Source organism: Leuresthes tenuis, unplaced genomic scaffold (assembly GCF_036924035.1).
Source record: "Leuresthes tenuis unplaced genomic scaffold, fLeuTen1.0.hap1 SCAF_16, whole genome shotgun sequence".
In the NCBI taxonomy this organism is placed as follows: Eukaryota; Metazoa; Chordata; class Actinopteri; order Atheriniformes; family Atherinopsidae; genus Leuresthes; species Leuresthes tenuis.
The window spans coordinates 17,408,603-17,480,691 of record NW_027325370.1 but is presented as its reverse complement, the minus strand read 5'-3'; the positions used below and the strand labels follow the sequence as shown (position 1 = coordinate 17,480,691).

Genomic DNA, 72,089 nt, shown 5'->3' with positions numbered 1-72,089 from the left:
AATCATTCTGTGTGTGCGTGGCCCCGAACCCAATCTCGTATGCTGAATCAGTAGAAATGGTCACAGTTTTTCCTTTTGCTAATCGGCATGCTTCCGTTACTGAACATTCGTGCCTCAGCCTAAGGAGGAGGCAGTGCTGTCGGCTTCTCCTTGGTTGCAGTTATGTTGGGCAGAGGTTTCTTATCTTCTAATGTAGTAGGATGTGTCTCTGGAGAAGATAACGTGTTGACTGGCATTTTATGTGGTAGTTGTGCAGAGGCCTGTGTCTGAATAGAGAATTTTTTCTAAAAAAAAAAAACCCAGTCTACTAGAAATATTGCCGCTTTTTTCTGCCATCTTGTAAAGGTGTCAAATAATACCGACCCCAATGAGCCGGGTTTACATGTTTTCCATTCGTCAACCATTTTGTTGTGTTGTTCACATTCAGATGTTTTACACGTGTTAGTCAGAATGGGTGAATGGCGCAATGCCCGAGCGGGGGACCCAATCAAGAAGCTTCTACACAGAGTCTATTACTCTGTGCGCTTGATCGCTGGGGGTTCTCCCAGTCTATCCACTCGTTTTAATTCACCAATCTCTGTAACACCCTAACTAAACTTCCCCTTTTTTCTATTCCAATGCCCCGCTTTTCACAGAACCACTTGAGATCTGCGTCAGTGTAGGAATTCTCGATCAGTCTCGACTGCTCGATACACTTCCACCAACACAGTAAAATATCAACCAAGTAGCAAACCACCCCACATTTTCATGAAAAACAGCAAACTTAGGCCTGTGTCCTTATTCAGCGATAAACACTTAATATTTTACAAATTACGCCCCGTGAGGTTTTCTGCTCACCTTGTGTTTTAGGCGCCTTGAATTGTCTGAAAAAGGGTCTCCTCCAGTCAGCACCGGCAGTCCTCAATCGGACACGATCTCAGTCAGCCAATCTGGGTCACGGCATCAAATTGTTAGTCCGATTCTGTCATTGGAAGCCCAAGAACAAGTTGGAGAAATCTTAAGTTAAACAAAGTATTTATTAGTGGTCATAAGTCAAGTATGGCAGCGCTGGACTCGGAATGACAGAGTTCTCGCAGGAAGTCCGTCAGGCCGAGCCCCGATATCCAGAAACATTTCATACTTATGTTCATTATGTACATAATGTTTAAGAACAAAGCCAATTATAACAAAACCTTAGTGTTTTTGAATGATTTCCAAAACATATTAAAAAAAAAAATACAGACCACCTCAAATCTAACCATCTGAGACACACGCTTCATAACGCACTGAAAAAGAAGTCCTTCTGCCTTGAAAATTTATTTGATTATTGGGACAAGTACAGTGTGAAACGCTGAATATGAAACAATTTACAAACAAAACTTGTCAATTCATGGCTAATCTCTGCCTTTAAAGGGGAACAATTATGCCCCTTTTCCACCAGTTCACACAGGTCCCAGGTACCTTAATGACATGTCTGTGAAATCATTTGGTCAAATTCCTCACAGATCAAGCACAGCAGCATTCTCTGTACACGGTCTGTAGCACTCTGCACTCAGGAGGTCGGTTTTCCTGTCTGTCCCTTTAAATTAAAATGAGCTGCTGCCACCCCCTCTTCCGCACAATGTAATGTACACAGCAACGTAACGGCAGTAGTTTGTTTTGTTTAATTTGTTATATACGTTTTGTTCCTGTGGAATTGCCTCAGCATTTTCCTGTAGCTGAACCTCATTCTAATGTTGCGAGTATCACCAAGGCCCTGGCCATATTAAAACCTGTATCGAATTTGCTCTCTGCCACTCATTTTAGAGACACTGAAATACACAGGAGTACACATTAAAACATACTGTAGTGTGTTATGTCCCTGTCACTTAGTCTTAGACAGCTTAGCTCATATCCAGAGTTCAAACAGTGGAACTGAAGGATGAAATAAGAATGCAGGCCAGCTACATCAGTGAGTGATGAGTTATAAACATCACTATCCATTTCCATCCCTCTTTCCACTCGGACTACAATTATGCTTTGCCTGCATCTCCCACTGTTTTAAAGGCCAGACTTAGTGACGCTCTGGCTAGAGGAATAGCATCCTACTCGGGTAAAATGGAAATACTAATTTGAATATTATATATAAGTTCTTTAAATAAAGACCCGAGTACACCTGAACGTTTTCTGGGTTCTTTTCGTTCCATCTATGTCCGTCTGTCTGTCACGTCTGACGTTTGACAAACAAACCTCGTGAAAATAGCTTAACAACTGCGTTATTTAAAATCACTCTTATAATGTAGAAACACCATTCCTCCATAGATGTAATGTACTGTAGGAGGGAGTGACACAGTACCAAGGTGGCCGCCCTGTAGACACGACCCTCTAATGAGCGGCAGCAGTGTATGTATACATGTCCATGCCCTGTTCAACTTAATGCTAACTAGCGGTTAGCATTAGCTCGTGGTAATCGGACAAAAGAAACACAAACTTACATCGTCTGTCCTTTCTCCACGGATGGTCGGTATCGAGCCATCTTTTAGCTAAAGTTTTGCTGCCAGTCCTGCATTGTACTGACCCAAATTATGGAAGCAGTCCTTGTCAAAAAGGTTGGCACACATAAGTAGGTCGTCGCCGTGGTAGGTCCTCTGAGACTGGGGTCTTATGCAGGGTCCTGTGGTGGTCACTGCAGCCAACAACAGAGCAGCTTGCACGCATAGCTCTCAAATTCACCATACTGTCAAACGTTTCTCTCCGACATACAGGCGCCTCACCCGAGCTTTGCTGTTTGATAACCTGTAGGGCGTGGTGGGTGGAGACTGGGTGTTGGCCACAGCTGGAGAGTTCAGGATGTGGGTCGGGATGAGAACTTTCTTACGTAGGAAGGGGAGCGGGATCTGAGTGGTTCGCCCAGACATGACGGTCAAGAGAGGAAGTGGCCGCAGCAGCGCGCGCAAAATGGACGCCGTTGTTGTTTTTAGCACTGTGTGTGCATTATGGTGTAATATATTTGATTTCTCATTAAGTTAAACAAGAAAGATATCCTAATATTTGTAAAATTTTATTAAGCTATATATGGGGGAAAAATATAAATTAAATTGTGGCCATAGAAGTTCCACTCAATTCACATGGTGGTTATCTGGTTGTCAGTTTAATTTTTCATTTCACTCCATTTCTCTTTTTCCCCCCATTTTAACTCAAGTCTGCCCTGGTATTCTGACTGAATATGATGTGTTCATGTCAATAGTAAGTGCTGGCGCCAGATGACCAGTTACAAACGTGGCAATATTTATCCAAAACGGAATAATAGGAAAGCATGTGTGGTCTGGTGACCACCTGTTCAGGGTTTAACATGAACTGGATTAAGTGGGTGTAGTTGTATGCTTAAGATGGAGGAGAAGATTTTAACCACATTCTTTTAGCAATAAAAACAATCTGAAACAAAAATATAAAAACATACAGTGGTTTGCAAAAGTTTTCATCTGCCTTAGCTTTTTTCCCAAGTGGGAATTATTTATTTATAATTTAGGATTGGGTCATCATTCAGTTTCCTCAACATGCCAACACCCATGAAGATAGAAACATATTTGATGTTGTGAAGTAAAGAATGGATCATTTTTTTGTGGAGCCACCTTGTGCAGCTGTAACAGCTTGAAATCTCTTACGGTACGTCTCTATGATCTCGCCACATCTAGCCGCTGGGATTTTTGCACACTCTTAAAAGGAAAACTGCTCCAGCTCCTTCAAGTTGGATGGGCTTCCCTGGTGCACGGAAATCTTTAAGTCATGCCACAGATTGTAAATTGGATTGAGGTTTGGGCATTGACTATGTCATTTTGACCCATTTAAACATTTCCCCTTAAACCACTCACGTGATGCTTCAGCAGCAGGCTGAGGGTCATTGTCTGGCTGGAAAATGAACCCATCCGTTAAAGATTTTAGGTCAAACTTGATTTGTTTACATTTTTCTTGAAATAGCAGTTTTACTTTGGAACAACTGGGAAACTGTCTTTTTATTTTCATTGTTAGAAATAAAGTTGAATTCATAGTAAATGCTGTGTTTGAGCAGGTCAACCTGAACCTAAAGATAAAGTTTAAGTTTAAGGCCACTATAGAGACAAGGTAAGCTTTGTGTGGCAAAGGTGTGAGGAGGGGATTCTTTAGTAATAAAAACAACATTTATGCTATTGCAAGTCTGCATTTTTAGGAGTAGGATCTCCCTGGGAGTTACATAGTGTTAATGTTTTAATCTCCGTGTCTTGTTCAAGCTTGATATTGAAGGCTTTATAGTTCTTAAGTGGCAAACACATTGGGCATTAAAAATGTCTTGACATGTACGTTAATCGGGACACAAAGAGTTCAATTTGTTCAACAATGTTTGAGTTAAAGTTACTGTGTGAGTTATCCCTTCTTTGTTATGGTACAGGTCAGACGAACACTCAGTTTGGCATGAAGGCGGTTGGATTTTGGACTCGGGGAATACAAAGACTGTCACACAGTGACCAAGTTTCCATAAAATGCTCACCTTTAAGCACGAGTGTCGGACAACCTACCACCTTTCTTGACCCTTGAGCCAGACTACACAACACTTGTTCTTACATTTTGGTCATTAAGTGTGAATTTAATGTTCCATTATTCTTAAATAAATACCCAGATATTCATTTTGACCATCTTAGACACAGCTTATATGCACAAATCATTACAACAACAATCAAATCCCTGTTGATTTTTTTTCTTTTGTATCAAATTACGTTTGGCCTTTTTGGTTACTGGGCAAATTAAACGTGTCATCCTGGAGGTCTGCAGGGTACATCAGAAACAGGATCCAGGTACAGCAGAGTGCAGCTGATGTCTCACTGCAGCTGCTCCCACCCTCGTCAACCCAGAGCACCAAATCTGAAGAGCACAGTCGGCGTTATCTTGAACCCTGCAGGTGGCGTAAAAAAAAATGTTGTCAAACATGGCACACGCACACACGCGCACACGCACACACACACAGAGTTTTGGCTTTTGAAGTGTGGATGTGTGTAGTATGTTTTAAGCCCTTTTTTTTCTTGCTTCTGAGCACGAAGATGACTAATAAAGGACCTCCGCAGAGCGAGGCTGTTCATTTATAGAATCGGCAAGCAAAGGCTGAGCTCCGCTACGTTTCCACCTCCATTAAGGGTGGATGGCGTTCGATTAGGAGGATGCCCTTAATTTCACCAACTCCAATTACCTTTGGCTTCCAGGCTTTATTTATTCATTCATTTTTTTAATAAGGGCCATGGAAATTAAACATGGAGCAACTGTTTAAGGCCACAAATGAGACTTATTTATATCATATAAATATATATTGTGTATATTTCACTTATATGGGGGTGAAAATAGCTTCATGGGTGTATGGTGTGGGTGCCACCCTGTATCCCACAGGAAACTGAAATAAGGTGTTTACATTGCCAATAACACATCAACACTTATACTTCTCCTGAAATTATTATTTAGTGTTTTAAAAACATCAGCAGCTCAGTGCCTCAGTTTCAAACAGCTGTCTGCTTCTGCCACCTAGTGGTAAAGTAACGCAAATACAACTCCCTCCGATGAAGTTTCTGTTTGACAGAGTGTGTGTGTGTGTGTGTGTGTGTGTGTTTAAGTTTACAGAGCAGCCGTTGAATTCACAGCCCACCCTTCTGGTTACGTGTAGAACTGGCTGAGGTATTAGGTTATAATAAGACTACATTAAGGATGATGTTTGGGCCAAGGTGAAGAAAATAGTGAATGATGAGTCGACTGAAGTGACAAAACACCACTGCATGTGCCATTAGTAAAAGTTCTCCCATCAAAATTAAATTCAAAGTTCATCATACTTCTAATCTAACCCGCCATGCAGACTCACAGACTAATATCACTGTATACTGTAGCATATTATTATATCATAATTCATATCAAAGTCTCAGATATTTAGGCACTGATTTAATCTTTTGTTTAAGTGGGAATAATACGTTTTTCTTCTACTTTCTAATAATAGTTACACTTCACGTGCAATTCTCAAAGCTGTATTTAATAAACAACCGACATACCACTCTATTGAAGCCCTCTCTCTGCTATAACTCAACTTTCTTACAGTTTGTCAACTTGATTCTATGTATTTTCCATTTCATCCTGTTAATTTTTCCTCAATCATTTCTTCTGCAGCAATAATAAGTACTCATAGGATATTAATAAAGTATTATTGACAAAAGATGTGAAGGACTGCAGAATGTTCAATCATTACAGATAGGAAAAATAAATTAAGTTGTTATATACAAGTTCCACAAAATTTCACTCAGCGTAATGCTTTGTGAATCTAAACACAACCAAACTGATTCCAGAGCTAAAGTGTACAGTATACAGTGACTTTGTCTCTGAATAGGAGACATTAACACTTCTCGGGGGGGTCTTAAGACAGACTGTGGCATGGTCTGCTAATTTGGACAAATAAATAACCAATTAAGAACTATAACCATAAGCATCCCCAATGATTTCTGGGTAATTGACAATTTGTAGGAATGGAGCATTTTTGCAGTATTTCTTCACCTACCTTCGCAGCATTGATTGGATTTGCTTCAACATCTCATGACATCTTTTCAAGTACAATCTGCATAAAAATCTTACTGCAACATTTAAACGGTATATCATCCATGTTCTGGGAAAAAAATTCTAATAATCTCCAAAGGACACGGATGTAAAAATCTGTACTATTATACTGAGCTAACAGATGACTCCATGTCCATCTGCACATACTGGGTCAGTGAGGTGTCGGGTTTAAAAGGAGAGGCAGGGATATTTATCATTGGTCCAGCTTTGCATTGATTGAGCTTATTCGTTGGATTTTCACAGGGCTCAACATTAAAGCTTTAAAATGGTTATTATATAAGAAGTTGCAGAAAATACCGGTGGACACAACCACTGACAACCTGACAAACAGACCACAGTTTGTGAGACTGAAGGGTTGTGTGTCTGAGAGGGTGGTCAGCAGCACAGGAGCACCACAGGGGTCTGTACTCTCACCATTTCTCTTCACTCTGTACACCTCAGACTTCCAACATAACTCAGAGTCCTGTCATCTCCAGAAATACTGATGGACAAGAGGCTAGTACAGGGAGGAAAATAAACACTGTTGTCATCTTGGGAGAGGGGGTGGAGGAGGTAGAAGAACACAGGTACCAGAGTGTTCACCCAGACAGCAGACTGGACTGGGAACGCAACAGTGGCTGTCTAAAAGAAGGGCAGAGCAGCTTCAATCCTTTCGTGTCGCCACCAACACATTACATCTCTTTTACAAGTCAGCTTTGGCAGCATCAGAGCCAGTGGCTCAAAGAAATGTAATACATCTTCATCTATTATTCCACATTTTAATAGATGTGTTTGACACCATTAGCTGTCCAGCAGCCATCCATGATGCTTTGTGGTGAGAAATCTACAAATCAACATGAGTTATGGACCAAGTAGAGCCTGTTTCTCAGAGTAACAAGCACCAACCTGGATTTGGGTTAACAATGTTCCCTCAACCAGCTCGGTTTAACATGACAAAAATAATGATGAAGAAACTCCACCAGAGTTTTTCTGAAATGTTTCTTTAGTAAGTAAACCAGAGACTGCAGGAGTGTTCAGGTCCTCAGCTTTTTCCAGATTTGTGGACAAACTAGACCTCTTTATTTTAAAGCAATCCACAGACCTTTAGAGAAGTCAGATGACACAGCAACGGACTAAAAAGTCCAAAACACAGAATAATAAGGAGGTGCATATCTGTTCAAACTGTTAGATTTGTTATCTATGGGACCATAAAAGGTGAGTGATCGAACCTGTAACAATATTTTGGCTTTGTCTGGTCACAGCTGGGGGCGGAACATGTGGTGGAGGGTCCTCATCACCTTATTTTCACAAGCTCAAAGTCACTTCCCGTATCTTATAATCTTATAAACCCAAAGTATATCTGACCGCCTCTCTGTGGTCCAGACTGATGAGGCGGTTTCTGTTTGTCACATCTGTACTCAAAACAAGACCGAAAGCTTTTCTCAGAGCTCCTGTGCATCTGCATGAGTCTGTGGTTCATGTCTGTGGGTTCTGGGTAAATGTTTGCATCTAAATGCAAAGCACTCTTGAGATGACTTTAAAATGTGCTACACGAATAAGATCAGCTCCTCTCGTTGTTTAAAGCGGCGATCCACTGATTTTATGAGGCGTACCATCAGCAACAAAAATATCTTAATATAATAAGCATTTGATTTAACCACGAAGATATAGTGTCTTTAATATGTGGAACAGTATGAGCCGTCCATATTCAGGGCTGTTTGGTTAAGTTTGACTTCACACAGGTTCAACTTTTTAACCTTTATAACATCTATTGATGAATATTTCAACATTTTACTTGTTTGAGCCATACTCATTATTTTTAGCTTAAGTTTTAACCTTTAGTCACAGTGTCTTTGATGGGTACATAAAAAAAAAGCGAAACGAGTGCACAAATATATTAAAAAAAGGTCAAAAAACAAATAAAATCTTTACTGCTAATTAAAAAAGTACGTTTATAGCTGCTATTTATGCAACAGCCTATCGGGAATATACGAGTGCAAGGTCTTATATTTTGTTAGTAGAATAATTTCAGTTACAGCTGTAATCTGGAAGAAAAACCTGATCAGCAACATGACAAGAAACATTTTCTGGACTTATGTTATGAGTAATTACCAGAAAGGTAAATGTGTAAGAGTACAGCAAACATCTATATGTGCACCAGTTAATTATTCTAAATTGCTTCCTGCAATTAAGGCTGTAAGTGTTTCATTTTAAAATCAATTGAGTTTTATTTATTTAGCGCCAAATTATAGCAAACGTCATCTGAAAACACATCAAAGAAGCACTTCCAATCGCCAAGACAGGAAAAAACAAGATGCAGCACGACAGCTTAGTCAACATGAGGAGGTAAACAGAGTTATAAAATGCACTGCAGCTTAATGCAGAGAAACATCATTACCAACAGCTGTGGAAAGTCAACTGTAACAACTGATATGTTAACTAGCAGCAGCTACATTAGTGTGGTTTGTTTTAATCAGCAGCCTTCACATGAAACCAATGTGAATTTAAACTCACCACCATGTTAACTTATTTAAAACCATGTTTCAAGCCGTCCTCGAGCTACCCATGATGCTTTGCAACCATCCTGCCAACTGGTTGCGTTTTAAACTTGTGGACCAGTTAGAGCCCAAACGAGATGAATGTGTAGGGCATCTTTACTAAAATGAAGGGCGAGGCTTTGGAACAATGAGGTGCAGTTTACTCTTTACCTGTAATTCATAGTTTTGATTCAGTTGAAGCAAAAGTAACTCCTGAGTTTATCAGATCTTCCTCTGGTTTGATAAGTGTGCTCAGATAAGTCTGATAAGCATGAGGAGACTTTCTTTGACACAAATCTTTTGAGTGTTTCAGTTGTTTATTTTGGCCATTTTGCAGCTGAGATCAGGACTGCTTTTTCAAATCTTAACCGAGTACTTTAATTCAAACCTTTCTGTTCTGTTTAATGCAGATATAATGCTCCTACTTCTGCTGCCCTCTGAATTAGATGAGCGGAAGTGCTAAGACGAAGGAAGCAGCCCCACCCCCGTGTTCTTATTGATAGGAAATCTTGTTATGATAAATATCTTGACAAGTTTAAGGGCGTGGGGGCGTCCTACTTACTTTCAGACCTGCTAAATGGCACGAGAATTTGGTGCTTTTATGGACCTCTTGCACCCCGAGACGATCTCACGCACCCACTACTCATTCAACTTTGATTTGCCTTTATTTTCACTGCAATCATCATTTATTAATTCCTTATTAAAGCCTGTTTGGGGTGCGTTGGAGAGAACATTCCTTCCAAAGATTAAGTTAAGACCTTCAACTGTGTTATTATTCTCACTAAGTAGTGCTTAGTAGGCTGCAAAACAAATTTAAAAACAGAAAAAAAATAAAGACTTCAAAGACAAAGATGGATTTATCAAAAACACTTTAAAACACTACATGCAAAGGCAACTGTCAAAAAAAAAATCCAGCTGAAATTTGAAAATCTAATAAATCATTCACCTACTGAAAGTGAAATAATGGGAGTTGAGACGCAGAGTTCTTTAGAGTTGAATTTATTTATTAGAATTATTTTTAATAAACTCAACGTACTTGTTGAGTCTGGTTTGGTGAAATCCCGCAGAGCTCTTCACTTAAATGTCACTGTGGGTTTTGTTTGTGTTTGGTGGCGCTACATCAAGATTAAAAATCCGATTTATAAAAGACTGTTAACAGGAAGTCTTATAGGTCTTCATAAACGCCTTTAAGTTAATTACAAACATTTGTTTCTTGTCTTTCATAAGGCAGGAAACATTAGTTGCAAACCTTTTTGTTTGCGTTTGTCTACGCTTCATGAAACTGTAAATGAACAGACTGCTGCAGGTCGCAGCTTTTATGGGTTCATGTCATTTTCCATATATTAGAGGGACTTGATGTTAAATACAGCTGGTGTCAACCAAGAAAACCAAGGGGAAAAAGTTAATAAATGAACTTACTTTATGTCTGTTAACCAGGATCCCTGTATTAATGTTTCTTAAAATGTTTCCATTATTCTTTAGTTCAGTCACTGATTTGGTCACCAACCAGCTTGTGTGTTTTTGGTAAGTTATTAGAACCTTTTCTGGTATAATCACTAACCTTGTTGGGACCGGTAGTCACCCTGAGGACTAAAGCCCAGTTCTAATGAGAAAAAATGTTATTTCTGGGGTCCTGTTTAGGGTTCAGGTGTAAATCATACCGTGTCACTTAAAAAGTCTCGGTGGTCTCCAAAAAAGGAACATGTCAATCAGGGGAAAGGAAATGAATAACTCACATGACAGAAAAAAGAGATTCAGTGGATCATGTTTCTAAAAAGTGCATGATTATGGCAGCATAAATATCCCTCCATGAAAAGCAGTTAATTCGTGATAATCAATAAGTATAACATTCATTCAGGTATAAATATAATGTTTCACTTTGCTTTGTGCAATATGTTTCATTAATAAACTGATAAATGTTGCATCTTTCTATATAAAAAAAACTCACAATCAACCTGCACTCTGTCCGGCCTTAAAAAATGCTTCATGAATAAACTGTGGTGAAGCACAGTTTTTTTTTTATCAGTTTCAAACCATCAGGACTGTTTTTGGCGCCAAGTTACAGAGAAACTTTTCAGTTCATTCGTCTATAAGAGTAGATAGAATGAAGTAATAAAAAAGCTAAAAGAGCTGCTTAAGGCATTTTCTCATCGTCCTCTTTGTCCGTTATCAGTCTTTTTTTTAAACTAAGGGCATTTTGTTTGTTCCTGTGAGTTTTATTAGAATACTAGAAGAGGGCAGCCTTTATGTGTGGACAGATTGTTCATGCTGCTCTCATTTCTTGAAGGCTGAATAAATATTCTCTTAGTTATAGATCTGGCTTTAAAAATCCATCTCTGTTGGCTGAAGACGAGAAAACACAAGTGAATTTGTTTTTAAGGGGGGACGTAACTATCAGAAATGATCAGTCACAGTCAGATTGCTTCCATTCTGCAGGACTGAATATTAAAAACACGTAAAAGGAGTTCTTTGTTTTATATATTAAGCATTTTGAGATGTTTTGTCCCATTAAGTTTGGGGCATTTTGTAACCTGTGTAAATGTCACTGTTTTGTGCGTCTGATCAGAGAAATGTGCTGTAATCAGACTTTTCCGCTGATACGAGTGCCCTTTAACGTCGTTTTAAGTCTGATAAAATAGATGGAAATAAACATAAAGATCATAAATAAATCAAAGTACCGTGTATATCTATTTTTTCTTCAAATAACCTCTAATAAACAAAGTTTGGAGTCAATACTTTCAAGTTTCTTGAGAATGCGTCTCAGGCAGAAGCAACGTGAGATCACAGTTTCCTGCCAAGATGGAAGATCTGGTTTCAAAAATACAACCCAGAGGTTTGTGGCTTCGTTTCTGCAAAGCTAGCTCCTGTCACAAGCTGGTGGCGGAGTCAGTTATATACGCATCTCTGATCGCTTCACAGATAGATGTGAAATGTGTGGTCAAGTTAAGCTCTGCGTGAGTCATGTGCATCGCTGGGAGATCAAACGCCCAGAATGCTCTGCCGTAATATTCGAATGGTGAACGGAGGAAATTTTAACTCATTTCACACACGCACACAAACCCACACACACACATACAGTTAAATATCTGACACAAATGAATGTCAACTTTTTCTTTAGATTAATCAAACATATTTGTGCTTTGTGTAACAGGAGTGATGATGAGACACTTCTGTATCACCTCAATACATCCTTCAAAACAATTTCCACATTAAACTAAATTATTTATATATATAGAGAGAGAAAGAGAGAGAGAAAAAACTTTTAGATTTATTGTCTGATATCTGCATTTCTGTCCAACATTTTTTCTTATCAGTACTTCAACTACCAACATAATGTTTTATTTTTCTAACATTCTTCTTCACATTGCATAATACATCATTTTATTTTTTCATATGTTTTCATACATTTATACTGGGATACAATTGATTTACGGGAAAATTAGTTACTTAAGAAGAGCAATTACTGTGCAAGTAAGAATAAAATAAAAGTGCATTACAGGTGTTTTAATGTAGAACTCCATCGCCGTTTCTGAGTCTCATTTTGAGTGATTTAGAGAAGGTGAATGGAGCCGGTAATATATAAGTAAAAGAATGCTCTCCCATGTGAGACGAAAAGGTTTATACGCTTGCCTGAGGTGGTTTTTGCCTGTTTCAAAGAAGACGTTAGAGGGAATGGAAACATCTTGTGATGGTAAAGATTAAACAAGACTCCCAGAAGAAGAGCTCCCTCTATTTTCCTCTGGAGGACGTTTCCCACAGTCGTGGTTTGTTATCTCCAGAGGTTTTCATTCCAGTTGGGACAATTACTTGAAACATAGCCTATATCCCCACCCTCCCTCTGATCACGGTTAATAGAAGAAGTCAGAAACTCATGTTTCTTTTAAAGTGACTGCTTCAGATTCACTTTGCTCATGAATAGAAACCCACCTAGTGTTTCATTTAAGAGTTAAAACATCCGCTCATATATAAAAGAATACACTCAGTATGCAGTATTTCTACTTTGGCGACATTTGACATTTCCTGTTACATCATTAATAAGCAGCTTGTATGTATGTAAGCAGATGAATGGTTGAAATATAACAACCTCCAGAAGTGGGTAACCAGAGGAAGACTTATAATGATCTAAAATAAATCAAACACAAACAGAGATTAACTACGTTACAGTGGCTTTTAAACCTTTAAAACAAAACAGATTTATTTTCATTCACTGCTACAGCATGTCGGATTTCAGTTACATTTAAAAAAAATATTCAGAGCTTAATTAACACAAAACAAAAATAAAATGCAAATACTAAAAGTTATCTTTCTAAATACATTTGTTCTAAATCAACGGGGGATACAAATGTCCCTCAGCACTTCTGTCAGAATAGTTCAGATGGTTTCAATGAGAATTAGCTAAAATGATCAGGATAAAACATCCTTTAGTGGGATCATCCTGGTCGTGTCCTGAACACTTTTTAATGAATTTAATGAATTCAAAATCTGGAACCACTGCAGCCTCAACCAAAGAAAAATGAGTGTCTCAAAGAGCAAATGCATCTGATCTGTGTGTCTGTCTTAAAACTTGCCAAACTTCCAGCATTCAACCAAAGGCACCAAAGGCACCAAAGAGATGTTTTTCCAATTGATTTTTAGCATTTTGCAGCAAAGTGTGGTTAAACTTCACTCACCATCAGAGCTTTGGGAAGTCTGAAACCACAATACCACAGGCCTGTGCAGCTCGGTCATATATTTCAGTTGGCACCTGTTACCACAGTCCACATCCAGGCGCAATCACATGGCAAATCTTACCCGGGGCTCAGACAGTCGACATGTATGTCAAGATGTTCCTTTCATGGCTCGCTGATTGCACAAGTGCATTTCCAAACAGTGACAGAAACAAAAGGACGTCTCCTTCGTACTGTTACAACAGCAGAGAGCTCTACAGCTTCTGAGGGGCCACGCTTACACTGATGCAGAAATACAGAGCTGCATTTAAAGTGAATAAGTATTGAGGTAAAATGGGTCACGACTGATGTTTCGGACAGAATAATCTGCCACACAAATCTGACTCAGTCTTTTTTGGGGGCTTGGACTTCTCTCTTAACTTTGCTAAATTGGTGAAATTCTCTGAAATACAAAAATTCAAGAAACAAAATAGTTAATAAAATGAATGAATCACGAAATAAGTAATTATAAGTAATTATTAACAGAACACTTTGAGCGTGGCTATGTTAAGGGGAGATAAAGTAACACCTCGCTGCTATGACATGACGTTCCTTTACAGATAAAATCAGAACCAAAAAGACTTTGCTGCAACTTGTCAAGTGAGTCGAGTTTGTTTGAGCTTCTTACAGGTTCCTGAACCACATTATGAGCTGGAAAGTTTCTGGACATATATTAAAGGGATATCACTGGATATAAACTGGTATGCATAGACAGACATTTACTACTTTTATTTGTTCACATGTACTCGTTTATAAAGGTCCAAATAAAATCATTTGTGCTCCTTTGTCAATGTCAAATAAATGTAACCAATAAAAACATATTGCATTTAGTATTTTTTCCCCTTCCTGTTATGAAAGGTCTTATATAACTGTTCATCTATATGATGAGGAAGTCATTTAAAAAAATCGTTGTCAAAGCTTTTTACAGTTTCTAGATGCTTATTGATAAAATGATGCAGGATGTAGATGTAATAATATAAACCTTCCTTTCTATGAACATTAATAGCTTGACATTTCTCTGATGCAAGCTGACATTTGGCTCTCTTGATGAGTGCCGAGTGTGCTGCTCCTGACAGCAAAGCCTCCGTCTTTAAGGACATACACCTCTTAAATGTCAATATTACTGGAAAAAAAGTTTAAAACGATTACAGAACATAAATAAAGTCGAACGCTTTAAAGTTTTCCACATCACACCGATGACGCCGGGTTAAATTTGCAAACAAGCGTACGACGCAGATCTCGTCTGTTCTGTGAAATGCTGGCGATTAAAGGCTAAAGTTCAACAAAATGATAAAAACATCACCGTTAAATATTAAAATGGTTTCTTGACGATGACAATTTGAGGATTACTGTGTTTTAACTTTATGTTTAATTGTCGGGAGACATTATCAGAGGCCAACAAATGTAGTTTTATTTTTTCCCTCCAATAAAAAAAACTCAAAAAAGAATCTAATTTCTTAACAAAATAATAATAATCGCCTTCTTAAAGGAAATAGTTGATGCCGACTAATACCAGTCTAACGTACACATGAACATGTAAAACTAATTTCCACAGAAGTCTTTTTAGCCCTTTTTACACGCATTTTATTTACATTTGAATTAATCCTCAGAAATCTAACACTTGCTGCACTTTTTCTTTCAAACATGTGATAGTGAATTTTGTAGAATTTAAAGTGATGTAAAGTTAAACATAAGTGAGTCGTGAACAACATTAACCAACACTCACTTTTATTCAGTTTCTTTCCACTTTTTTTCATGCTTTGCTTTTAGTTTTTTTTCCTGCCTATTTTCCCAGTAAATACACCTGAATTCTAAAGAAACATCGTATCCATTCGTGGGCGCCTCCTCCTTGTCGATATAAAAGGCGGACGGATGATTCGCCTGACTCACTCTGTAGTTATGAGCTGCAGCGATGATGTGGTTCCTCCTCCAGCTCCTCAACTTCTTTGCTCACATCGAGACTGTGAGCTCACAAGGCAAGTCCCAGCTCTGTCTTTTTATTTCGCTGTTGATGATTGCGAACATTTCTAATTGGTTTGAAGTTTTAAAGGATAAATAGAGATCTCATTTAAAAAAAAACAAAGTTTGAAAACTATTTCAACTCAAATCTAATGTATAATCCTGTTTCTATTTAACATTCATCAGTGTCAGAGCTAGAGCTTTCCTAAAATGATCACAAATTGACATAAATTTGTCCATTTCTCCTCCCTTAAACATTACTCTGGTTTTGCATTTTAATTCAGAAATATTTTTTAAATTCTTTTCCTTGATAAACATGATTTTTCAATTATTTCTTTTCACAAGGATAATGTTCAGAGATAAATATTTGTTCATATCGGGGTACAGGTAGTTGGAATACTTGGATTATTTATATGATAAATACCGCATGACGTATTTAAACCCAATAAAGAAAATTATTTACGAATAAACCGTGAAGGGCGCTTCTTTCTCTTAAACACAATACTGAATTTGTATGAATATTATGATGAATACTTTCTTTTTTTGATTGATCTGTATCGTGTATATACCTCAATGCCCAATGTGTGATGTTTTATGTCAGTGGCGCCATAATACATCTTCCCTAAAGGGAGGAGTTTGTCAACAGTCTGCTGTGCGTAAATATTTCAAAGTGGAAAAACTAGAGCTGTAATCTTAAATTATTTGGGTTGGTATTGGGGAAGAATGTGGCCTGGACATCTCTTGGTAGAAAATATTGTTAGCAGTTGGACCACACATGGAAAAACATTAAATACAGTTGGAGTCAAAGGTTTAAACACAACTACATCCCAATGAGTGCGCAAATGCGTTCAAACTGCTTTGGTTTTAGAACTTTGTGTTGATGTGTCATAAATTCCATAGTTTGGACATAAAAAAACGTCACACAGCCTCATTACCTCACCCATAAATCCACTACTTTGTAACCAGGTAACGTTACGTGCATTCTACGAAGCAGAGCTGGCCCCTGCGAGGGGTATGTTGAAGTTTACTACGATGACACATGGGGCTACGTTGGTGATAAATTCTGGAACAAAGAGACTGAGAAAGTGGTCTGCAGGAGCACTCACTGTGGGACGCCAGTGGGCGTCTCAGAGGATGTCTACAGGCCCAAGACGGGCCCAGTCTGGCTCAATGAACTCAAGTGTGCAGGAGAGGAAAATACTCTGTGGCAGTGTCCTGGTTGGCCCGGTCCAGGCGCCAGCTTTTACCAAAAGCCAACCATGAAAAAGATCAAATGTTCAAGTAGGTCCTTCTGCTTTTACATTGATTTGTATGTTCTCATGCAAAGTAAGTCACAGCATTGAAAGCGAGCAGACAATTATGAAGTCTGCTTTTTGATTTTATTTATGTCGACTTGATTTTACTCTTCTAGATCAAATCAAAATGAGCCTGAGTGGATATGATTGTGCGGGAGCTGTCCAGTACTCTACAGACGGAAAAAAACCTTCAGGTTACATTTGCAGCAAAAACTGGGGTAAGAGCACAATCCAGTTTCTTACAATTCTGTCTTTGTGCGAGTTCAAAAGAGACTGGCCCATTTTGTGCAAGTAAAATCCAAATTTAGAGCCGTATATCAAATGAAGGGATTTGAAAATAATAAAACACGCAAGTCTGTCAGAGACATGAGAGGGTTACGCCATAACTGACAATTAAATGGCTGACAAAAACGGCAAGGTCTCAGATGATAGACAGCGACAGAGGGAACTCAGGCTGTAGCCATCATTCCAACCTTGATTCAAAAAAGCAGACGAGGCCAAAATTAGACCAATCCTCATCAATCCTCTATTCCAGAAACAGTTATTCTTTATAAAGGTTTGGTGAATGATCAAATCATTACAAGGTGCTTAGTATTATAGGTGCCTAAAAATGAAGAGATTAATAGTCAGACAGTCATTTTCTAATAAAATTTCATAAATGCAACGGTTGTGAGTTGCTTTGGAAAAAGAATTTGAGATAAATTAGATGGAAATTATCACAGAATAAAACTTAAGTCAAGTATCAGTTATTTTACTGTTGTAGGATCAATTTCATCAAAATTTAGTTTGACCGAAACATTTCCTTTGAATCAGCCGCAGTAGGGGTGTGTCGCCATAACTTGATGCCAAACGTTGCAACAACTAAAAGAAAGACAAGAAAATATGACGAGGGAGGCATTCCAGGCCCCGGCCTTCACCAGAACAATGGCGGGTTATAAAGAGAGACCGAAATGCGTCGCATGTCTCAGAATATTAGCATCTGACAGCATGAAGCTGAACAAGTTACGACACCTTTTGGAGACTTCTAACCCTGAACAAAAATGATCAAATGCTCAGCTCGCCTCCTACAAAGTGGCACATAGAGCTGCCTACGCAACACACCATAGTGGGGGAATAAATATTTCCCTCCACTATGACTGATGAAGTAGCAGCCAGAAAACTAAAGACTATTCCTCTGTCAAACGGTCCCATTTCAAGCCGCATTTATGAGCCGTCAAAGGAGCAGCTAAATGACAACATAAGTGTTTTGCACTGCAGACGGATGAAGCAACAGACAATAATAGAGACCGTTTATTGAAGAAAATGAGCTTTTCTGCAAATGTGCGCCTAACAGGGCCACAACAGGTCAGATTTTAAAATGACTGAAGCTTACATAAGAGATTTGAATCAATTCAATAAAAAAATTTAAAGGAAAATCTGAAAGTACTGGGTAACTGTATGTCGCTTCAGCCAAAGCATAGAAAACTGAAATAAGAATTGTTTGATGCTTAAAGAAAAGCTAAAATTTCTACATGTTTAATTTTCTATTTGAAGTTTTTTCTTCTTTTTTTTGCCAAATAATCAGTTGAATGACCATGACATTATACTATACTAGAAAAAAAAACATTAAACATTTAAACCTTCCATAATGTCTATAATAATATATATATATATATATATATATATATATATATATATATATATATATATTTTTTTTTAAAATGTTTTCTGTCTCATCTGCGGCCATTTTCAATAATTGTTCTTTGTTAAATATTTTAATTGAGTCCAAATTAAAAAGCTCCAAGCTGCTTCCCTTGTGATATATTTAACATCAATCTATGCAGTGCTAAACATTTCACAGAACTGATTCACTGTGATCATGATCGTAACAGCCTAAAAAATGAATTTTTCAACCATTTAGGAGACAACGAAGCTAAACTGTTGTGTAAGAACCTCGGCTGTGGGGGCGTCAAAGAGAGACCAGAAGCTGGATGGATGGCCGACAATAATTTCCCAACGGAGAAGAATATGTTGATAAATTGTGCAAACATTGATAATCCTGAACATTTGTGGCAGTGTGTAACTGGAGAAGAAAAATGCCAAAACCCTGCCTCTGTTGTATGTGAAGGTAACACACACACATATTCTTTCTTACCTCAAAGTGCAACACACAAACAACTAAAAACTTTCTTAAATGTTAGTTTTTACATTATCGAATTCATAAATGTGATCAGGGACGTAATGTATGTGTGATGTGGACATCCTGTGTAAAGTCCAGTAAGATTTCTATTAGATTTAAACTCTATTTTTGCTACTTTAGGAGCGAAAGGCTTCTTCCACAACTCATCGATCAATGATTCATTTATCATTGTTGTTGTTGTTGGTTAAATATAATTAAACAGAGACAAATAGCTACGTTACATAAGGAACAAATCCGTAAATGAACAAAATGCTTCTTTTAAACAGGTCATACGAGATTCCAGCTCAGCGGAAACCAGTCAAATGTTTGTTCTGGGGAGCTGCAGAAGGAAGAAAATGGCGCCTGGATAAGTGTTTTAAGCAATGAAACCGATCCTAATGACAAGTGCCAGAAAATGCACTGTGGTAAATCGACTAGCCCCACAGGGATTAACACAACACAGCTGACATGCACAGGTAATCCTGCCGACTGATATTTAAAACATGAGCAATCTGAGTTTGTTTAGTCTCATGCAGAAAGAACTTAAGAACTCAATCGTTTTCCTGTTTCTCCCACAGACAAAGTTCAAATTGTTCTGACGGAGAAGTGCCACGGTGAAGTCAGGGTGAACGTGAATGGTAAAAATGAGTCTGTGTGCGCCTCCTCCTGGACTAACAAGGAAGCTGAGTTGGTCTGCAAAGAGTTAAACTGTGGGACAGTGAGTTTTCAAACTTGTTTTAAAGCTTCCATGATCATAGAACGCTAAATGAGCAAATGCATAGAACTCAGCAAAGGTACACTATTTAATAGATAAGTCATCGTTGTGATTATCATCATTATCAGTAGTAGCGGTATTTACCTTTTGACTTACAGGAGAAATTATGCATTTTCCCTTTATGTTTCCATTTAATTGGTAAATGCACTCCTTCCTCTGACTAAGGTATGATTAGCATAAATAAGCATAACATCTAGCAACAGGACTCACTTTATGAAACTCTGAAGTGCTCTGAACTAACAGTTTTTAAGGGTACCGTACGTTAAATGGACAGCTGTGTGGCTGTGTTTCTATATTCCACAGTTTCCGAGCCAATAAATTCTCCTGGAACAACACCAATGGGTCGCATAGCTTTGCTTATAAATCTTGCTGGCCTGCTGTAGTTGACTGTGCCGAATAACAGGCATTCAGACAACACTGACCACCCAAAGTTTAGCTTGGATGTGGTACCTCCGTTGCAAGCTGGAAAGAGGCTCTAGATTTATTACTGCTATAGAGCGAGACAGCTGCTGTATATAAAGTGAACAAATGGCTTTATCTGTGGATGTTTCTCCAAAATACTGTCAAACACTACTTTTTCTAAGTATTTGATGTTGTAGTTGCCCTTTTTTTCACGGCAATGTAGCAAAGATGATATCTCATTCTATTGAGAGCTTAGAAGATTAGATCAAGCTGGTATTACCGCGCCCTCTGGTGGATCACAAGGAAAAATACTTCAGTCAGTTACATACTAGATTTTACTTTCAAAATTTCGCCATATTCAAGCAAATGTTCGTTTCAGTTTCAAAGATAAAGATACTGTCTGCCCTAGATGTTTGTCTGTAGTAATGTACTTACATATTCCATTTATAAAGTAAATCTATCATTATAAGCTCAAGTGTCAAAAGTCAAAAGTTAAAAAAAAGACCTTTAGATGGTTAAATTTGTTATGTTATTATTAATGCATTAAGATATAAACAGCATTTTTGTTCATTGAATGATTTCCTGATTATTTGCTGCATTAATCACTTAAGTGTTTAGTCTATAAAAAGTGAGTTTTGTTTGACCAACAGCTGTAAATTATCACCTCTACTTCATGTTATGGCAGCGCCACATGTTGGTGCTCTTCAAATACTTTTTATGAAAGACTCTTAATCCAAAGAGTAATTGACAGAAAATTATTAAAGCTGTAAAATACGTTAAGTTGAGTAATACCTTCCATTTTTATATATTGTATTTAATTATGGCACTTCTATCACTGTTTCAGTGCTCATGCTAAGCTAACTGGCTGCCAGGTAGCCTTACTAAGTATTTACTAGCCCCTGTGTGTGATGTAGTGTCATTCTTCCCATCTACTGTAACCTATAACAAAAATGTAAAGACATATCACCAAATTATTTCTTATGTAATCTATATTTCTACTATCAAGAGTTTCTCAAATGACACACTTTTGCGTTTTCAGTCAGTCAACATTCTTATTTGTCAATAACATATTCAAAGTATTGCTTTTCTCTAGATGATTATGAGTTCCAAGAGGTCAAATGGAAAATCAGGGATAATGGACCATATGAGATGCACAGGCAACGAGACCTCACTGTGGCACTGTCTGGCTAAGCATGGCAAAGGATTACGTTGTTCGGACGTTCCTTATGTTATGTGTTCAGGTGAGATATGATCATAAACTGATTTTCTTTTTCAATTATCTGTGGTGTCACGAGCTTTTCAGCCCATATATTTTCAGTCAGAGTTTCCAACACTTGACTAATCTCTTGTTCTTCAGGCAGCGTCGATGTGAAACTGGAGGATGGTCCTGGAAAATGTGCTGGGAGATTGGCCGTCTACTATGAAGGCCAGTGGAGCAGAGTCCAAAAAAGCAGCTGGAAAAATGAGTACGGAGATGCTGTCTGCAAACACCTGCAGTGCGGCGATAAAATGAAAGCAGGAGATAATGAAGAATTTGCTCAGGGTTCTGGTGATTTCCTGACCATGGACTGCAATCTAAACTTGAAAAACATATCCGAGTGCTTTACAAAAGACCAAAACAGACAACAACCGAACGTTAAAGCTGTGGGCATAATCTGCCAGGGTGAGTTCTGCTCCGCCCTCTCTTCCACATGTTCTGTTTTGTCATTTGACCCATGTTTTCTCTATCGTCATTGCCAGTTCTACACCGACGTTAACGGTAAAGACATTTGGTGGCCAGCAAGTGTGCAGAAAGGCAATTAAGACAACACTTAAGTTGTTGTAGCTCATGAGAGCTGCATAAAACTGAATCTAAACCCAGCTCCAAGTTCTCCAGTGGAGGCTGAACTGTTGCACTTTACCCACAGTTAAATCCTTAAACTAAAAGTAAATATCTAGATCACTCATGATGTCCTGATAAATATTCCAGGAACTTAAGGTTAATTCATACTATCCATCAGAACAACATCCACAATTTTAAGTTGCAAAAATACATCCGCCCACAATGAACTTAAGAGTTCTGCACTTTTTTAACTGAATTATTAACAATATTAACAGTGTTTTCTTGATGCATCTTTGAGCTGAGGATAAATATAACTTAAACAATACAAATGATAAGGTTTTGGCTTCTGGTATCCTTAGAAAGGTTTTCTGTGCGTCACACAGGATATCTCTGCAGAAGACGTGCTTAACCAAAAACTTTAAAGATTTAAGAGACGTGGGGGAGAACATGTTAAATAAAATCAGCCTCATGTACAAATGTAAGTTTAGAAATTTGGGGGGAGGAGTACAGCCTGAATGAAGCTGCTAGTTTACCACAATCCTAACACTGTCACCTACTGCACTCCCCTTTCTTTTTTATTCTGTGCAGAGCACAAAGTGCTTTTTCTGAAAGGATCCTGCTCTGGGTCCGTGGGGATAGAGGAAAACGGCCAAACCTATTGGCTCTCTGGGTCCAACAAAACGTGGAACCGAGAGTCTGCAAACACAGTGTGTCAGCAGATGCGCTGTGGGAATTACTCCAAATACAAGACTGTACCAAATAATGATGGGAAGAAAAATATTTGGAAGAAATCTTACAATTGTTCATCCACCACAAAGTCTCTGTTCAACTGTGATGAAATAACAGATCCATCAAACCAAACTGTTGCCCATGTGACGTGTTCAGGTAACGTGAGGCATTTTCATAAAGAACAAACCTAGAAATTTCTACATTTCTATAATGCATAAGTTCACCACTATTCTGCTGATGCTATGCTCAAATTAAGTTCCTTGTTCTTTTAACCGTTTGACTTTTGGATGTCCAAACAGGAAAAGTCAACATAATTCTCACCAATAAATGCCGGGGAACGGTTAAGATTTGCACAGAAGGACAGTGTGGAGGTGTGTGCGCGGACACGTGGACGATTGAAAAGTCTTCAATGCTGTGTAAAAGCCTGGACTGTGGGGATAAAGCCCTGAAACCCTACAAAAGTCCACAAGAAATTAATATTGCATTCAAGAGTTTACACTCTACCAATCAAACGACTCACCTGAGCCAGTGCAACCTGGTAAAAAACAAGGACGGTGACAACAGATGTACCCCAGCATATGTTGTGTGTGCAGGTAACACACTGATTTTCAAGTATCTATTTATTCCAAAAATACTATGTTTCTGTTGTCTCAGTTTGGCCAGTACTGTAAGAACTACAACCAACCAGACACAAAGTCATTTTTGTATTTTTTTTCTGTCATTTTTGTTTTAACTGAACATTCAACTGCCAAACATTTTCTCCAAAAATGCTACAGGCTGCAGGGTTTTCTCTCACTGGAAATCCAAAAAGTAAATCCCTCCATGTAGATATCTGTTACAGTATATATATATATATATATATATATATATATATATATATACCTTAATTCACCAGACGAGGGCCTTAATTCTTTTAAAAAGTGTATCCAAAAATAAAAAAAACACATTAAAGTGGTGTATTTGAGCTTTTAATATTTGAAATCGATGTAGAGGACAAATGAAAACGTGGTACCTTTAGGTTGTTATGAACAATGACAGCGAGCGTCTGTTGTCGCTGAAAAAAAAAGTGAGTTTATTGACCACAACACAAAAAATTAAAGATTTCTCAGTGCTTTGCAAACGAGGCATTTACTGACTACAAAATATGTAAAATATTGGCCAGTGACAGGCTAAAGCTGGCCAAGAGTCTGGTAATAAAAAGAGTTGGTGGGTGCTGCATATTTCCTTATTAATTTCCATTGTTTCCAAATTTGTAAAAGTTTCAACTATTTGAATACGGTTATATTTTTCCATAAATAATAAGTTACTCTTATTTTTTTGTTTGTTTTGTTGCAGCTAGTGTCAAGCCCAGATTTAAGGATCCCCGAGGCAAATGTTCAGGAATTGTTGAGGTAGAACATGAGGGCGACTGGATCCCCGTGCAAATCAAAGACAACAAAACTCAGAATGCCATCTGTAAAGAGCTGAATTGTGGAATCGCTGACACGTATCTGGACTACGTTGGATTTCTATCGACAGTGACAGAAATCGCAGAAGTAACTTGTTCTGAAGATGATGCTTCATTTGCAACTTGTGATGTTCAGAGGAGCAAAATGCAAACCAGCCCTTTAAAAGTCCTCCAATGCTCTGGTCTGTGAAATTCATTTGTCTCAAACTAATTATGTCTAAATGTTTTCTTTAATTGTCCCTGCACCACCCAGCAAAAAGTGAAAATTATGGTTCAAGATGACAAGATTTGTCAGAACAAAATGTATTTATTCAAATTTTTAAAACCACTCTGTAGAAGAGGAGATTTCCATTTTAAAAAATATCTTTTGTTTAGATATTAGTCAGAGGATTTGGGATTGATAGTCTGATAACAGTGTTTTCAGATTATGGGTCCTACAAGCCAACTACCTACTTACTTGAGCTCCATAACAATAATTTCCACATTAAAAGATTTCACATTTCTACAAAGTTTATATGTATCTCATCTCACGGCACATCAAACATTATAGAGTTATAGGCATTTTTACCTGGCTTAACTTAACATGTACCATATGCAGCCAGAAATATATGGTATAACACCAGCACCTCTGACTTTCATTTCTTATCTGTACAAATACAAAATTTGTTCTTCTCATCGTGGACTAGATCATTTCTTAGCTTGCTTTGGTTCCTGAAGAGCCCCGATTATGACTGTTCAAAGATATCCGTCTGCATCACTTTCACTGCCCTCAGTAAAGATCTTTGGGCATTCAAAAAATCAACAGACAGGCTTTTGTGCGGCCCTTTAAAAAAAGACCAACAACATCGCCAACAACACAACCAAGAGCAACCCACACCTCAGACCTGAGACTGGGGAAGCAAGATGCTTTAACATGTAGAGAAGCAACTGCAAAGCCCCTTTGAAGAGAGGTTGCAGAATTGTGTTCAAAGTACATAAAAGTCATAGACTTTGTGCTAAGCTAACAGGCACTGCTTATATCCAAGTATCTAATATCAAATTAGGTATTTTCTTATCTAGATCTCTGCAAAATGAAAATTTTTATTTTATGTAAACCACAAAATCAAGAATGAAAAACTTGGATTTTTTTAATTAGCGTGCTAATTATTGCTGTCATCGAGCTCCTACTGATAATGTTCAAAGAGTTTTAATTTACTAACGCATTCATTTGTCCCTGCTTGTCTTAGAGTTTAGAAAGATGGATTTGGAAAGCGTCTGTGAAGGAAGAGTGATTGTTTACTCCAAGGAAAAAGTAAGCGCCGTCCCCAAGCTAGGCTGGACTGAAAGAGAAGGGAAGAGGCTTTGTCAGGACATGAACTGTGGCGACCAGGTGTTAATAACTGAACATCAAAATAACGATCTCTCCCTCTGGAAAAGTAATTTCAGCTGTACGGAAGAAGCAAAAAGCATCTGGGACTGTGAAACGCCAAACCCACATTCATCGAATCCGACACTCAAACTTGTATGTAAAGGTAAGATTCATCTCTGGCCGATTAGCCTCAAATGATTACATTAGCACAACCAAATCAAAAGGAATAATTTCTTGGTCATTGGAAGGCGTTTACATATTCACAGAAACATGCAGATGTGCTGACATGATCAGAATTTGATGAACATGCTATAGATTTTTATTACACATATGAAACCTTTAGCCAGTTTATCTGCTTTAGATTAGCTCAACAAACATCAAAATTTTGCCAAATAATTACTAACTGACTATAACTTATTGAGTGAAACTATGACAGAAGTAACTTTGTTAGAATACAATTCCAAAGTTTGGTAATAAGGAAATACAAAGTAAAAACAAACCAAAAAAAAAGACCATTTCTTCTTTCTTTCCCTGGCCCACCATCAATATCTAATCTTTCCACTGTAATGCTTTCCTTTCTAGATCGGCCCAGCGTCACTCTTACAGGAACATGTCAAGGAGAGGTGAAAATAAATAATGTTACAGTGTGCTCGGACCACTGGAACATTGCGTATGCAAACATGGTTTGCCAAGAACAGAATTGTGGCAACGCCATAGATGACCTCTTGCAAGGTACACCAATGAGCGAAGAGATGTACCATGTTAGGTGTGATGACCACCATTACAGACTTGGTCAATGCGAGAGAGTTAAAGGACCCTGTGCCAAAGGTTCGGTGTCTATTTCCTGTACTGGTGAGTATATTTGCATCTTTCTCTCCATCAAATCCTCCTATGTGTCTAAGGAATTCCTTTTTCTTTTAAATATTCAAGACAATTGGTCTGAATTGCTTTTAAATCAATATTAAAGTTAATTATTTCAGTTTCTTGAAAATCAAAAAAATAATTGTGAATTCACTGTAATTCTCATAAACTTGGACATTTTGCTGTGTGCTGCTAATTCTTGACAACATTTTTATCATAAAATGGATGCCACTCTTGTCAACTCTAGCTGGGAGAAGTGGTGAAACCTGGAAAGAAATTATAGCATGCTTTGTATGGTTCCTGAAATTTCTGGGTTTTAATGCAATTTTCTCTAAATGTTTTACTGTTTTCACAGAAAATGTCAAATTTAACACTACAGAAAAGTGTGGTGGTGCAATTAAAGTCAGGTATCACGATAAATGGGTAAAAGTGTGCTCCCTGGATCTCAAACTTTCCGACAATACAAAGAACCACATCTGTAAAATGATTGGTTGTTCTTCAAGCAAGAAAGACAACCCTCCGCCCCAGTCAGTTACCAAGGAGGTACACCTTTATATTCCACATTTGTTCCTGTCCCTTTAAGCATTAGGAAAACTTTTCAGGCGCTGTGCTTTAACACATTCAATTTTAAAGAAATAATGGAAATGTCTCAGTTTTGATCCAACATAATAAATATAGGACATTAGCTAAGCTAGCAAAGCTTTCTCTGGATGCTGTGTTGCAAAATGAACGGTTGAAATAGTTATCAGAACAGCATAACTCTGGAATTCTGTACAACAAATGTTTCCTTTATTCTTTATTCAGCCCTCAATTTTCACTATCAGTCCAATTTCTCAGTTTTTTTGTGTGGTTGCATGAAAAACTGTATTTTATATATTTCTATTTCATTAAGGTCTTACAATCAAGCCTGATATGCCCCCTTGATTACAATGATGCCAGGTACTGCCTCAAAAAACAGCCCTGCAATAACGGTAACGTAGCGTCTCCAGCTGTCATCTACTGCCAAGGTAACGAAACCCAAAAATACTCTCCCAAAATGTTACTTTCTTGTTTTGCACAGGAATTGGCTTTTTGTACTTTGCAATTATGACCTTATTTGGTTTCACTGATTGCATGGATAAACCAGATTAATCAAATTATGTTCTCAATACAATGTATTTGTAAATGTATTTGTTTTCAGGCTACAAAAGACAAACAACAATAAAAACAGAACCATCATCACCTCGTTGGGCTCTGATTATCATTGGAGTTGGAGCTCTTCTGATAGTGTTGATAGTGGCTGCTGTATTTGTGCGATCCTACATTAGAAGAACAAGGAAAGCCAGACTGCCACGTGAGTACATTTACTCAAACAGTTGCAACAAAATACAGACTAATAGATTGTTTCACTTTTAATTAATTGCACTGGACAACTACTTTTCCCCTGACTCCAAAAGTGTCTCTCGTTCATTCTTATGATATATGTTTTAAGAATGAAGGGTATGAAGAGGCTTTTCTTTTTTTGCCACAAGAGGGCAATCTTTCTGCATGCTGCCTGCATTCAGACTGCTTTATGCTGATCATGATTCTTTAAAATAAGCCCATCACTGCTTGAAAACAACCAGTACATCAGTGGATCAGTTCTGCCAACATTAGTGTACTGCAAGACTGCTGTTGTCATTGACTGTACAGGTAAATTTCTAATATTATCTTATTGCAGCGAGAATGATGTCAGGTACAGAGGATGAGTTTGAAAGTGGAAACTATGAAGATATCATAAACAAATCAAACGAAATGGAACACTTCAGCCGTGGCAGTAAGTTTCAGAGCTAGTTAATTTATTAATGTTATGCCCTAGTAACTAGGGCCTAGTTAATGGTAATGTCATTAACAATGTTAAGGTTGGTAGTTTTAAGACTCTTTGATACTGATTTCTAATGTAGGACCAAAAAAAAAAAAAGTTTTGTTGTTGATGTTTACACAGGATTCAGATCAGAATCTGAATTCATAAAGGAAAGAGAAATGCGTGGCAGCTCCTCTTTTAATTACGATGATGTTGACGAAGCGAATGAGGTTGTGCCCCTGACTCCTCCTGGCTTCACTGTTGCCGGCCCAAGAGAAAACAACATGACTGGAGGAGCCCTTAACCAAAGTGATGGTAAGTTTTGAACCAATTTCTTTTTCACACTGAAATACTGAAAACTACTTACATCTGTAGGAATCAGAAGAGCTGAAGTTTACCCGCTTTTCTCTTTAACAGATGGAGTGATGTACGAAGTGGACGACGTGCAAGAGAATTATGACGACATTGACACCTGCCCTGAAACCATACAGACTAAAGCCGAAGTCCACGATGGGCAAAAAACCACACCTGAGAGTGATCCAGCAGGACCTCAAGGCAAAGAGAAGAGAGATGAAGATTACCTTGTTCCAGGTCAAGATGGGTGAGCCAAATTTGGGTTGAACTCAAACTCAAACCAAATTCAGTTTAGGAGAGTGGATGATACCCTACTTCCATTTATCCTGACGGAAAAAAAAACAAAAAAAACAGACAAAGAATAATCCAGCAGAAATCTGATGGAGAATTTTAGAAATGATTCCAAATAAACCTACAAACTAAGAGTAAAAATCGGATCCTTTCCCAGATGAAAACAAAGTAAATGTACTTGTAAATCAAAACACTGATCATTTTAAATCACACATGATATACAGAGAGAATATAACAAAAGTATGCTTTGCTAATCAGTGTACTTTTCAGCGAGAATAAGAAAACTTAATCTCTTATTGAACTGCAGTTTCAATTGTATATCTTTCGGCTTTTTTTTTTTTTTTTTTGTAGAAACCCCCTGTCTGTTAATTTTAGAGTTTTAAGACATGCACTGAATGTTCTGTATCACACACACTTTTTAATCATCCGAATGTTTTTGTAAAAATATATGATGTAAATACAGCAGATAGGCTTTCTTTGTTTTTGTGTGTGATTTATGATTTGCAGTAATTAATCAATTGTGATCCATCAAAGACAAATTAAACTCCATACAGCACAGTTACTGCAAAAATACATTTAGTTACACAAGTCAAACTTCATGTCAGAACACGTGTGACATCAACATAATGCTGTATCATTACTGCTTTTGAAAGGTGGTCTAATTTTATGCTGAGTTATACAAACAGACTGTATATCAAAGAAGGATGTAGCTGCCATTACCTGTTTTAGGACTACTGTTTACTGTCTTGGATATTTTGGCTTTTGCTATCTTTTTTTTTTTTTTGTCTTAAACATTATGAATGAGAGTAGCAAATTATCAATCGTAGCGTGTCCCTGCCCTAAATAATGTTGTCTGTTTTTACTCAAAATGTGACTGATTTTCTAAATGAACTGTGTTGAAGAAGCAATTTAAACCATAAACTTATAAGGAAAGATAATAACTCTCCTGAGGTCATTTCCACATAGCCCCCTACTGGCTATTAAACAGAATGCAGGTATAAGGCACTTCGATACTGAAGTCAGTACAACTTTGTATGTAACCTCCAGATCTAAAAGTGTTCTATGTAAACATGGAACATTTTTCTTGCTTTTAATTTTACAGTTAAATAAAAAAAAAAACAGAACACCTTTTCAGCAAATGTGCAGCTACAGTTTGCAGTTAGTTAGTTAAGCCTTATGGAGTATTTGAAGTAGACGTCGCACCTCGCTGAATTTTGGATATTTGGTTTTGTTCGAGCATCATATTGTAATACGAATATCATGTACAAGTCCATTTTTTACTTAACAGAAGTAGCAGAGTGATAATGAATCTGACAGGTTAAAATAATAGGTTATAGGACATATTTAATAGCAATATAATGACCACTGACAATGACTGCATATCATTAAAACACAGCTGAATGTATCTGAAACTTCTGTAATTCATTTACTTTATTAAATTGTTGCTGTGCAGGAATCTAAACAGACAGCTGAGCAGCATCTTATGTTTTTATGTTGTTTAATGTTGCTCTTTGGCAGCATGATACCGTTTCTCTGTAAGGTCCTTTTATATCTTCCCTTTCTACCAAATTCAACCATTTTTACCATTTCTTTTAGCCTAACTAAACCCAAGCTAATCGGGCAACAACTTTGGCAGATGCAGTTACTTGCAGATTCCCCATAAGCCTGCCTTTTGGATGAACAATCCGAACAAGCTAGGCTAGCGGCTTCCTTACCTCCGGAGTTTATGCTACGCTAAGCTAACTCGCTGATGACTCTTGTCACTGCCTGATGTGGAGTCTCTACCCAGTGTGAGATGCTGACATAAGACAGTAACAACTAACTCTCTCCATGTCACTCATCTAGCAACGATATATATCGTTATATGCTCCTTTTGCAGCTAATGGTCACTGCAACTATACATCTCTCTACGTGACCACACAGGAGTTGCTCATATGCATCTCACATCAAGTGGCAACTGACATTAGGTAGTGACAAAACAAGCTTTATTTAGCATGGGGATGGGTTATCTGTCTTCATGTCATAGTAAGAAAGAGTGTTAGCACACTGAACATTTAATTCTTGTTTTAAATGCACAGTTTTATAAAAACATATTGCCTATGTATTGTGTTTGGTTTGCTACAATAGTCTTATGTATTGTTTTAAAGAAAAAAAATCTAAATTGAACAAGTAGCTGTTGTTAAATTTACTTTGCAGGCCAAAAATACAGTTTTTTGATAAAACCTTCATTATTTTTATGTCCTTTTTAGATGTTGTGTTATGTATTTTTATGCCTATTTCATTAATGTCACGTTGCTGTATGTCTCACTTTACTGTGTTACTCAGGTTATATTCATTTGGTGTCTTCTTGCATGGGAATGACATACAAGCTGCCCCACTGAGGAATCCTTTAAGTGTTTAAGACATGTGATCCGTTTGTGCTTTCAGCTTTTTGCTGACCACAACATTAAAAGTCTTTATTAAAGTATTTTTGTCCACTGTATGTATATGAACTTTCAGCCTTTATCATCTTCGTGCATCAACAGAGACCTCTCAGACTCATCTCAGACAGTGTGTTTTGGGAAATGGCTCAGATGTTGAGTATCAAACTGTATTTTAATAGGTCATTTATAGTTTGATACACAGCACAATAAGCCGTTTTCTCAACAAAACGTCATTTTTGGAATGATTTACAGTAAGTAACATTGAATTTTTTTAATTGTTTGAATTTTGAATGTAGTTTCATTTGTTTGCACAATTCTTCATAAGCACTTAATCATTTCCCCACGGTGGTTCAGACATATGACTGCAGCTGCTCAATACACATGTTTCCACAAGTAGGTTAATACCCAAGGGACTGACATACCTGCATGAGCCTCACATATTTAGTCGGGAGTTTGCAAAGGGCCACTAAGATCACAGAGTCAATGATATACCCAAAGGGACTCATTTGTAGCTGGTGGCCCCAAATGATATGTAAACATCACACCCAGCCTCGCTATCAGAGGCTGAGGGATTATGATGTAGGATTAACTCTGCTGAGAGTAAAGCTTAAATAGATACAGCAGAGACTTTCTGATCTCTAAGAGAGGCACATTTTTGCTCATTCTCAGGCGTCATCAAACCAGGAAGCAGTGGGGCCTAGAAAAGTCAGAGGGCTTAAGCAATGTGCTGTTTACTTTTATTTGTAGGGTTATAAAAAGAAATGCCACTTACCAAAATGATCTCTGTTGACAACAAGGAAGTCGCAAGGAAGTACTCTGACCTTCTTTCCACTTGGCATTAAAGGATCATTCTGGTGTTTGGCTTTTAGCCACAAGCAGTTGTATCTACAGACACCACCTGGGGCTAAGAACTGCATGGCACCTTCTGGAGAAAACATAAAATCTATTCATCGAAGCCTTATCTAACTTATTACATGAGGTTTCTGCTTTATTGTCACAGCTTTTTCATACAACTCACTGTACTTGTTTGTTCAAACTCAAATCTGTATTAGTAAAAGTTTCTTTTGTCACCAAACTGTTTTTTTCATTGATTTTACAAACAGACAAGCAAGACTGGGTGTCTCATCTCATGTCTTTGTGTTTCTAGACAGAGACAGAGGCTACAGTTAATGATATGTGAACTGAATAAAAAAACTTGACTTGCAACCTTGAAACCAGGACTTAAAGTGCTGTGATACTCTGAGTAAACTAATAAACTAAGAAGAAGCTTTATGGTATTTTATTCATGTCTTTAATTTATAATTTTTTTTCTGAAAAAAAAAAAGGCTGTAGAGGACAAAAACCATCCAGATCCCTTTTTCACAACACTGCAACACATACGTTGCTTCCTCTGAAGTTTAAACTCCTCTAACATTAGCAAATGAGTTATATATATTTTCAGAGTTCATATAAAGCCTTTTTCTGCTTATCTCTCAATCACAAAGCATGATGACTGAGCAATGTGTTTACGTATTCACTATGACGTGCCAGAGACACAAGACCGAAAAGATAAAGGGGAAGCGAATGGCCACATGCTTGTCATAAAAGCATCGAATAATCTTCATTTGGTACAAGAGGGAAATGATATGATGATAAGTACTTTTTCCTGTTGTTTCCTGACAGTTATGCATATCTGTTAGATATCTCATGTTAACTGTGAACTGGTTAGAGTTAGCGGGAAATCTCTTTCTCATCGGCAAAGAAAGATTTCAAAAGTGAGGAAAACTTAAAAGAACGTACTCTTTTCAAGGTTATGGCTAGAAAATAAGACCACAATATGGACACACTGGCTGTACAGCCTTGTTACACAGAACAGGTATGCAAAACATTATTTCAATCTTTTCACTGGGAGTGGTATGTGTGTGAATGCCTGCACAGATAGTTGGTGAGTCAACTTCCCACACAGGCTTTGCAGTTGGATTTACATTGGTTGTGTTAGTGTTTGGATGACAGGTCTCGATGTGCACTTGGTCCCAGGGGTCAGCTGAAAGATGACCCTGGTTAGCGTAATGCTCTATAAATGCCTGTAAAGCATGAGTGGAACAAACAGGAACAAATCTGCTTCTGCCATCCTCAGATCATGACACATTGCGGTCTGAAAGCACCTGTGGTGTCCCAAGCTCGCGGACGATAGTTGCAGGACATCCATCAGTGGAGAGCCAGCTGCAGTGTCAAGAAGGTCAATGAAGTGGATGAAAGAGGGGATAAAAAGTGACTTCTGAGGTCATGAAACCAGCAGCAAGAGGAAAGATGATTTAGTTTTTCTTCCCATTTTTTAATCCTCACAGCGTGACCATGATATAAACAATTATACAGTCATGTGAACTATGCAGGGAACATGGAAGTAGCTCCGAGTCCGGAGGTGTTGAAAAGAACAAAAACAAACAATGAAACAATAAATTAGTCCCTTCTAGAATTGGTATCAGATAACACATCAAATATTTATACTGTAGAAGGAAATTATTTAAATAAATAAAAAAATCCAATTTTATACTTCTATATAATATTTATCAAATTCTGCAGCAACACGGGGCAAGCTTATGAACAACTGAAGTGTTGACTGACAGATATGCTGCCTGAGACTTACAGACCTGATATGGGATAAATAAAATCTCATATCACTTCCTCTGTAGACATTTTCATGCTGTTGTGTCTTTAACCCAAATGAGGATCAGGTGTCTGGCCAAAAAAACCTGGTTTTAACTAACCAAACAGGTAAGAGCCTCCTGTTGGGAGAGCACTGCAGTGATTAATATTAATAGTTATTTTACTCGTACTGAAGCAGTGAGTATCTTTTCATCCCTTAAACAACCACATTAGAAGACATATTCTGGGATTGTGGAAGAGATTCAACTCTGTTTAAGACGGATCAAAGTACTTGTCTGCTACAAGCAAAGAAAACAACTAAGAGGGTTGCTAAAACTAAAAGATAGTCTTGAATGATTGTGATCAGAGATCAGTTAGATCTTTGGCAAAATCAGATGATGAATGAAGAACTCAAAGTTTAATAGTGAAATTAAGAGGATTTCCACGAGCAGAATGCCTGTGGAAATCTTAACGTATTGGGACTAAACAGCAGTGTGGCCTCAAAAAAAGAAAACAAAAAAAATCATCAGTGAGGCAAAAAGAACTACAATTTGGCAAGTGGAAAGATTGGATTCTGGAGCTATGGAAAATGGTCATGTGGTGAATCAGGGTAAGAAGAGTCCACTCTACAAGCCTATGGGGGCAGTGTTATGATCAGAGGTTGCCTCAGTATGTCAGGTTTAGGGTCAGCAGCGTTATGTGCCCAAAAAATGAGGTTAGCTGCTTCCCTGAAGCTACAGAACAACCAGGTTTAATCCATCAATAGATTTTTTCTTTTCCTCCCGGAATACTCCAAAATACTCCAACGCCAGGATTCATTCACCTCAATTTGTAACAGAGGAGTTCAAGGAGCATGAAATCTGAGATATGCTCAAGATTTTACACTGTGGTCCATCTCTCCCATGATCAATACAAGATGTTGGCAAAAAAAAAAAAAAAAGAATGGAAATAATTGACTAAACTGCATGACCTATTCCAAATGATGCCACTGGGAACGTGTACCGCCATGTAAGAGGTCCAAAAATATCACAGACACCTCTTCTTTGGGCAGGCAGAGTGTAAAGAACAGTTTAGAAAAAGAGAGGGAAATAACGGCAGTGATCGGACTTACCAGAGTGAAAGAGTCAAATTCCAGGTGAAGATGAGTCTCCTGCAGGGCTCAGCTCTCTCAGTGCTAAAGCCATCTACCACCTCACCTACTCCACAACAAAAGCTTATTTGTTGATTCATAAAACTGAGGTTTACTCAGAAGTTGAACGTTAAGAAAAATGAAAATGTGAAATTGGAAAATAGCTACATAAGGAATATAGACATTGTGGGTAATTGTTGTTTCTGATCTATTCCAATCCCAGACAATCTAATAAAGTCATACATAACAACGAGTCAGCCACAGGGAGCATTTATCTGCATCTTAAGTACATTTTCTGGACTTTGTTTTGTAAATCTCTGTAGAGATTTGTACTCAGAACTTTTATTTGTAATTCTATATTTTCACTGTTACCTGTGTGCTTAAATAAAGGATCTAAATTCACCCTCCACCACTGACTGTGGTCCGTTTCTGTTGCATCCTGTTCGATGGACACAGATGTTGTGCTTATGTGGTATGACACTTGGGCACATGCCTCAGGATGATATAAACATCATGTTTCAACACTGCAAATCATATGCCAGCTCTAAGTAAAATCAAGGCTTATATTACTTATTCTTAGTGCTGTAAGATACAAGAAATTCTATGGAAATCCAGGCTTTGTCCACTTCTCCATGCCTCTGATTATTCCTGGAGGCACAAAGGGTTCCTTATCCTGCTGTCTGCTTCTCCAGGTTATTGTTTTCTTTTCTCAACCAGTCCTTCTCTACATATCCTCTCACCTCGTCAAGTGTACATCTCTTTGCTGCATCCAGAGCCAAAAGCCTACCAAACATCTCCATAGCTTCCGGGGTGAACCTTCTCCACAAAGGAGGAATGTCCTCCTCAGAGTAAGGTCTGTCCTCAGTTCTGCACCAGTCTGCAAACTCCTGGTAGAAGTCGTCTGAGTCCATGCAGCGCTCCCAGGGGAAGTAACCCGTGAGAATACAGAAGATAACTACCCCAAAAGCCCAGGTGTCCAGGCTTGGCTCCACGCTCAGAGGAGGAACCGTCACTTCTCTCTGGCCATCCAGCAGAACCATGGTGCAAAGTTCTGGGGCCATGTAGGGCAAGGTTCCTGTGATGAAGCGTATTAGGGTGCCTCTCTTCTGAGCAAGCCCAAAGTCTGCCAGCTTGACCTGATGGCAGTGACTGTCCAGCAGGAGGATGTTTTCAGGCTTAACATCCCGGTGGACCAGGCCATGGCTGTGGATGAACTCCAAAGCACTGGCAATCTGTAGGACACAACGTTTCACAGAGGATTCTGGGATACCCACCTGGAGGAATTAAAGACGGGTATTTTTTGTAAATTACCTGTCAACATTACAAATTAGATCATTAGTTCCTTAAAAAAAAACTTAGAAGAACTGGAAGTACTTTTTAAAAATAATATTGGTGTCCTGTTACCTATAATCTGTATAGTTACAGCAGTGAGTACGACCAGCACCAAAAGAGTCCTCCACGGGAGGAACTGTAATATTTTCAGAGGACTTCAACTTTTATCACAGTCAGCTCAAATAGCACTTTTTGTCTTGAAAATGTAATTCAATTCAAACCAGTTTATTCTTCTTCCCAAAAGGGAAATTTGGGTGCATCAACAGTTAAAAAAGAATAAATAATTGCAGAGTTGCGTTGGGGTGATAAATAATGGCAGTAGTTAAAAGCAAACTAAAGGAAGAACCAAAAACGGAAACACTAAATAACAATAAGAAGAAATAAATAGATAAACAAAGGGGTCACTAAGAAGGGCTGTCTCCTCCTTTTATCTGAGTTGAGCACTTAAATTGAAAGAGGGATAAAAACTCATTTTTGTATCTGTGGTTCAAAAGCAATTGCTAGCATGCAAATGGGCTAAAGCAAGATGGTGATCTGACACACTGTCAGGGTTCACCTCAGAGCACACTGTTATCTGAAACACAACCTAACAGATCTGCTATCACGGCTCCAGTCTGGCTTATGTCCTGTTATAACAATCAGAGACTCACCTTTGGCTGAATGACAGCAAAAAGGTCCCTTCCAATGACAAGCTCCTGGGCAAAGCAATAATGCTCTTTAGACTGGAAGGCAATGCCAAAGAGGCCCACGATGCAGGGGTGGCAGGACAGGTGTAAGGAGATGCAGTACTCTCGCAGAAACCCCTGAAGCTTAGTCGAGGCTTTAGGCATCACTTTCAACGCCATCGGAGTGCCTGCAGATTATCCATCACAGTTCATGCACATCAGCTTTAACTTACTGTGCAAATGAGATATTACAAAATACTTTTAATGACCACGTCAGTGAGGTTCTACAGTTTGTGTTTTTGAACCTGTATTTTCTAATAATTAAAATCATGCAGGTCACACACACACACACTCACTCCAGGGTTTTTACAAGTTCAAATCCTTCAGACCTTGGGCCAACCAGCCTAATGCCAGTTTGTGCTTTGCATTCTGCTCTCTGCTTGGTCTTTACCGACCAGCTCATTGGTGGCTTCGGCTCAATTCTTCCTCTTGAGGTTCCCTTTGAGTCTGAAATGTTCAGGCATAAATCTTTTCACCTGCCCTCTTTCTGTAGAGGCTGCTCTCAAACGTTTGCTCTGAGTTACATTTATGTGCAGGAGATTTGCACAGGGAAAAGTTCATTACTGTTGGTACCTTGACGTCTTACTCGTTAGAGAATTTAAACACACTAGTTATCTCACAATGTTTTATGTATTCATTTTAAATACTTTTTCTAAAGGTATTTCTTGCTAATATGTCTACCAGTCACAGAAACAAAAACTTCGGTTAAAAAATGGCTAAAACACATGATCATAACCTTTTATTCTGTGATTACAATCGTCAATCTGTGATTTCTAATGAAAGTTAAAAAACTAATGAAAATGTTATAACGTCAAAGATTGTTATCAATATTAATGCAATTTCGTATTGACTGAAACTACTTCTACATTGTTTAACATTGACAAAAATCAGAAAAAGATGAGGTCAAACCCCTGAAGCGATGCGTGACCAGCAGCACTTTGCCGTATTTCCCCCGGCCGATCTCCTTGATGATGTTAAAACGCTCCTGGATCTCCAGGTTATTGATGCTCTGTGCCGTCAGCTCCATCAGCTCGTCAATCAGACTGCCTTCGGCAAGGTCCAGCTCTATCATCTTTTCCAACAATGCAAAAACAATTGAAGAAAATAAACTTTCAAAATTATTTTTACTTTATTCATTTACTATAAACTAAGGGGTAAGGGGTGAGACTGTCCTCTCATAAAAAATGTCAAAAGTTTGTTTGTGTATGCACCTTAATATAACTCTATTAAAAAACTATTAATTTTGTGGCAATTTGGTAATAAGTATTTGGTCTTCAAGTGCAGCAGCTCAGAAAAACGAAAAACCTTTGATTCCAACACTGCAGATGTGGTTAAAGTCAATGAAAAGTTTTGAAAGTCACCTAATTAAACCAACTAAAAGCTGAAGCTTCAGCGAGAAAGAACCCAAAGAGAGCCAAGAAACTAGAACAAATAAGAAATAATTCAAGAATGGTTGTTTGTTTATTGAGGAAACCGATCCAAATATTTTACCTGTACATCTATTTTGTCATCTAATTATTATTGAGCTATGCTATGGAAACAAATCGGAATAAAATAGCCTTTATATTACATAATTACATTTTGTCATAGTCTTTGGATTTAGTTTGGTTCTTTCTCTTTGTTTTTGATCTTTACATGCAATGCAGTGCTACATAATCATGCACAGTACATTTATAGTCACATAAACAAGCACTTGAATATTGCCAAATCTGAGGTAATGGACAACACAAGCTTGCATCTCTCTCCACAACACGAACATAAAACTGATCATCTTTATTATAATTCCAATAGAGGAAACCAAAACCAAGCTGCAGTACAGCTAACCCCTGTTAGCACATGTTCAGCTTTAGACTAATCCCAAATAAATTCCAAATAATGTTTCTGTACATCATTTTCTAATAATTTAAACCCTGTATCTCAGGCAGCTGAAGAAACGAGCCATTTCACAGTTCACACGTCCAATGAGTAATTTGCTCACCATGCCCTATTGACAGGTTAAAAAAATGAATTAAAAATCACATAAACAAGCTCCAAATGTTAGCTAACATTATCTAGCTAGTGCCAGCTAGTGTTAGCGCACTTAGCTCCATAATTGCTGGCTCCAGGCCACAAAGTCATTGTGCCATCTGAAGTAGTGTTCAACTTCTGTACACTACCTTTGGTGTACCAAGTGCCGACTTTATAGAGCAGTGAATAAATAAATTTTGAACAGCACTACAAAATGGCTGACTAACTACATAGGGGAGTACAGCAAAAGAGTGGACAATTCAAGCAGCCCAGATTTTAGTTACTGGCAACCACCTGAATTATATGACTTATAACTTTCCTAAAAATATTTACTGTCAAGTTTTCTTTGATCAATGTCACATCCCTCTCTTAGTTTGCTGTTATCGTGCAAGTATTTCATTTTCCTCTGTTCAAAGTCCTTAACTGTTTCTGCCACACTGGTCTATGTTTTGGATTTCTGTTTCTGGACATCTTGCCATAGCAGATGTTTTTTATTTGTTTAACCAACTTCTTGGTTTTCTTTACCTGTAAACCTGTGTTAGAGTCCTCCTCGAACACTACTACACCACACTGTGACAGTTTTGCAACTTCACTAAACTATACAATGCCTGCAAAAGATTACTTACAAGATTTTAACAAAAAAATCATTTATATAAGAAATGTCATGCCATACAGTTACTGTAAAGTTGGTTTACTTTAAGTTTTTGTGATATTTGGCAACAATTTGATCTACATGCAATAGATCAGGGTATGATCATGTGGTTTTATGTGTACCATCAAGTGTAGTGTCCTAAATTTTATTCTATTCTATTTATTTGTATGGATCTTTATTGTGAACACAAAGAAGTTTGATGATTAATGTAGAACAATATACAGAAAACAAATTCTAAATAAATCATATCCCTGTGTAAGTAAGCAAATCACTATTAATGCTTATGATGCCTTCTTATCGCACAAAATAGTGATAATTTGTTATTTGTCCTTATCATTTCTGACTTTTAATTCTAATTTCACAGGAGTATCTTCCCTAGATTAAAATGAATCCCTGTACATGATATAAATGATCATAAGAATAAAAAGACAAAGACGGTAATTTTCAGTACGTCTTGTCAGTGGTAAGTTCATCCAACTCTTCACTGTTTTGCTTAAAACGTGTTACCAATGATTAGATGTTGATCATTTCTGATTTCTTACCTTTTCTCAAGACTGTTCCCAACAGAGTTACAGAGTTCTGAATAAAAAACAGTCCAAACACACAAACTATCTCACACACTCTCACACCAGGATGACAAAATGCAGTTGATCAATATGCTGTTTGAGTGCAGGTTGGATGTCGGTCTGGTTCGTCTTCCACCTTCACGGCTGCCTCTGCTGCTGTCTGAGTGGACCTGAAAGCTTTTCAACAGCACTGCTCTCAACTGTAGTGAGGGGCCAGAGCCCACTTCAACAGCTGATTACAAACTGCCACTGCAAAGGGTGCACGCACACACATGAAATACACACATATTCTCACAGGCAGAGATCTCACATGTCATTCATTCGAGTATTTCTGTGTACGGGAGCGTCCTGTTCCTGATGTCTTTATTTTATTAACGCCTTTACACACCGAGTAGCACGATATTCCTTTAACACAATATGATTTTGGCCTTTAACACACATATAGATTATACAGGTGAATATCAAGCTTCATAAAGACTACTGACACATAGTGTATATGTTAGATTAAATAAATTATTACAATTTTAAGTGCTGTGACAAAATACTTCTACATACATACATACATATTTCTAATTCAATCTTTGAATCAAATAAAAGATTTGACAAACATCTTTTTCCTTTTGTTCAATATACTTGCGCTGCCTTATACGTCTACATTTCAAAAGAAAATATTCTAATTAAATACATTTATTTCACAGTTTTAAGTGCCAAATTAAATAATGAAATACAAAACAGACAGTATGACACAGAGTAGAGCATCATAAGAAAATTAATAACCGCTCAAGTTATGTACCTTTTCAACACTTCAAGAAGTAGGTTCAAAGTCCTTAGTTGTAGTTTTCTTGAAAGAATTAACAAATAATATAAGTAAATTCTGTCATCCCACTCGCCATAAATTATTTCAACTTATGAGGAATGCAAACACAGAACGCTACCACATCACAGAGTGGTTTTACATTTTTCAAAATATACAGTATATTTATACAGAGTTACAAGGTATTAATCTATTGTCTAATAGCCAGTAAATACACTGAATATTTACAGTGTATGTTGACTATTATTTGTTGTTGTTTATATTTATATGTTGTCTATTATTATCATCAGTGTACATTTTTATCTCTAACAATTATGTATTTATTTGGTGCCAGCCCATTTAAAACCTTAAAAATTAACCATAAAATCTTAGAATCTATTCTAAAACGGACAGCCTAGTGGAGAGTTGCTAAAACTGGGGTAATATCTTCACATTTTCTGGTTCCAGTTAAGAGATGAGCAACAGAGGAAGCACATTAGTTTGAATTATACTTTATTGTATCAAATTTGGAGAAACAATTCCCTTAATGTAAAGGTAAATTAGATAAAACTGTCTAGCTCTGAGGTAGTATTCACAATATTTTGTTGCTCCTTTGTCTTAAACTAACTTTATTACTGCCCTACCGAACAGGATGAAAAGTGTTTTTAGTCATTATATTGGTGTGGCGCCTTTCTGTGTGGAGTTTGCATGTTCTCCCTGTGTATGCGTGGGTTCTCTCCGGGTTCTCCGGCTTCCTCCCACTGTACAAAAACATGCATGTCAGGTTAATTGGTGACTCTAAATTGTCCTTAGGGGTGAGTGTGAGCGTGCATGGTTGTTTGTCTCGTTTGTCTCTATGTGTGGCCCTGTGATGGACTGGCGACCTGTCCAGGGTGTACCCCGCCTTTCGCCCGATGGCTGCTGGGATAGGCTCCAGCCCACCCGCTACCCGATTAACGGATTGACGGTATAGAAAATGGATGGATATTGGTGTGGCTTCAATAGAAGCACAATAGACCAGTTAAACCAGACACATTTGGAAACACAGGCAGTTGTGCTCCCATCAAAGTTTCTGCATGAGTGAAAACGTTCCTCTTGGCCTGTAGTATCTGCAGTGTCTAGGATAACCCTTTACAGTGCACATACAACTGTGTGAGTGCTATTTGGCTACTCCATCCTTGTACAAACAGAAGTTAGAAAGAGCCCCTCCCCTAAAACGTCCCATTCTGCTCTGATTGGTGAGCTCTGTGGGCCTGAAAAGGCATATCATTACTCACCATTCCACACGCAGACGAAACCCAATAAATCTGAATGGTGTGAAGAAATTTAGAATAAACCCAGAGTTGTTCAATAATTTTCCTGAAAAATCTAATTTCTCAAATAACGTTGACATACCAACAAAACCACTTTTCGGACGCTGTCATTGTGCAAGATGCACAAAATAAAAACAACTCTTCGGAGAAAAACTGCATCTAAAGTGACATTTAGTGGATTTTCATTAAGCTTCGAACCTGAAAGATGAATCCATATTAATTTAGGGATTTCTTTCTTTCTCTCTCCTGCAGAACTGACCAATCTGACAAACGTTTTAGCAAGAAAAAAAAGTAACAGGATAACAGCAGTCTAACATAACCTGATAAAAGTAAAGGTAATGATTCAAACCAAATGGTTCGCTTAGCTCGTTGGTTCAACTGGTTTAAATAACAACTTAAAAAACAACACTTAGAAGTACAACTTCACCAGCTGTTTCAATGCAAAATCAGCTGAACCTTTAATCAAATCTAATTTCTGACTAAGTTCATTTTACAAAGAATCATTCAGTTTATTCAAATATTGCCACTGATGAGGAAAAACTGCTCTGAACCTGCTCCTTCGGCAGTGTGATCTGACTCACTTTCACTCATGTCAACAGTTACTGACTCTTCTCGTCATGGACATTATGCTGCATTTGATGTACTTTGGTTGGGGGAAATTGAAACAGAACTGGAAATGTTCAGCTTGTCTGATGTACAAAGTGGTAAAAAAACAACAACACATGACTGCCTCCATCTTTGCTTTTTTGTTTTGTGAATACTTTTGTCAAATGTTTCATGAGATAAAAAAAAATAACTAAATATTCTAAGTTTACGTGTTAAGCTCTCTTTCTGGGGAGCGATATGAAATAAGAAAGCTAGGGTTGAAAAACCTTCCCTGAGTTCTCAACCAGGATATCTGACTTCTGGTGACATTTTCTTTGACTTTTTCTACCAGTTCAAAGTTAGAAATACAGAGTCCCCAATTATTCTCAAATGCAGCTCTACATTAAAGTCAATCTGTTGTCTCTTATATAACATCATTAGGTCTGACATGAGATGATAGATACAGGATTTTCTGAATGTTATTGTCCTATCCATGCAGATTGAAACTGATATTCCAAGATATTGGAAAAAAAGAGGAAGTACTTAAGTATAGATAGCTGAAACTTCTGCTTGAATGTGATAAAGTATTAGCACTCCATTGCTTCCAGCCTTGGTAAATATTTGACATTATCATACTACTGAATGCGTGTTTAGTTTGAATTTTCCAAACGAAGCTCAGAGGGACTCTTACTTTCACAGCTCTGAGCTAGAAACCATGAATGCACTTAAGCTGTGGCACTCATACAGATCAAACAGTCCAGGTTGCTGCTTACAACCTAAAGGGGTCCCGAGGGGTGTTGTTGTTGCACCTGTGTGCATATAAGTGTGTGATCATCTGTGTCCTATTTAATGTGAACTCACTCAACACTGTGACCGCACTGTGACTGTTATTTTGGTGGGACTGAGCGTCCACACCAGCTAAACTAATCATTCAAAGAAACAGATACTTTGGTGTTTTGGCCTCCTCAGCGCTGGGGTGGTTTAATGAGGTGTAAGTTGTGGCAGTCTTGAGCTTCTGGCTTTCCTTCAAACTACAAGGTCATTTTGTTAGATAGGACTGGTACAGACCTCATATGCTTTTTAGAACTTCATCTTAAGGGAATGCACATTAAGACAGAATGAGGTTTTACATTTTGAGATGAGAAAAGTATATTTGATTTACTGCAGCTATATGTGGTGCATCTATTTTCTTCTTCTATGGATTCCAAAAAATCCTGTTATGTTCCCTAGCAGCTGGCTACCACCACAGAGACCCTCCCCAGTGCTCAGTCCGGCAGCCATCAGTGATTATAGTTATGTGATAGAGTGTGTTTTGAAATTTGTAATCATCATGTTACGCTGTCACCACAGACATGGGGTCATTTCATGTTTGGGATCCTTTACATCCAGGACGGTGCTGACTAGTCCTCTTGGCGCCAGCCTTAGAGTCCATATTCTATCTTTCTATCACATCATGATACCAGCTCTGTCACACAGGAGTCCCACAGGATTATTAAAGAGCTGTGCAGACTGACAAACCGGCCGTGTGCAGCCTGTAAGTGAAGCCAGGACAAACTAGGGGAAATATTAAAGTTCATCATGTTAAGGCTCACCATCAGAACTGAGGCCAATGTTTACATCAGCTGAAAAGACTCTGCACCCAATCAATCAGACACAATATCTCAATCCGTTCTCATTTCCAAGGCACCAAATACTGACATTCTGTCAAAACCTTCCGGCATTTCTCACAAATGCACAATGCCTCCTTTGATATTAATTGCATGAAGATTTGAAGTGAAAGCAAGTCCTGCAAATGTCATTCTGGTCCGTTTACTTATGAATGAGTGACACGGTCTTCATAAGGTGGTGGGAAGGAAGATGGAAGTGAAGCCTCAAAACCCCTCAAACGAGATCTGAATCAGGCTGAAAATAAAACATTTTTTACACGTATTCCAGCAAGTCTGATGATGACACAGAAAGTTACAATATATTTATTGCGGTGTTGAAATCTGAAGCGAAAAACTACCTTTTTGTGTTGCTAAGTAACACCAGGCTTTGTGAAAAAAGAAAGCATAACCAAATAAAATGTAATATTGATGAAAGTAGATATTTTTCTGCATGATCATATACTTTATTATTGTCATAAATAACAAAACCTTGTCCACTTTTACTGGAAAATACAGTATCTACAAATTTGGAATTAAAGTAATATTCTTAATTTTCTTTTTTTTTTTAAGTTGAGTTAAAAAGGAGGAAATCTGATGAGTGAACCAAGTCAGAACAAAGGCAAGAGCAGAGTGGTTGAAAATGTATACTCCACGTCACTTTTGAATGACCTTTTACAAAAGATACATGGATGAGTTTCAAACCCTGAGAAGGAAGATCTGAAGAAAAGATTGAATCATCCGTTACAGTGTGAGGAAAAATCCCAGTAACAACCTGTAGTGAAGCATCATTCTGTGGGAGCGTTTTTTTCTGCCACAGAGACTGGGCGACCAGACAGGATAGAGGGGAAGACTGATTCAGAAAAGTCCTGAGCAAAAAACCTCCTCCAGAGCGGTCAGGATTCCAGGCTGAAGTATGGGTTTACATTTCAAAACAAGAACGAGGTGAAACATAAAGCCAAGAAAACATTTGTTTAATGAAAAAAGCTGGAGTCGAACGACACAGCTGCCACACACGTCGAATCAGCGTCCCGTCTCTTTTAAGCTGGAACTTACTGATGTTCGCTGCTGGTGACACAGTGGAGCCACCACCACACCAGCCTGGCTGACATTATTACGGAGGGTGTGCACAGTGCTTGTGTTAACAGCCTGCACCTCTGGTTGGAAAATGAACATCTTTGTCATTATCTACATCTTTGATCGAAGAGAAGTTTTGGTGCGATCTGTTGGTTTCCTTAGCTAGGAAATTGCTTTTAAAGTGGCTCTGTATAGTATAGAATAGAATAGAATAGAATAGAATAGAATAGAATAGAATAGAATAGAAAAATACTTTATTCATCTCCCAGTGGGGGATGTGTGAATTGTACTAATTTTGAATTTAATCAATTGAATTATGATTACGATGAATTGGATTCTAATTGGCTTGAGTTGGACTGTATTATTGAAGTGAGATGACATTTGTTGTGATTTGGCGCTATACAAATAAAACTGAATTGAAAAATGAATGCTGAATGTTTTGTTGCTTCAGGGCTGGTTTCACAGCAGTCACATGTTACATAAAGAAAGCCAGAAGACATGAGTGATAATTCTCTGTGGGTTTATCAGTGCAGGCAGCTCTTTCCACATTATTCAGAATTTAACCATTAGGAGAAGATTTAAAATGAAAATATTTGTATTAAAATCAGTAACTTATTACATATTTTAGCCTAAATCCTGAAGAATAATCTATAAAGGTATTGTTACTTTTGCTTGAGGAGTATCTGCAAATATGACTTATACAGACAAGTGTTTTGCACATCTCACAATATTCTATTCTGAACAATAGCCAAATGGACAGCCGGCTGTGTGACATATGACTTTCAGGCTTGAATTGAGGAATTTAGCCCTGTGAGAAACTAAATCAACATGTCATCGCTTCTAAGACTGTCAGTCTCATCAGAGACTGAATCTGACAGGTGTTCCGAGGGCTGGCAGTGACTTTGCTCTTCCTACACATTCGATTGGTTTACAAACTTCCTTTATATGCGTTTTCTTCACCCAGTACATGCTAAGTGCAAAACACCTGCTGTGGAAATAAGGATTCATCAATCACCAGGGGTGATAAAAAAAAAAGTTCCTGGGCATGAGAAACCATATCTTTATAATCCAGCTCTTGGGGACAAACGGTTCGCCTTGCTCGTTGGTGATTTATCTCATACACTATCACATGCACACATATACGCACAAGGCATGCACAGCCTCCACACACGCACATTTCTATACACAACTTTAACATTTGCTGCTGCTTTTAAGCTCTGAGGGTTCACGACTGACACCTGCTACAATGATCATTCACCAGCAGCTTGTCATTATGTTGATTTGGTATCCATGACTACAAAATTATAAGCCCTTCAAACATTATGAGCATAACAGAGACACTCGCTGGGTGGTTTCTGGCAGACTGTAATTTAGTTGTGAGCAGATGTCATTTATTAGATTAAAACATAATTCCAGGGTAGTCTCACAGACCTGGATTGAAGTCTCAAGTCTTCATTTAAATTGAAGAAATGCTCCCTCTAACATGATTATGATGGTTTGCAAAACATAACAAGGGAGTTTTTTGGTGCCTTAGCTTTACCAAACAGCACTGGGAAAATTGTTGGACAAAAGTAGAAGCTTTACAATCCAACAAAGGATTCAAACTCAAGTGAAAGAACTCCAGTTAACAAACTCAATGATTTACTGTAGGAAGATGTGGTTTAACAATATGAGACTATATATGCATCACAGGAACATTTAAAGTTGTTTTAGTGTCAGGATTTTGTACACATGAAAATGAATAAAAACACAGCTCAGCAGTGATAAGACATGAGCAAAAGCAGCCAAGCTAAAGCGAGTTTGACGATAAGAAACATGGATCCGTGCAGGAGGTTTAGTGCAAGAGATTAAAAATGTAACTTCACACAGATGTAACTGCACACAGATGTAACTGCACACAGGCGTGACAGATCGCAGCCTTGTGCTTATGAGCCTGAAAGACATCAAAGAGCCATGAAAACACCAGATCAGGAGAATTCTCATCCATCAGAGAACAGAGCCAGTGTCCTACTGAGGTAGCGACGATAGCTAAAGACTGCCGGTGTTTGTTTTGTGCAAAAAATTCACGAAGCAGCGTTCACACAAACTGCTTTAAAACTTTTAAATTTTGAGTAGTTTTAGATGGTTAAAAATACTGCTCTTCTTTGCTTTAGCTCCCCAATCAGGGAACCTTTGGCTTCTTCAAACTAAGTGCACTCGGACTGCTATTTTCAGGAGATAAAACAGAGACTGCTCACATGTGCTTCACACAACCCCACTTCAAAAAAGCCGAAATACCTCTTTAAACAGGACACAAAACAAATGCTAATCCCCACGGATCGTCTAGAAGGCTATTAGTCATATCACACACTGTATAACAAAGCCAAGTTTTACGATGCCAGAGGCTTGTGCCCTGGCTACTTGACGCTGATGGCGTACACCTGTATGGCGTGTAAGACTATCTAATGTCAATCGACAATTATTCTGCCAGCTTCTACATCCCATCTGAAACTCCATAAAAGTTTGGGTGCATAATCCTCCTGTCTTAAAAAAAAGCACCATACGTGGTCACATTAGTTGAAGCATCAGTAAAGTGTATATATGTGACAGCAACCAAGTGCCACATGTTGAGAAAAACATGATAATTTAAGGGAGGAAATCTCAAATTTAACTCAAGCAGAAGATGTGAGATATTTAAAGCTTCATGGAAGTGGACCATGTAGATTAGAACCAGAACTGTGATGGATCACAATACTTTGACAGGCTGTCAGCAGGCCTCCAGGAGACTAGAACAAAATAAAGTTCCAAAAAGTCCCCTTACTAATTGATAAAATGATCAGTGTACATGATAGAAAACCTATGTGAGCTAAAATAAATGTGTGTGTCCAACACTCTGATGACCAGACAAGGGGTAGAGGACATTGGGCCTTAATATAGAAAGGTTAGAAAGTGGATGGAGAGAAGGAATGGAGTTTACAGCAGTGCGAGTGTTGATAGAGAAGGCGAAGACAGCCCACGAGGATATAGTTACAGATTGACATGCCGGTTTGTGCTTAGAGCTGTCAGTCTAACAAAGTTGTACCTCTGAACTCAGCTGTATTTGAAGATTCCTCCACTGTAGCTAAAAGGTGATAACTCAGTAAAGCTTCTCGGAGATGAATTCTTAAGCCACTAAATTAGATAAAACGACAAAAATAATGATTATTGGTTCTATATACGTGTAATTCTAGACTTGGTTGTTGCAACTCTGTAAACAGATGGCTCTGCCTGCTGTGGCTCTGACTCTCAGCAGGACCTCTGGGACCTGTCTTCTCTGCGATGATCTATAGAGCGTCAGTGATTTTCTTGGTCACCGACCCAGATATTTCGAATGGTCATGGACTTGGACGTGACTAAAATGAGGAAGTAGCTTGACATCTGAATCATCCGATCAGTTCTAAATACAGAATCAGACAGCTGTGTTGTGTACCTGCCAGAGGCTGTACCCAGAGATGCTCACACCATGTTGACATCTACATTTAAATCCAGACCCTACAAAATGTTGAGGGTAGGCCAAATGCTGTATCATGGGAACTGCTATTCTAAATTCTTTTCGCCTCAATTCCAAAAAAGTTGGGACGCTGTGTAAAAATGTAAATAACAACAAAATGAATTACAGATAAATTCAACTAATATTCTTATTCACGTTAGAACTTGGAAAACATATCAAATGTTGAAAGTGAGACATTTCAATAATTCAAAAAAAAAAAAATTAGCTAATTATAAATTTGATGGCAACAACACATCTCAAAAAAGTAGGAACAGGTGTGTGTTTCCCACTGTGAAGCATCCCCTCTTCTTTTAACAACAGTCTGTAAACATCTGGGGACTGAGGAGACCAGATGCTGGACCTTTAGGGGAGGAATGTTGTTCCATTATTATGATGGTCAAAGGTCTGGACTGCAGGCAGGTCAGCCCAGCATCTGGACTCTTCTACTACGAAGCCATGCTGTTGGAAAAGATGCAGTCTGTGGTTTACCTTTGTCTTGCTGAAATATGCAAGGCCTTCCCTGAAGAAGATGTCATCTGAATGGGAGCAGATGTTGCTCTGAAACCTATTGAACATTTCCAGATGTGCAATTTTCCAGTTCCATAGGCACTCCATACCATCAGAGATGCAGGCTTTGGAATTGAGTGCTTATTTAAAGCCACACAGTTCCTCTAAACTTTAGTCCAGAAGATGCAGAGTCGATGATTTCCGGAAAAAAAAAACTTCAAATTTCAATTAATCTGACCACAGAACATCTACAATCAGCTTTGGTCCAGACAAGACTGTGGTATTTCTGGATCATGTTAACATTAGGCGTTTTCTCTCCGTGATAGAGCTTTAACCTGCATTTGTGGATGTTACAGTGACCTGTGTTCACAGACAATGATTTCTGGAAGTGTCCCTGAGCCCATGCAGTGACTTCCAGGACAGAATCAGGTCTGTTTATACTGCAGAGATGCCTGAAGATAAAAGAGGTCCAATGCTGATTTTCAACGCAGACGTGTCTGCAGATTCTCTGCATCTTTTGGTAATATCATGTACCGTATGTGATGGAACAGAAAAATAGGGAAATCGTTGCCTTTTGTTTTTATTGACATCTTACTCAGTGTTCCTACTTCAACTATTCAACAACATCCTCAAAACCAAACAAAAAAAACATGAGAGAAACAAGAAAAAGAGAGAAAACAAGACACCTTTTGTCAGTTCCTAAATAGCAAATGTTTAGGCTGTGACCAAAGGTCTGAATTAACGTCCTTTGGTTCTTCAACAAGTTTAACTGGCATCATACTGCACACATTTATGAAGCAGTATGAAAATATCTGGTAGAAAATCTGCTTGCTCCTGGTTGCACATTTGGCTCAACCTAAAAGACACAATAACTGCTCTGATATGTCCTCAGTTCTGTTTTGATATTGACGAGCAGGAAACTGACTTGAGCACCCTTCTGTCTGGGATTCTGGACTGGTGTCCTTATTCAGTAGTGTGAAGCATGGTCACCTTCATGCTGATGAGCCGTTACATTTGTCAGATTTAAAGTCACAAGCTGCACCTGTGTTGTTGTGTCCTTATGCTAAGCTGCTGAGGAAATCTAAGCAATGTTTTTTATCTGTTCTTTTTTCTGTAGTACACATAATCACATGCCATTTGGTGGGAATATAGGTAAAAATAACTAATTAAAGTGGTTTTTCCAACAAGGTAAAGTTTGCGTGGTATTCAAAGTGGATTAAATTCAGACATCTATTGTATAAACTTAGATGTGTATTTCTTAAATATGATCCTTTATCGCTGCTGTTCTGTAGCATTGCATGTTATCTGGCTACTTTTATGACAAATTTCTCTAAAACCAAACAGTGGCAAATGACAAACTGAGTTGTCATAGATACATGTGGCTGGAAGAAGAAAGAAACAATGGCGGGCAGGTTTAATTTACAGAAGCTATGCTTAGGATGCGTGTTTCACGATGCTTCTGCTGCTGCCAAACCAATTATCACACAATGGAATGAAAAATAATGAACAAGGGAGTCAAAGCGGAGTCACGTTGCAATATGAACTCTATTTTCTCTCCTTCTTCCCTGCCCTCTCAGGTATTTTTCCATCTAATGAAACCAATAACAGCACGAACACAATGCTGTCTTCAGGCCTATAACAGGCCTTACACTGGCGTTAATTGAGATAATTGTGTGGTATGAGCTTTAGCCACTGCTTCGTTCACCCAGCTATTCCTATCATGGGGTAAGAGGGTGACACAGAGATTCCATAGAGATTCTACAGCGAGCAGTGTTGGAAATGTATCCCACAGAGGCTTTAATCCACAGCGGCCTTATAAATTGCTGGATACAGTGTGCTTTGTTTTGACAACAACTACTGTTAGGGTAGCACTCTGTCTTGTCTGGTGTGGGGAACCTCTAAGAATAGCTCAATCGTCAACATTTTTATGACAAGTTGGCCGACAAGTTTGTGGAAATACTCTGAGTGAGGTGGCAATACAAGCAAAGGTCTCAGTGAGAGTCTTTGACAACTGTGTCCTATGAAAACACACGTGAAATTATAAATGAGAAAATACAAAAAATGACCCCTCACAACTCACCATGCTTGGCCATTTTTGATTCTTTCAGCTCAAGATCTCCATAGGGACTCCAGGGACTTTTGACTAGATTCACAGTCTGTACCAGTTTAATGAGCTGTTGTGGAACTGTGGATCTTTAAACTTTCTACTGTCCTGAGCACTCTTGGGACTAAAGAGTCCACTTACTCACTTTTTCTGGAACTTTTATTGCTGTGACATTAATTAAGGTCTTAATCAACAGGATGTCATTCATTTTTAACTTCTTTAAGATTCTGAACTTGTTTTAACATCTACAACTGCGTGACAACAGAGCAAACTTCAATCTCTATAGACCATAAACATAGTTAAAAGGCTCCAGAACAAGAGGAAATGGACCTTGTGTTGCGATTGTTTTCTATACATTAGTTGTTGGTGATGATTAATCATAAATCATCCTGAGAGTTTGGCAAAACAATGGTGTACTGCATTGGTTTTACCCATATATACTTACAGATATATGTAGATAGATAGAAAAGCCATCAATACAAACCATTTGGCTTCTGGGGAGCTCTGCCAGATTGTGCTCCTTGTGATCAGCTTTGTGTTATTTCTAATAAATATGTGACCTCAGCTTGTTTCTGGCTTGCATTTAGCCTTGCCCATGTCTTTGATGTTTACTCTTGGATTCTTGAGACTCACGTTGTTTGGATTCTCCCTTGCCAGGCCCTTAACTGAGAAGTTCCTTGGCTCACTGATTGATTCTGCTTTGTGTAATAAACCTTTGATTTAGGTTTACTTTCTGTAGTCTTCAATGGGCCAAAGTAAGTAATGACATTTCAATATCAATACAATTTATATGGGAGCATAAAGAGAAATAAAAAATTTTTTTATACAAACTTGGATATCTCTGGATTTTTTTGTTTTTTTACCCACTTTTGTATCCCCAAAATAAAGTTTCACCTAACAAATGCTTCAATGAAGATAAACTGTTGTGTCACTTTACAAGGGTGCAATCCTATGGTCCAAGTACATTTTTCCCATCCTCAAAGAGGTGCGAGTAGCTGCACTGAATATTTATAGTAAGGGGTGTCTGGTTTATGAGCTCTGATAATGAAGTGTAAAGACCCCTCACCCATGTCATGTCATGCTGATGGAGTTGGTATTTGCTATCTTTCATTCAGATGAGATTCATCACCGTATCTTCTCTTTGTTGAATTCTGCTGGCTGACTTGTTAACTTCTGCATCACAATCATGGAAACTCGTGCCCTGAGCTGCATAATCCTACATCCTACACATACAATCCAACTTAAGACAAGCCTGGCAACCACAGGTCACACATGTTGTCGGTTTATGTTAAAAATCAATTGTTCATCAAGTTTTGAGGCTACTCCCAAATCAGGTAAGGCCTTACAAAGTAGAAAGTCACATGCTGTCATCTAGTGGCCTTAAGCATATCATGCACATCAGCGATAGGGATCATTCAAATGCCTTCAGGCCTGTTTGTATATTCATATGAAATTATTGGCTTCTTTTTTAAAACTTGCAGTCAAACATTTGAGCTCATTTTACTGAATCAATAAACAGTCAGTCAGGATACTCTGGCTCTGTCTAATGTGCTGAACACTGAGGGAAGAAACTGGATAGCAAACTCGACACCTCAGTCGGGATTCTTCACGTTCTGTCCACATTAACATCTCATGTTGTAACACAGAGATTGCTTGAAAGGACCCTGAGTCCTGACGTCACCCCTGCTATCTTTTTTCAAGTTAGTGCTTTAATAACCAGGTTGTGTAAATCCAAAACATGGCAACAATTGACACATACGTCAAACTCAGGATGATATTAGATGATATACGATATTTATGAGGAGGGCTTTACAGTAACTTCTGTGCTCTTCACTTCACATTTCAGACTGTGCCATACCAGCGTGAGCACCGAACACTGGGTCGTGTTGTTTGACATTATTGTGGAAGAAGGCTAACCTGAGGTCTACTGGTTTAGTCAATGGACATCAGGGCTGTATCGCAACGGCCGGATGCGTTTGGACTTTATTGACCAGAAGCAAAACAATTTTGAAAATGGATACCCATAAGAACTGGAGGGGTATTGTTAACCGTATCATTTCATTCTAAGCATGCACTTGCTGTAAAGTCTATACAAAACCAAAGCCAAGATGTTGTTGCTGCTGTAATTATTGCTTTTATTATCATAACCCTTCTCACCGATGCTGATGTCTTGGCCAGGATGTGACCAAGACAGCAGCATCAGCACAGTTACAACACACATTCAGCTGCTGGACAAATTAATAAGAGTTTAATTGATTTCTCAATAAATTCACGTAAAATGATAATGCCCCAATGAATGCTAAAACCACAAGATAAATATGAAACAAATATGAAAGCACCACAGTAAAAAAGAACCAATCAAAACACGCCTGCCTTTTTTCATTAATTCAGCCCCTTTATTTCAAATAATTTTGAAGTTGATTTCACGGACAGCAACATATTTAAATGCTCTTTAGGATCTCTCAGGATCGACCCCTGGGGAACACCCTCATCGTCACATCAAGATCTGCGGATTTTCTAGTATCTAAAAGTTTGAGAGCTTTGTGCACAGCAGATACTACAATTCTATTAAAAATCAAAGTCTGAATTACGATGGTGCTACCTTACCAAGAGCTTCTCATGATGTCAGGAATGTCTGACCTTCTTATTCCAATCATTGCTCAAAGAGGAAACTCTGTGACAATTAGCAATCCTTGATTTTTGGGAATGTTCTTAAATTTTTTTAGATGTGTTTGGGTTCGTTATCCTGCTGCAACAAGACTCTCCAGATCATTGATGATCAGAGCAGCCGTCAATGATGAGAACATATACTTATGGCATGTGATTCATAAACAACACAGGAAAGAAATGCATTTGGAAGTACTGAAAATGTAAGAAAACATATCAGAAAATAGCTTGCCGTAATTTTAGTGCACCCAGAGCTTTTTGTTTTGCTCTTTTCTCTTTGGCTGATATGAAGGCAGACTGTTGACTTATTCTGCAACCAGCCAGCAGGGGGTGATCAATATATTTGGTTGTCAAGGCATCCATTTATATAGAGAGTCTATGGCTGTTTTAGGCAGTCAAGATTAAGTGAATGTACATTATAAGTGGTGGAATGTATTTAACTCATAGCCTGTATTCAAGGTGTAGATATTTTTTTCCTCATTTCACTTTATACCGCTACCCTAAATACATACTAACAGGTTAAATTTATAACTAAATATATTTCATATTTAGAGGTTTGGTTTTGGACTGTTTGTCGGATGCATGATGTAGCAATAAATACAAGCTTACAGGTCATCAGGCTGTCTAGTTGGATTCTTTATAACAATAACTCTCAAGTTTTTTTTCATTGTAGAATTTAAACAATAAACAATAAAACTTCCAGGAGTAACATTCAGGAAATTATACAAATGAAACATTTGATTGGAGAAGTTGAAACAGAAGTTGTAAAAACACCTCTGCAATCAGCTGGCAATGCCAGTTAGTAACTCTACATGATAAACTGGATTCACAGCTGCTGCTTTTTGGCAGTAGCTTGTGTAACATATGCCTCCGTGTCTTTAAGAGGATGAGTTCAGCTCAAGTCCTACTCCATTTCCACCAGTCAGCTCTATGGTGCTGATGCTGTCAGAGAGGGCTGCACTCTACAGAAGCGACCCGTGAAAGATGCTCTGTCCTCATGCTTGGCTGGGAGAATCAGCAGAGGTGTGCAGGACCTGACTGCATACTTAATTACTGCTCCAGGACTAGGGGAGGCTCCAGGAGCGTAGGGGAGGCCAAATAAGCAGAGAAACTGAAGTAAGACTTGCTGTCTTGCCAATATTTTCCCTTCTCACTCTTCAGTCAGAGTAGAACCTTAAGATCACGCTACATGAATTTAAAATATATTTAAAATATACATCTTATAGGGGTCTGTTTCTGTTTGTTATGAGGCTGCAAATAAAATAGTAATTTTGACAATGACATGTGGGAGCTAAATCTGACCACTTCATACCACGTGATATCAGTCCAAAAATTTCAATGATTAGGGTCATGGGGGGGGCTGGAGTCTTTCCCAGCTGCCATTGGGTGAAAAGTGGGGTACATCCTGGACTGGTTGCAAACACAAACAACCATGCAAGGTCACACTTACTCAATTTAGAGTCACCAATTAACCTAACATGCATGTTTTTGGGGGCTTCCGGTGTCATGGCTGCCCGATGGACGTGCTTCAAGTACAAATTTCCAGCCTGGAGTCTTCAGGTGCTGTTGGGGTCAGGTCAGTCATACCCTGGGGGCAACATCAGAGTATCAACTTTGTTAACAAGCGCATGAGGAAGTCTGAGTGGCAGCTGCACTGAAAGAAACACAGGGAGCGCTGTCATCTCCACTACATGTCAGGCTTCAGCCTCCAGCAGGGCTGAACGTGTCAGCGGAGTACACAGGGAGGTCAGGGAGTGCGGCCGTGCTGACCCAGGTGGTGGAGGAGCTGGTTAGGTGCATGTTGTGCAAACGTATTTCTAGGCCTATTGAATGGTATAAAAACAGGAAGAGAATTGTTTTGAAAGTGAAATATAACAGGGTTTGACATTCAGAGAAAGAGGAACTGGGTAAAGTTACTTGGAAAGGATACGCCTCTTTCCCACATATGTGTTCCTTTTTTCTATTTTATACCAAGTCATTGTTGTTCCCTCTGGTTTTGTAGACATAGAGCTGGTTCATTTTTCATATAATGTTGTAGGGCTTTAGAAGAAATAAGCACCGCTTCCTTTTTTTATGCATATTGAATGAGAAATGAGAAACATATTAGCATCAGTCACCTAACACTGATGGTGTGAAAGCACCAACATGCTGTGTTGATTCTCTGAGTACAATAAATAATTCATTTTAAAAATCATTATATACTTGAAGACAGCTATTTAGTAAAGGCAAGAAATCTCTGCAATCTGATTAGTACGGTCCATAACTTCTACCAGCTTTGTGTGCACGATCAGTTAGTGTCTTATTCTGTTTGAATGATGCATCCACAAAAATGTATATCTGTATGGGCTTTGTAGATGCATCTATACAAGCATTTGTATACATATAGCATCAAGTTGTTAAAAACTAATTGTGTGAGCAGCAGTTGCTTTAAAAACAAAAGATTCCTGTGCACACAGTTTTTTAAACAGCTTGACATGTAAGCCTTGTTAGCTCCAGTTCTTCAGTGGATTTAGGCTGTCTAATTGGTTGAAGTTTACATTCAAACTAATCCTAAACCATTTAGTTGCACTTTTTATACTCATGCAGAGTGTTTTAAGTCATTTTTATAATACTTTCCAAAGTGAATATTTCTTTAAAACTCTGTTGTATCTGTGTTTAAACAACAAATGGAGGTTTTGGGCATCACAGCTTACGTTGCGCGTGTCTGCTGTTGCTTTGCTTAATGAGCATGCACTGGAAACCAAAACAGTAATGGCAGATATACTGGTTTCTCTGATGTTTTTATCAACTTATACTGTAATGTCACATTGAGCAACAGCTCTACTTCATCCTCTGTCTTCTGGTGTCAACATTGCACAAGCTGCTCTTTTGGTTCTGAAGTTTTCTTTCAACAGAGTATCAGCTCACTGGGCATGCTCAGAAAGGTCCTCTCTTGTATTTTGACATATCGTTAATGTAGAAGTAATCTCCATTTACTGGCCCAGCACGATTATTTCTGCATTTAGGGGATATTTCTGTGTTCTCGTCTGGGCAAAAGTACTTGTTCAAATAGAGGGGAAAACATCTGTTTGAATATATATTTGGCCTAAGTGTTGTCAGTAATTAGAGTTTAATCCTACATCATGTAAGTGTAAAGACAGTCGTATCTGCTCTATCCTCATGTACACAAATCTTAGACTCAGCCTGTTATGACGTTAAAAGGGTTGTGAGGTGGAAGTCATTTGTTGCAGGAATCCTTTGAATCCTTTCGTTCCACCTCCAGGGTGATGATACAACTTTTTCATTGTACTATGTCTTCACATACACAATATATATATTGTGTGTTCCTGTTTGGACTGTGCAGTCTGTTATACATATAATGGCTTGTATTTCAATATAACTGGCCTGTTAACTTGTGCCTTCAGTCTATGTCATGTAAACTATTGTTATATTTTCTTTTCTTTTTTTAAATGGTGACATTTAACTATGGCTTTCCAAATAAGGTGGTTTGATTTTTACAGGAAAACTGATTTATCTACCCAGACTGTGATAATAAATGTGAAGATTTCCCAGTTGTCAGGTGGAATCTTTAAAGAACATAGTGAAATGTGAAGATCAAGTTCTAAAGTTCACAGTATTTATTAAGTGATACTCCAACCAGGAGGGGGCACTGTAGTATAAGGAACCAGGACTCTACCCTGCTGCCTTCAGTAATTCTAAGGTTTGTCTTAACAATGTAATTTCCATATAAACATGTTCTATATGAATAATTACCTGCAGAGTCCTCTTCTCTTCACTGCATGTGCACATTGCACGGAGACAAAAGCTTACAAAATTAGGACAGATTCTTCCATTTTCTTGCAGAAAAAAAGGCACACGGAGCAGCACTGAGGGGATTGAGTGTTTGTGCATGAACAACACAAGATGCAAAGCAGTCCTTTAGATTAATCAAAAAACAATACAACCTCGCATTCTTCAGATACAGTGTGAAGCAGAGGAGTGAAGAGAAATACCTCTCTCTTCCATCCAGATATCATTGTGATCACTGCAGTGTGACAGGGTTCAGTTTTGTCATGTGACGCTTTCCTTCCTCTTTTGACCGACTGTGGCTACATTTGGTTTCTAAGAATTCATTCGGAGGTGTCTCGCCGCAGTTTCCCCTACACATCTGAGAAGACTGAAATGTTAACTCTCAGTGTTTGCGTGTTTAGGACAGTTCCCGTACTTCTCGGCTGTTTCTCAAATGCTGATGCCCATCTTACTTGATCTATGTCTTGTTTGACTGTTTGACACATGCTACTGTCAGAGACATTTTGACAAACAATGCGCATAGTTTGCTTTCACTATAAGAAGTCTCTACACAGATTTGAACTGAAATGATGCCTGAGAAATGGGGTGTCTAGGAGGTTAATCCTATGTGCTGCAACTATTTGATTCAAAAATTTTAAATATTTAAGACAGAAGCAACATTTTGGAAACGTAACCTGTTGCTTCAGTTTGTAGGATTTATTGAATACTAACTTGAAATTAGTATTCAATATACTTGAAGTTTAATAAAGTTAAATGTTTCGTATGACATTGAGACTTATGGATTTCATGTTGTTGAATAAGCACTAAACAAAAGGCTACTCGCAGTCCTTTGAATAAAACTGAAGCTCTGCAAAATATCACCAATATTCTAAGTGGGTTTAATGGTTTTCAGCATCTGACAGAATGCATGTCTGCGTATGTTTGTGGGTGCTGTGTGGAAGTTTCTACAGCTGGTATTACAGCTGTGCCACAGAGAGCTTGCCCCTGCAACAAGAAAAAGGCCAAAAACGGTTAAATCAGGCTGTTCCCCACAGATGCTCGACTGCAGCTCGTTTCCTTGGTAACAGAGGAGTTTGGCTGGCAGCCAGAGCCTGCAATGTGGAGTCCTGCTGCATCGAAGCCAACCTAAATAGACGTATATTTCTCTCACGGCCCTCCCATCAATACTCAGCTGCACAGTCTGACACTCGACCACACTTCACCCACAACACAGGCGTGTCCACATGCACAGATACTGTCACTGGAATACATGTGTACGGTATAGAAAACACATAGAAGCATGTCTAGGCAGACATTCCCTCACATTCATTCAATCACACTTTGAGACACACAAGTCAAACCTCTATCTTTGCTTTCATCAAGGCTGTTTTTTCAGCAAACCCATCCCAGTGATTAATGTACTAATACAGCGTGGTGGAAAAGTGAATGAGGATTTATGTGTCTACTGTAACCACATATGACAACAACCACATCTGCGAGCATACGTTGTAAAGCATAACTGATCTACTGCTGAATTCGTTTTCAATTCAATCCAATATTACTTTATTAATCTCCGAGGCCGAGGCTGTTGTTGTTTTTTAGCTTGGAAACAACTAAACTGATGATGTCACACAGTTTCAGCAGGCAAGACAGGTGGACTCTCTCAGTAGACAACATGGACGTGAATTCACAGCCAACAGCTCAACATCTGGATTGCAGAGATGCACCCTCTCAGTGACATGTCCAGGATTACAACATCTGTTGTTAACAAGCACTGCTCGAATAGTCTTAAAGTTAGGTAAAGAGGTGTGAGAGTTGTTTCTGTAGCCATGTCTCAGTGAAATATATGTTCTCCTCCTGATACTCTCGCTACAACTGTGTGCCAGCATTCCAAGCTTGTCCATTTTACCTGTGGGTGATGTCACACTTCCCATGATGATCAAGGGCAGAACTTCTCTCTCCATTTCGTTCTTGCTCTGCATCCACAATGTCTCCTTTTCAACCAGTCTGGTTTTGGGGTCTTTTTCCAGGTGTTATTTGGGCCTTGGAAAGCTCAATCAGCAGATCTAACAATCAAACAACTTTCCCAATTCCATGGTTATTCATCATAACAGATGTAAAAGAAAAGGGCCAGAGTTACCAGTAGAAATCATTCCAGCGGCACAGCATCCAAACAAGAATAGAAAAATGTCAAGAAGATGCAAAGAAAGACACAATATGTCAAGCAGGCCTCCATTAATACAGTGCCATTCTAGAACTAAATGAATGACAAATTATCATTAAAGAAAGCACAATGGGTGCCTTTTGTCAAAACTATACAAAAAATATGGAGCTCCATCTTCTCCCCATCCCAGCAAATTGGTTAAAATCTTTCAAGTGTCCACTGTGGCCTTCAATGTTTCACAATCCCAAAGATCGGCCAATATTTTTCAAACACCTTTTAAAAAAGGTGTTTGCCACACAGCAGCAAAAAGTGAGCATACCAGACATAACCCAAGTAAAGCCACATATATCACGATTTCTCATGCAATCCCTCATAACCTCGAAACGAGCTGCATCTTTATGATATGGCATACAGAGAAACACACATAGCTAGCCAAAATTCAACATGATATCAACTCTATTAGCATTTTCTTTATTAGTACAGTCACAAAGAGCACTTAGGTCATTACATATGAGTAATTATGCTATGCGATAAACTGAACAGTACAGAAAGATAATGTGACTAACTAACAATAACAGGCACTGACACGCTTGTTAGTGATCAGCTTGTGTGCTACAGCAGCTTAATAATTCGATCTGCAAGTGGTTTGATGTCACAAACTTTAGGAACAACATAACGTGCACAGAGGAATTTTGCTCTGATGCCTTCTAGTGAAACCAGGCCTTCCATCTGTAACAATGCATTTGCAGCACTCAGCAGCATTATTTCAAATTTTAGCATTTCTTAATGCATTATTATTCCATCTCTATTGTATATAGGCAGGCAAGATTAAAGCGACGCTTTCAAGAACATTTGATGGCTGCTCTTCTTTATGGCCCTAGATTTGAGATGCCACTCAGATGAAGAGACAAAGTCTGCTCTCTACAAGACACTCAATAACGTAATGGCCCTCATCACATACCTTCAAATTCATTTTGACCCCAATTTCATCATGCCCTTCCAGCTCTCTTTGGAAGCTGTGCGTCGGCAGTAATGGGTTGTGACGGATGTTTGAGGGCTGTGCTGTGGGAGAACATGGCCTGGTGTGGTCCTGTGTCTGCAGACACCATGGGAAAAGGACTGGGGTCCAGTTTACAAGCCCACCACAGCCCCCACTCCTCGCCCTCACATACAAGCATGCATACCTCATCCTCTCTACCTTGCCCTCTTTGCATTTCCCTTCTTTTCCCAGATTTTCCTTGGCCTTTACCCATCTGGATTGGGATGGTGTTAACCCATAATCTCCCCCTCTGCTCTCCCCTCCTCTTTTTTGTCCTCGCCTCCCCTTGTCTTTGCAAAGCTGGAGTCCTAGCCGTGGAATGCTGCTGGCAGCCTTGTCCCGCCTCCTCCTATCGCATTCCCATGCTGGGTCATTGTAGGGGGATTGATCGGGTTGGGGTCACAGCCAAGGAAGTGAACTCGGAAGTTTTCACAAAAGTTTAACATTTCAACATGCATCCAAGACTGTATAGAAACTCGTTGAGTAGTGTGCTCCTCTTCCCTGCCCCCAGGGTTCTTAAGGATTCGTTTAAGCAAACAAATACTTCCATGGCACTTTTAGGACAAATTGTTGGAGATACAAAAAAAAAATACTTGAGTGGATTTGTTTGTAGTTTGTGGAAAGACTTGTTATATCATAACATGAATTCAGATTTAAGCTGTCAATCATCGTAGGATATAACTGAAAAGTAAAACTATGGATGGTGAGGTGCATTAGATTTAATTCTAGATAAGAACTTGAATTTTTTTTTTTTGGCAGGAAGAAATACATTTCAAAAGTGTTCATGGATGCTAATATACCATTGTACAATTTATTTAAATTCAAGTTTGTCTTTACAAACATTTTCTTTGTGTCGCCTTCAGTCACTAATGGAAAAACATTAGCAAAATCTTCACAGTAGATTTTTCTCTTTAACAGCATGTGAACAGCTTTTCCTGGTCATATGATGAGCTTCCAGTATAACTTTAAAATGGGCTCATCATATGTAAGTTGAGGTTAATTAGGTCTAAGAGAACTTGATGGTATCGGCGCTGGACTCCTGACCAATGGGATTTTGCTTCATTTGGTGGTCAGACTCCTTTTTTTAGTTTCATGAGAAGACAAAGCCATAGATTACATGAGGTGGGGGTGGAGACACACCAACCACACATTAGGGGTGAGGGAGCATTAGGTTTAAAGCTCCAGTGAAAAGATCTGTGTGTGGTGGTCGCTGCGATTGAGGCCTTTCTCCTCAGGAGCCTTTGTGTCTCATCCAAGGACAGCAAGCTCACAAGGCCACAAAGAGACTGGAAAAAGGAGGGAAATATTGAGTGGATAGGTTTAAGTCTTTCTCTTCAACGCTTCTTTCTTTCTTTTCTTTTTTTTTTTATACTTCAAAGGCTTCTCTTTGGTACTTGAATGCCTGTCATGATTCTTATACAGGCATTTTGGAAATAGCTTGGACTTCTTTTGTCACACACATTCAGCTTTATAAACTATAATGAGAAGATTAAAAGAAGATGCAGACTGAGATGCAACATTCATGAAATGCCTTTTGAGAAAACTATCAAACTGAGGGAGTATACTTTTCAAGCAGTGCAATAAAATGTCTGTATCGCTGCAGCTCATTCTAAGAGAGAAGTCGCAGATGAGTTCTGTAATCTTGTTTTTCTTAGAAATAAAGATCATTTGTACAGTAAAACCATCCACTCAGCTCTGCTGTTCTTCCCCTCCTGCTATCTAGTTACGCTGAAAATAAATAACTGCTTCCCACTATGGGAAAAAACTCCACTAAAATACACAGACCATCTGCTAATGCTCCATTTAGCTTTCCAAGAAAGCAGGCCATCTTGGAATAGAAACACCAAGAGGATGGATCTGTGTTTGCATTATAGTCTGGCTGAGTGCAGTAAGTGTCTCTTATCGAGTATGATCCCATTAGTCGTGTAGCACAAGCCAGATTCATATCCTGACATACACATTCATGCACGCACTCTGATACAAACATGCAGCTTTTGCAGTACTAATGCCATGTCTACACATGTGCCCGTGGACCAAAACACATGCACCTACACAGACATTTCAAAGTGCTTGCACATGTGCACACACAACACAACATTGCCACTATGATGCTCAAGCACTGCTGTCCTACAATTGTCCCTAATGAGTGGTTTTGAGGTGGGAGGCATTTCCTTCCTGGTTTTTCCTCTCCGCAGTGCTCCATTAAGGCCCAAATCAATCATCAGATCACAAGCTAAAACCCTTTTCTGTTGCTGATGTCTGGTGTTGGATGTAAAGCACCTCTCTTTTCCTGGAGCTGTAAAGATTAAGAGTCCATTTGTTAATGGCAGCTTGTAGAATGTGCTGAGTGACGAAATTTCAACTATCTACACCCTGCACATCGTTTGCACATACTATGGTAAATTTAGCAAAGTTACTTTTGTCTCCATTTTCAAGTGCGTCCTTTTTGGAGTTGTCGATCCTCCAATTTTTACTGCATTTACTTTTCTTAGAAGTAGAGGGTGATGTTTGGGGGGGGGGGGGGGGGGGGGATAAACTGCTGACAACGGCTCTGGTAGCTTTAACCACAGTTTTGAAATTGACAAATGAAGTTGAGAGGAGAATTAAAACGAGACTTTACAGTACAAAGGCAAAGCGAAGTGGGTCTGTCAGAAAGACTAAGAGTGCAACTAAATATATGAGGCTGTTTTGACCCAAATTTCCTGCCGATCAGTCGGGGCCTCTTTTTTTTAGATCAGACATTTTTTTTAGGTATTTTAGATCAGAACTGCAAAGTACAAGTTTACCTGAGAGAGAAAAAAAAAAAAAAGGTTTGTTAAGTATATTTTACAAAGTGAGACTGTTCAGCTATTAAAATAAATTGTTTTGTGTCGCATCTTTGAGTTTTTTCTTTACAAAACAAAAAAAAGCTGGATGAACGTCCTCCAAATGTGGTGATTCCATATTCTTTATGCCGGGGTTTGTATATCACCCTCTGTAACGCTGCATCTAAATCTGTCAAGCTCACTCCCTCTCATCACTCCCTCAAAGCCTACCCCGCCTTGCAATATAGGATTCCCGTCACATCACCACCTCAGTTTTCAGTTTCAAGCAGCAACTGGCTCTCACACAGCAGGGGGCTGTGATGGAGGAGGAGGAGAAGTGGGCAGGATGGGTTAGACTCGGGGTAGTGTAAATGTGTTCATATAGCTCAGCAATATTCCCACGTTTGTCAAAGTACAGATGAGGAAGACTTCAGTCATGATTCGTTCCCTAATTTATTGTATTTTCCAGAAACACACACTGGTAAAATAGTTAATCCCTCACTGCATCTGATAAATTTCCTACCATGATGTTCGCAGCTTTACATCCCACATATACATATATATACGGAAGCTCACTGAAAGCTTTTTAGAGGTTATAGAAACAGAAACAGCACAGAATTTTAAACTTTCACAGCCTAAAAAAATGTAAGGAAACTACTTTTTACATTAGTTTGCTCACAATCAGGATGATCATCTGTATCTAATCAAATTAATTTGCAGGATACTTTTTAAATCTGTGATTATTTCACATCTAAATAGGTTTTTATAGTCATCAAGGTCCAGTCGGTGTGTGTGTTTTGTGTGTGTGTCGCTGTAACCCATAACCTTGCACAATCATGAGGGGAAGCATTAGCTCAAAGTAAAGAGCTTTTCACCTCTGAGAATTCTGAATCCACTGCTTAGATGTGGACAGTAAATGCTTTTAAGTGCTACTCAGCCTTTTAAAATCCAGGCAGCCATCACAAGCTATACAGCGGCTGCAGTTCATATATTCTTAGTTCAATCCATTTTAAAGTGATTAGTTTATGTTAAACTTAATTTACCACCTGGGTTCTAGTGTAGCAGTTAGCATAGATATATAACAAATATATTCATTTCTTATCATGCTCAGTTTTGGTTCCCTTGTATGCATGAGGTATGAATGTCTGTTTACATATGCAAGCTTTCAAAGAGATATACCAAGAGTTATTCAGAGTGAATAGTTTTTCATGGTGTTTGTGTTCAGTGATGCTGCCACCCACAGTCAGCAGTAGTGGAGCTGAGGACATGAAAGAGGTCATTGATCACTCAAGTGACCACATTAACTTGTAACAATGTGCGAGTGAAGTTCTTTACCTAGACGCCTGGTAGCTGGCGTTCTGGTTAGTGAAATAAATCAAACCTTTAGAGGAGCATGCTGACAGAGGGGCTGGCTCCAGAACAATCAGTTTAGGGGTCAATAACTGTAAATGGGACAGGGTGACCCCTGAAAATGGGGAAGTGAACAGATACAAGAGGGGAAAAAGCTGGGTTTGCTTCAGGAAAACTTTGAGAGTTAGGAGTAGAATTCAGAGAAAGGAAAGCAAGAGGTGAAGTGGGAAAAAAGATGGAGTTTAAGTCCAGTGGCCTGTCCTAAAGAGTGAGTGCACATCAGAAGAAGAGTTGAGAGTGTGAGGGGAGGCGATGTGACCCTGAGAATGACCTCTCTATAGTGGGTAGTTAACACAAGAAATCTTCGTATGTTCAGGAGTAGAGGACCGGTAGTTAAAGTGTATTCAGTCGAATTAGCAGTAAATCTTAACGGCAGTTTTAACAACACCCAAAGGTGGAGATCTGATGAAAAGAAAAGGGATTGGTCTTTTCTTTCCTAGAGTTTCTTACTTTATGGGTAGACTGAGTTAAGGCACACAACTAGAAATGACAAATAAATGTGTGAGTCACTTACTATCACACCCAAGTTTGTTTAATCTTCGCACCAGGTAATACTCATGAAGTGAAACTGACAAGACTTTGTTAGGCGAAACCAAACGTATTAATAATTATCAATGATTCCTGTATTTAACAAATACAGGCAGGAATCTGCAATCTACCAAACTCATATCATACTGCATCCTCGTATTAAGATCACACTATAAAAACTGGAGCTGGACTTTATTAGTTTAGTTAAATAAAATCCTGTAAATGGTTAAATCTACATAATTTTATATGGGGTATGAGTTTGAGGGAAAGAATGAAGTTAATAACAGATAAGAAAAAAGAATAATAATAACTGACTGCTGCCATTTTAAATGCTGCCAATGTAGGAGCAGCTACATGTTGAGAAAGTGATAATAACCAGCACTGTTTTTGATACAGAATGCAATACTAAAAAAGTAAATCAGAGTTAAGATACACAGGACCTTTGTCTCTGACATTCAGTTCTGGAATTATTCCTTTGGTTTTTATCACATACATTTAATATTTGTTTAACATGATTATGTAGTTTTGTTTTTAGATTTTTCTATATGTATCTGTCAAAGTACGTATTTATAGGGTTAAAACTGCACTAAATAAATTTCAACAGCAAACAGAGAACGGCCACTCGAACCTCAATGCCAAGGGTTAACAAGCCTTTATTTTCCTCTTCGGACATACAGACTTCCATCTATTTCCCTTTTTTTTCCAATTTGCTACTTACTGAAGAACTACCCTGTGCAATAAGTCCAATTATGCTATCCCGACTGAGATTATCGTCATACTTATTAAAAGGTTGACGTCTTGCTGCCAGCATCACTGATTTTTTTTCATGCACGAATCAGTGAGTTACCGGCTTTGAATCAGTAGTGCTCAGTATTAAGGTTTGCACATGTGACTAAACGCACGTGCTTGTGCTTCTCTTGTCTGAGTGACATGCTAATGATGGTGGCTCTGCTACTGTGGTTTTCAGTCTGCAGCCCATCCCAGATCCGCTCTCTATCATGTGGTGCTCTGATGGTTAAACTCCATTTGGTAATGAGCTGAGGGACTGAGTAATCAAATGGGAGTGCCACGTGTGATTTTGTTTGTCTGTGCTGGGGTGGGGTTGTTCCTATATGTAGGGGTGTGTGTTTATACATTCGTATGTGAGCATCTTTACACTTCAGAGGTTGAATAGAAAATAGGGAATTAGTAGGGTGGAGGAAGGGGAGGACAAGGTGTGCCTGTGGATGAGGGGAGGTAATGAAGAGGAAGAAGTGCTTGCCTTTGCAATGACTTGGATATAAGCTCCTGTCCGTTGTATAATTGGCACATAACAGTACCTACAATGACTGACATTTTAAATTAAATGCATACAGTACAAGCACACGCATCCTTCCTTTCCCTGGCCCGTTACTTGGTTGGTGCTTAACTAACCTGTTAACCCTGCAGTGGGAAGTCAGCATGCTCCCAGAAGATGCTGTTGCTTACCAGGCAACACGCACAACACAAGCATGCACACACCCGCCAAACTGCTCACAATCAAGGAATACATCCCCAGATATATGGCAGCGTGACCAACCCCCATAGCTGCTAAAACACTCAAATCAACCCCCCATATGCCCCTCCCTAAAATGTCCTCGTTGAACCCGTGAGTGCGAGTGCAAGGCCCGCCTTCTCAATGACTGTGCCAATGTCTGCAGATCACCCAGGGGAGCATTTGAGATGGCGGGGTCTTTGTGTCTGTCAGTGTGTTTTTATGTCAGCAAAGACAGAAACAAAAAGAGAAACTCACATCTTCTTCTTCTAAAGAATAAAATCTGACAAGAGCAGAGGGCATTGTTGTTTTCATTTAGTTAAAAATTAACACAAATAACAAAAAAAAAAAACTAAAGCTAATGGTTACTCATTACAACTGGACCAAATTAATTAGCAGCCTTTAAATGTCAATTTTCTTTCAAGCAAACACGGACATTTTTTTTTTTGTCACACCAAAAAATAATTAAATATTTGTTTTTAGAATCTAAATTACACAAACAAAAACACTGCAAGTGATTTGAGATATTATTCTTACCGTAAGGATAAACCAGAAAAATTAATCTACAGATTGACTAATAATAGAAACTAGTTCAAGTTTGAGCAAACTGAAACAAACAAAATACGGGCAACAATCGATTAAAACTATGCACGTGTCGTTTTAACATATTTCAACAGAAAGAAATATGAACATCAACGGAAGAAAAATTGTGAAATAATACTGTCAACCTTTACTAACGCTGTTTGTTGTAGTTCATTGAGAAAGGAGGATTTGGAGGGGGCATTTTTTAGGTCAGCACTAATGGCTGGTCTGTTTAAAACAGTCCATCTTTGCCTTCTCTAACATTCTTTTGTGCTGATGAATGTGTGTTTCGTCTTTTGTACTCCTGTTGGAAAGCCCGAGACCTTCTCTTCCAACCTGTTCTCTGTCTCTGCGTTACACATTGTAAAATGCATTGGTAACCAGAGGGAACGCACAGACCTAACACAGTATTCTCGGTTGAAATATTGAACAAAAACCAAAGGATAAGTGGTTCAAAACCTTGTCACGGCGAGACTTACCTGAAGCAACGCTGACATAGACGTCACCTGGATGGACCTCGTCTGATCAACCAGGGCATGCTGATCACAGAAGAGCTACTATAACAAGACATTCATGGATTAGGACCCCATACTTCAGATTACCTCTGTCATTACAAATCTAGTTAAAATCTTTGATGAACTCAAGCATGGGCCAATCTAGCTACAGTGCCCCTAAAACATGATTTTATTTGTTTTTCTGTGATAAAGGGACAGAAAATAAACACAATGTCTCACCATTTATTCAAATAGACCTAAAAGGTCATGAAAAGTCACAAAGTCACGACAATGTTCGCATTTGGAGGTTGGATCGGATAAGTGGGGAAGCTACACATACAACTTTTAAGCTGAAGTTTTGACTCACTGCTCTCAGTTTAGTCCAACAGCGCTTCGGGATCACTCAGTGAGGATGCTTTATATCCCATGTTTTGTGAATTCTTTTTGATGGTTAGATGTTATTCATAGTTATTAAAACGTCATGAATGAATGAAAAAAGGTTAAAATGTGTTGGTTGGGATAAGGAGAGCGAGACACCGGAGAAACTAACTGTCTAAATGAGAATTACAAGGCTTATACACTTCAGTGTTCAATCTGAAGTGTATTAGTAGGGTATGTTTAAGATAACATGTTCTATTTAATTGCTTGTGTCAGTTAATGAACGTAACTTTGAAGTTATCTGATGTTATTAGCAGTCAACATGCTTTAGAAGGATCCTCCTCATGTGTATGCACGTGTATCTATGTTGATATAAGTTAAGCTGTGGTCAATCAGTCAATGAACAGAGGCGACCTTTGAATTAACCATCCGTCACACATGACCTGATCCTCAGGCTAACACTGTAAAGTTTGATAAGAATACACTTCCTTTGTTTAAAAAAAAACACATTCTGCAGCAATCTTGTGTTAACAACAATATGGCATTCTCTGCATTTTAAAACAACTTGAAGTGCTGCTAATTCACAAATCGCCATAGGCCTCTTTGAATCCGAAGCATGCTGTCCGAGTCTGAAAGGTTTGACTTGTTTCTGGTGTATTCACGCGGTTGTTCAGGGACTGCTGATCCGGACATATGTCTTGTTCTTGTTCTGCCCTGCAGTTGTCACATTTGTGGGTCACATTAAAGTTTGATTATCTGGTTGTAGTATGCAGGCCTTGTGATTGGAGACCAACGGCTATCAGAGACATTTAACTTTCTTCCTTTGTCTCAGTAATTAATAATGTGACTTTTGACATTTCTCTCTTAAAACACTGGACACAGAGCAGCCTGACAGCCCCGCGGCAAAAGAGAATCTTGTTGGGAAACTGTAGTGTTGTAATAAGTAAGACCTATCTATTACATCTAATAAAGAAAGGAAATAAATAATCGGTCCTTACTGCAACAGAGCTGACTGAATGCTTGACTGAAGCCACTCTGCTGTTTGTCAGTTGTGTATAGAGTTAGTTCACGAAGCTTCTTCTTGTAAACTTAAACACAGTCATATGTTATCTGAAACATCTTCAAAGCAATTCCTGGAAAAATCAAAGTACAAGAATCAAAAGTGTTTGCTGAAGCTGTGCAGTATAATACATTTTATACCCCCCTTGACCCTATTTCTGCGCATCTGTTTGCACTTCTTTATTGCCTGCATCCAGTCACCTGCTACACGTTATGTCAGGCGACTCATAACAGAACAGCAGTGTTGACACACACCTGGCTGCATTCTGTCCTGATCTCCTACATCACAAACCCATCTCACGCTTATCTAAATAAATAATTACAGTAGATTCACACAGACATACATAGAGCCGGTATATGCTATAATTAAAAATAACTGGATGAACTGAGACTCTAAATGAAAGTGGTGCGACTCCAAGCCGCTTGCAACCTTGAAAAGGCTGAAGGTGAAACTTCAGCTTTGACTCAGCGTTCAGTTTAAACTTTGAGGCACGTCTGAGTGTTATGCACTGTTAGGATTTTTAGAAGGCTGCATGGAAGTTAGTATGGACTGATTTAAAAATCCCAAACCCTTTCTTGGGCAGAAAGCAAAGCAGACTGATATCTCTGTGAAAGCATCAATGGACCCTCTAAAATCTGTGAACCCAATGCAACCCTGTCTCAGCAAAATGGGAATTAGTCACATAAGTTTGACCTACTGATGTGTGTTCACAGACACAAAATTAGCTGTTTATTGTGCTACAGTATCTGGAAAAATCACATAGATTGTTGCATCACATCTAACAGGTGAAAAAGTCCACATTTGGAGTCCAGAGGGGCTGTAAGGTAGTGCAACACCTGACTGACAGTGGGAGAGCCAAGATTGAGTCCCCTCCTGTCACCTTCTAGCTACTATTATGAAATGTCGTTTTTGCATTTAATCGCCGTTTCCTTAAGCTTACACTTGCTGTGTTGCTGCTCTCACTTGATTTAAATGACAAGGTTAAGGATTAAAAAGTACTTGGTTAAGGTTACATATTAAAAATGAGATAGTTGAAGTGAGGTATTTACAAAATAGGTGGTTAATGTTAGGTAAACATCATGGCTTGCTTTACCCTGTCGTCTTGTCAAAATATCCTTTTCCCGGATTATTGACTATCCCGCCCCAATCTGCTAAACATACAAAACAGATATACTGTCACATTTTTCCCTTTTGATTAACATATCAGCGCCAAAACTACATAAATACAATTTCTGCAATCATCAGGGGATGGACAATGGTTTCATTGAGCATTGCTCCCCACACGATGATGGAGAAAGGAGCAGCTGTAAAGTGCAACCTATTACTGAGCATTACGAACCAAAGAAAAAACTTCATAATGATAATTTGATCCAATTAGTCCAGTCAAATTTGAAAGATGGAACGTAGAAGATCAGCTGTTTGACTCATAAGTGTGAGGAGTGAGCAGGAGGTTAGCTGGTGGGAGTTTCTGATTTCATTGCACAGTGGAATGCTGAATCATGAGGTATTCATAAATATAAAACACCTAATTTAAATCACAGCTGTTCCTCATCATAAGATCTAACAGGGTTAAACTTGGAATGTGAAATATTTCATATTAAGTAATAAAAAGGCCAGAGAAATGACTCATATTTC

At 38.5% G+C, this 72,089-nt stretch overlaps 2 protein-coding genes across 2 annotated transcripts; one reads left to right on the top strand and one right to left on the bottom strand.

The window, feature by feature from the left end:
* Positions 1–15,710: 15,710 nt before the first annotated feature.
* On the top strand, positions 15,711–29,113 carry LOC140271889 (scavenger receptor cysteine-rich type 1 protein M130). The gene is made up of 19 exons (XM_072367196.1): positions 15,711–15,771; positions 16,721–17,035; positions 17,166–17,267; positions 18,950–19,156; positions 19,495–19,683; positions 19,786–19,925; positions 21,478–21,625; positions 21,742–22,047; positions 22,795–23,091; positions 23,235–23,528; positions 24,271–24,564; positions 25,591–25,740; positions 26,313–26,582; positions 26,947–27,134; positions 27,484–27,598; positions 27,802–27,924; positions 28,291–28,386; positions 28,555–28,728; positions 28,831–29,113. The coding sequence occupies exons 1-19, from the start codon at positions 15,711–15,713 to the stop codon at positions 29,016–29,018; spliced, it is 3,657 nt and encodes a 1,218-aa protein (XP_072223297.1). The 3' UTR covers positions 29,019–29,113.
* Positions 29,114–35,562: 6,449 nt separating this feature from the next.
* Positions 35,563–40,805, bottom strand: LOC140271685 (serine/threonine-protein kinase SBK1). Its single transcript, XM_072366967.1, has 4 exons — positions 40,494–40,805; positions 38,202–38,364; positions 37,218–37,420; positions 35,563–36,509 (listed from the first exon to the last, which is right to left on the bottom strand). Exons 2-4 carry the CDS (start codon positions 38,362–38,364, stop codon positions 35,904–35,906), a joined length of 972 nt encoding a protein of 323 aa, XP_072223068.1. The 5' UTR covers positions 40,494–40,805; the 3' UTR covers positions 35,563–35,903.
* Between the last annotated feature and the right edge of the window lie 31,284 nt (positions 40,806–72,089).

Excerpts from the sequence above, each read along its gene's own strand:
- LOC140271889 (XM_072367196.1), top strand. The coding sequence starts at position 15,711 with ATGTGGTTCCTCCTCCAGCTCCTCAACTTCTTTGCTCACATCGAGACT. Across the intron at positions 24,565-25,590 it reads AAAAGTCCTCCAATGCTCTG|TGTCCCTGCTTGTCTTAGAG; the intron begins GTCTGTGAAATT and ends AACGCATTCATT. Across the intron at positions 28,387-28,554 it reads GGAACACTTCAGCCGTGGCA|GATTCAGATCAGAATCTGAA; the intron begins GTAAGTTTCAGA and ends ATGTTTACACAG.
- LOC140271685 (XM_072366967.1), bottom strand. The coding sequence starts at position 38,364 with ATGATAGAGCTGGACCTTGCCGAAGGCAGTCTGATTGACGAGCTGATG. Across the intron at positions 37,421-38,201 it reads GGTCACGCATCGCTTCAGGG|GCACTCCGATGGCGTTGAAA; the intron begins GTTTGACCTCAT and ends GATAATCTGCAG. Across the intron at positions 36,510-37,217 it reads TTGCTGTCATTCAGCCAAAG|GTGGGTATCCCAGAATCCTC; the intron begins GTGAGTCTCTGA and ends TAATTCCTCCAG.